Here is a 72,089-nt window from a genome sequence, read left to right as displayed (position 1 = left end):
AACTTGTTACAGACAGTTTCTTGATCGGACATGTTACTGATAGATTGGTAATTTTGCAGGATCGCGCTACGAGGATGCTGATTGGAGCGGGTGAACGAGAGAGAGAGGGACTGTACCGGTTTCGTGGGATTGAGACGATGACTTCATTGAAGACTAGTTTGTAGACAGAATTGGTTTTGTGGCATAATAGGATGGGTCATCCATCATCTCATGTTACAGGGATTATTACAGGAGATACTAATACTAGTAGTAGCAGTAGTGAGCATTTATTTACCAGTTGTGATGTGTGCTTTCGAGCCAAACAAACTCGACAATGTTTTCCTTCAAGTTCTAATAATGCAAAAGAGGTTTTTGATTTGATACATGTCGATTTATAGGGACCATATCATACAATCGCGTTTTGCGGTTCACAGTATTTTCTGACAATTGTAGATGACTGCTCTCGGGCTGTGTGGCTCTATTTACTACCCGACAAAACTTTGGTCTCACAGCAGATACGTAATTTTCTCGCAATGATCGACCGTCAGTTTTCTCGGAAAGTTAAGGTGATCAGAAGTGATAATGGTATTGAATTTATGTGCTTATCGGCGTTTTTCAGAGAACATGGTATCATACATGAGACTTCATGTGTCTATACGCCTCAACAAAATGGTCGTGTGGAGCGTAAACATAGACATATCTTGAATGTAGCTCGTGCTCTTCGGTTTCAGGCAAGTCTACCCATCGAATATTGGGGAGAATGTGTCCTTACGGCGGCCTATCTGATCAATAGGACTCCATCGGTTGTCCTCAAGAATAAAACTCCTTTTGAAATTCTCTATGGTCATGCTCCGAGTTACAAGCACATTAGAGTTTTGGGCTGTCTGGCATATGCTCATAACATTGATCATAAGGGCGATAAATTTACGTCTCGGAGTCGTAGATGTGTGTTCCTTGGTTACCCCTATGGCAAGAAAGGGTGGAGATTGTTTGATCTGTAACGAGAAGTTTTGTTTACATCTCGAGATGTAGTCTTTCAAGAGACGGTATTTCCATTTGCTGCGTTAGTACCATCTCTCAACCAACAAAGGGATGTAACTCCGGTACTATCAAGTATTGATTCTCCGATCGGAAATGTGTTACACAAAGAATATGATTCTCTTGAAGATCTCCAGACTTGGCGACTTGAATATCTTCCTCCTAATAAGAAAGCTCTTGGTTTTAAGTGGGCTTTTACAATCAAATATCGATCTGATGGAACTATTGAACGCTATAAAACTCGGTTAGTAGTTCTGGGAAATCATCAAGAGGAGGGTTTGGACTACGAAGAAACTTTCGCGCCTGTTGCCAAGATGAAAATGGTGCGGTTGTTCTTAGATCTGGCAGCCAAAATGAATCATGAAGTTCATCAAATGGATGTACATAATGTGTTTTTACATGGAGATTTACATGAAGAAGTCTATATGAAACTTCCTCCAGGGTTCTGTCCAGATGGTGAAACACGAGTGTGTCGAAAATCGTTATATGGATTGAAACAAACACCTAGATGCTGGTTTGCGAAGCTTACAGATGCTTGGAAAGCATATGGATTTACACAAACGCGATCTGATTATTCCTTGTTTGTCTACATCAATAATGGCGTCTCACTAAGGATTCTTCTGTATGTTGATGATCTGATCATATCCGAGAATTCACCTACAGCAATTCAGACATTTAAGATTACTTGTCTCTCTGTTTCCACATGAAAGATCTCGGACCAGTAAAATATTTTTTGGGCTTGGAAGTTGCTCGGAGTTTTGCTGGAATTTATCTGTGTCAGCGTAAATATGCCACAGATATTGTTGAGGAAACATGTTTGATGGGATGTAAACCGGCTGGCTCACCCATTGACCAGAATCACAAACTTAGCATTGCTGATGGACCATTGCTTTCGGATCCGAACAATACCAACGTCTCATTGGTCGGCTTATCTATCTCGGTGCAACCCGACCTGACTTAGCGTATGCTATTCATACTCTGTCTCAGTATATGAATAAGCCACGACAGGAGCATTGGCTTGCAGCATTGAAGTGTGTACGTTATCTAAAGGGTACTCTTGGACAAGGAATACTTTTACGCGCAGAATCATCGACTCATGTTAGTGGTTGGTGTGACTCGGACTGGGGAGCGTGTCCATTGACACGAAGGTCACTTAGTGCTCGGATACTTCAGTTGGGGTCATCTCCGATTGTATGGAAGAGTAAGAAGCAAGATACTGTCTCGCGATCCTCAGCCGAAGCTGAATATCGTGCGATGGCTGAAGCTACTGCAGAATTACGATGGATGAGGATGATACTTCTCGAGCTTGGCTTAACGCATGATGGACCAATGTCTCTGTTTTGTGATAGCAAACTATTTACATAAGTTCAAATCCAGTGTTTCATGAAAGAACCAAACATGTTGAGATAGATTGTCATTTTGTTCGTGATGACATTGTGCGTGGGTTTATCAAACCAAGACACGTATCGACGAAGGATCAACTAGCATATATACTTACGAAGGCTTTGGGAAAGAAGGAGTTTGATACATTTCTGATCAAGTTGGGCATAGCAAACTTGTGAGGGGAGGTATTAGGATATCCTTATATTTACCTTACTGTGTATATCATTTTAAGATTTGGAGAATATCCTTTTAAGGAACATTGTATGCATATATATGTAAAGCCTAAACGATGAATGAGAGATAGAATATTATTCACCAATACAAAGTTTGTCACTAAGATTTTTATTACGAAGTTCCAGCAAACCGTGTCAAAGCCTTGTAAATGTCTACTTTAAGCATACAGCTTCTAGGACAAGATGATTTGTTGTATTCTCTAATCAGTTCCGACGCGAGTAGATCATTTTCACCCAAGCTTTGATTATTCCTACACTTGAAAATCAACATGATTATTTTCAAACGGTTTTATTCCTAAACTTGAAAATAATCCAACCGTGAATCCAGAATTTCAATACTGTTTTTGGCTAGAATTATTCTGTGACTAATAAAACAATAATTGTGCGAATGTATAAACTATATTACTTTTATGAAATAACTTATAATTTATAGTATCGAGAAATTTAAATAAGAATAGAATTTAATACCCGTAGGAAGCAAATAACACTAATATAAGTGAGAGAGTTTATTATAAGTAAGAAGAAGAAGATGTAATGGTATACAAAAGAGTGAGATGAGTGATGGTATTTATAGTGAGCAACAATACATAAAATAACAAAGATGGTGCTTGATTTGGTAAATGAGTGGGTGATCATAGTGCTTGATGAGTAGATGATCATAGTGCTTGAGTTGGTAAAGGAGTGGAGGATCATTTCAAAGTTTATCTTATAACACTCCCCCTTGATCATCCATCTTGTATTAAATTAAGTTTCGTAACACTCCCCCTTGGGGACCGGTGTCACTCTCCGCTCTCGCTTAACGTCTTTGTTGCCTCGTTAAAAACCTTTCTAGGAAAACCCAATGGGAAAAACCATAGTTAGGTAAAAAGAGTACAACTACGTAAGCTCCCCCTCGATTGAGCAGTCATAGATCCTTCTGATGACGCATTCCAATGTTATGGACATGTTTTCTGAATACCGAAGTAGGAAGTGCTTTTGTGAAGAGGTCGGCTGCATTGTCGCATGATCGGACATATCTTACTTCAATCTCTTTCTTCTTCTCGAGCTCTTGAGCGTATGAGAAGAACTTTGGATGTATATGTTTTGTTCTATCACTTTTGATATATCCTTTCTTCGTTTGAGCAACACATGCCGCATTATTTTCATATAGAATAGTTGGCCCCGTACTTTTGTCAATCCCACTACTTGAACAAATGTGTTGGCTTATTGATCTTAGCCATACACATTCTTTACTTGCTTCATGGAGTGCGATGATCTCAGCATGATTTGAAGAGGTAGCCACAAGCGTTTGTTTCTGAGAACGCCAAGATATAGCAGTGCCTCCGATCGTAAAAACATATCCTGTTTGCGATCGGGCTTTGTGTGGATCTGAAAGATATCCTGCATCTGCAAAACCAACCATTTGACCATTTAAATCTTTTGTGTAAAATAAGCCTAAATCAATAGTCCCTTGTAGGTAACGAAAGACATGTTTAATTCCATTCCAATGTCTTCGTGTTGGAGATGAGCTAAATCTTGCTAGAAGATTAACAGCGAATGATATATCAGGCCGTGTATAATTTGCAAGGTACATCAACGCTCCAATTGCACTTAGATATGGTACTTCCGGACCAAGTATCTTTTTTTTTTCCTCAGGTGGTCGAAATGGATCACTTTCAATGTTAAGTGATCTAACGACCATCAGGGTGCTAAGAGGAGTTGATTTATCCATGTTAAATCGTTTCAACACTCTTTTAGTGTATGTGGATTGATGCACAAATATACCATTTTGTGAATGTTCTATTTGTAGGCCAAGACAATACTGTGTCTGTCCAAGATCTTTCATCTCAAATTCTCCTTTGAGATAGTCTGATGCCTTTTGTATTTCTTTTTTGAGTTCCAATAATATTTAGATCATCAACATATACCGCGATTATCACAAATCCGGATGTTGTTTTCTTGATGAAAACACATGGGCATATAGGATCATTCACATATCCTTCTTTTGTTAAATGTTCACTGAGACGATTGTACCACATACGTCCAGATTGTTTTAACCCATATAATGATCTTTGCAATTTTATTGCACATAACTCTTTAGGTTTGGAACTTAATGCTTCTGGCATTTTAAATCCATCAGGGATTTTCATGTAGATATTAGTATCTAATGATCCGTATAGATAAGCTGTAACAACATCCATGAGACGCATCTCAAGATTTTTATCAGCGGCTAGACTCATCAGGAATCTAAATGTGATCGCATCCATTACAGGAGAATATGTTTCCTCATAATCAATACCAGGTCTTTGAGAAAATCCTTGGGCTACAAGGCGAGCTTTATACCTTGTAATCTCATTTTTCTCATTTCGTTTTCGAACGAAAATCCATCTGTACCCAACTGGTCTCACATCTTCAGGTGTGAGTACAATAGATCCAAACACTTTTCGTTTGTTAAGCGAATCAAGTTCGATTTGTATTGTTTCTTTCCATTTATTCCAATCATGTCTCTTTTGACATTCATATATGGATTTCGGTTCTGGATCATCGGTATCTTCATTTACCTCACTTGACACGATATATGAGAAAACATCATGAAGGTCATTTTGTTCATTTCTATTCCATATCCTTTTATTATGGATGTAATTAATAGAAATCTCATGATTATCTTTCGATTCATGATGCTCTGATTCATCAGAGTCCTTATCATTTATTTCTTCCAAAATATTTTCTGCTATTTTGGGTGCATCATATATTTCAGCTTTCTTCTGTTTCCTAGGATTCTTATCCTTAGAACCAGCAGGTCTACCACGCTTCAGGCGTGTTTTTGGCTCTCGTGTGTCATCCTCCTTTTCTTGTTCATTTGGCATTTTGATACGAGCAGGAGCATTTGCAGCTGGTATATGAGATTTAGTTACCGTCTTGGTATCTGCAAATGCATCAGGTAGCTGGTTAGCTATACTCTGTAAATGCATAATTCGTCGAACTTCTAGTTCTGACTCTTTAGTAGGAGGATCAAGATATAACAATGATGGTACACTCCATTTTATATCACTTCCAACATTTTTGTTTTCTCTCCCTAGAACTGGAAATACATTTTCGTCAAAATGACAATCAGCAAAACGTGCTGTAAAGACGTCACCAGTCTGTGGTTCTAGGTATCTTATAATTGATGGAGAATCACAACCAACATATATTCCCAACCTTCTTTGTGGTCCCATCTTTGTTCGTTGTGGTGGTGCTACAGGCACATATACCGCACAACCAAAGATTCTAAAGTGGGAAATGTTTGGTTCTCGACCAAACGTTAACTGTAGTGGGGAATACTTATGGTATGCACTCGGTCTGATCCGAATGAGTGCTTCTGCATGCAAAATGGCATGTCCCCATACAGAGGTTGGAAGTTTTGATCTCATGATCAATGGTCTTGCAATCAATTGCAGACGCTTAATTAAAGATTCAGCCAAACCATTTTACGTATGAACATGAGCAACCGAATGTTCAACTTCAATTCCCATTACCATACAATAGTCATTGAATGCTTGGGATGTGAATTCACCAGCATTGTCTAGTCTAACTCTTTTAATAGTATAATCAGGAAACTGTGCTCGCAGTTTGATTATCTGAGTTAGAAATCTCGCAAATGCCACATTTCGAGATGATAATAGACAAACGTGTGACCATCTACTGGATGCGTCAATTAATACCATAAATAGTGGAATGGTCCACATGGTGGATGTATCGGTCCACATATATCACCTTGAATTCTTTCAAGGAACTTTGGTGATTCTTTATCGATTTTGGTTGGCGATGGCCTTACGATCAATTTTCCTAGATAACATGCAACACATGTCATTTTATTCTCTTGAGAAATCTCCTGGATTTTCAATAGATGACCATGTGAACTTTCTATGATTTTACGCATCATTGTAGTGCCTGGGTGGCCAAAGCGATCATGCCATAACGTGAACTCTTCTGGGTTCTGTTTTACTACAAGATTTGATTCGATCTCATCGATATAAGTATGATGTAATCCCGAAGGAAGTTCTGGAAACTTTTCCAATATGTGTTTTCTGCCACATTTTTCAGAAATTACATACATGTATTTCTTTCCATCCTCAGTTGCAGACTGAGTATCATATCCGTGAAAATATATGTCTTTAAAACTCAACAAATTCCTTTTAGAACTCGGAGAATATAAAGCATTATTTATGGAAAATTTTGTTCCATTCGGCAAAGTAAAGTTTGCTTTACCAATTCCTTCAATCACGTCTGCAGGACCTGATATTGTATTGACGACAATTCTTGTCGGTTTTATATCAGAGAAATATCTCTTTTGTCTCAGAATAGTGTGCGTTGTTCCACTATCTGGTATGCATATTTCACGAATCCGTTTCTTGGATTTTGCTCCATTAGTATTTTGATCCATTTCTGAAATTATCATAAACATTAAATAAAAGTGAAACGTGAAATTTATTCGTTGATTATATAAAGAAAACACACAATAATTATATATATTGTTGTTAAAACAACATTATTCTTTAAAACATAATTATTATACATTACAAATGAGGACTATTCAGCAGTCTTATTAGAAACATTTCCGTACTCTTCAAGAGTATTCTAGTCCAGCTCATTTGCGAAATCAGAGGATTCAAGGTATGAGGTCCCTTCAACGTTTTCCGTGAGGTTCACCTCTTTAGCCTTTCCTTTTATGGATTCTTGATATAACTTGCACAAATGTGGGGGAGTACGACAGGTACGGGACCAATGTCCTTTACATCCACATCTGTAACATACAGTCTCACTTTTCTTTGTGGTATCCTCTTCGGTTTCTTTGCCTTTATGAGGTTGTTCAGATCTAACCCATTTGTTAGATCTAATACTTTTAGGATAGTAAGGCTTTCCACGTTTGTTGTTGAAACGCCGACCACAACCTCGGTTGGTATGGTTTCTCCTTCCCGAATATTCTACCGCCGTAGCATTCACTTCGGGAAATGCCTTGGCTTCCGTAGGTCGGGAATTATGGTTTTTGATTAGTAACTCATCGTTCTTTTCAGCCAACATGAGTGTTACCATCAATTCAGAAAATTTGGTGTACCCACATTTTCTGTAAATTCGGGATAAGACGTTGTGTTCTTTGTGGAAAGTATTGTATGTCTTGTCAAGCATTTCTGCTTCGGTGACAGGGTTACCACAATATTTTAATTGTGCAACTATCCTCAAGATAGTGGAATTGTAATCTCTAACCCTTTGGAAATCCTGAAACCTCAGGATTTTCCACTCTTCAAGAGCGTGAGGGAGATTGATTTCCTTCTGATTATCGAATCTGTCTTTCAAGGCTTGCCATAGTACGGCTGGGTCCTCAACGTCTCCATAGTCGTGAGTTAGATTTTCATCTAAATGCTTCTTCAGGAAGATTATCGCTTCGGCTCTATGCTCGGGTGGCGATTTGTTACCAACTTTTATCGCTTCGGTTATCTTTTTTATTACAAGATAAGGTTTCACATTTGTGACCCATCTGACATAATTTTCGCCGGTTATTTTCAGAGCCGGGAACTGGAGTTTCTCGACGTTTGCCATTTGTATTTCTAAAACACAAAATAATAATTTTATTAGAAACTTCATAATTTAAAAACCGTTTACATTAATCATACAAGCAATAACAAATAAATATAATGTAAGCAAACATAAGGCGATGTTAATGCCAAAATATTCATCAGTGGTTCCTCCAACAAAAATAAAATACATAGCCGAAAAAATATAAATCGCACATAAAATTAAAGCTAAGCGACTCATCTTCATTGCGATTGAAAAACCGAAATATGGCGATTTGAAAATTTTGAGAGGAGATGAAATGTTTTGGATGAGTGAATGAAGTGAAAAATTTGTTGTATTTATAGATGAAAATCACTGTTCATGACCGTTGGAAAAAGGGTAAAAATTTGAAATTTTTTCTTTGTGACCGTTGGGGTTAAATCGAGTGCACCGAAAATCAGTCTGAAAATATCGTATTAAACGATCAATCAAATCCATTAAATTTCATAAAATTTTGATAAAAATAAAAATTATAGTGAATAAATATTTTTTGTTATGATAATAAATTATGCGACGGCTCAGCCGGTCAATGCAGAATAATAAATAAATTATACGGCGGCTCGGTCGACCAATTAGCAATAAACAAAATATAAGGCGGCTCAGCCGACCAGTTAATAACAAACATAATATAAGGCGGCTCGGCCGACCAATTAACAATAAACAGGATATAAGGCGGCTCGGCCGACCAATAAATTAATTAAAATATTAATAATATAGGCGGTATTCCGGCCATTATAACATAATATAAATAATAGTACAGACGGTATACCGACCATTATAGCAGGGTATATATGATACAATAAATTTTACCGAATTGCAGAACGATCGTGCTGATAACGTGTTATGAAATAACTTATAATTTATAGTATCGAGAAATTTAAATAAGAATAGAATTTAATACCCGTAGGAAGCAAATAACACTAATATAAGTGTGAGAGTTTATTATAAGTAAGAAGAAGAAGATGTAATGGTATACAAAAGAGTGAGATGAGTGATGGTATTTATAGTGAGCAACAATACATAAAATAACAAAGATGGTGCTTGATTTTATAAATGAGTGGGTGATCATAGTGCTTGATGAATAGATGATTATAGTGCTTGAGTTGGTAAAGGGGTGGAGGATCATTTGAAAAAGTTTATCTTATAACAATTACAATATCCCAAAAATATTTTCAAAAAAAAATCATATACCGAGTCTTCCTACTAATTATTCTCCATAGTATATGAAAATTATTCAAATGATATCCAGACAAGTAGCTGAGTCAACCCATTACGACAGGGAGAAAACCGGAACTATAAAAAAAGTCATTCTCTTTGCTTCACCTCTACCATTCCATTACCCAAACTCCCAACCAATGACAACTCAGAGAACACAACCTCCCTGATAATTACCATTTTACCCTTATAAGCCTTCCACGATTCGACCCGCCGCAAACGAACGGCGGAGGAAGAGAGACACACACCATGGAGTCATCGCCAATCAACCGTCTCCCAACGGACTCGCTCCACCAGATCTTCTCATCCCTCCCCCTCCGCCAAATCATCATCTGCAGATCCGTCTGTAAGTTCTTCAACCACCTCTTGACCTCGCAGCCCTTCACCGAGATCATCTCCGCGCGTCCTCCTCTCAACCTCCTCGCTCTCCGCCCCCCGCACCACCACAGACACCGCCACGCGGCGAACCCGCAACCCTGCATCAACGTGTACGATCCAGACGAGAATCGATGGCTCAGATTCAACCTCGACTTCCTCCCTTTCCGCTCGCCTCAGCCCGTGGCTTCCTCCAACGGGTTGATCTACCTCTGGGGCGACTCGGTTAACTCGGTTGACTCGAGCAAGTCCCTCGTGGCCTGTAACCCCCTGACTCGCCAGTTCAAGGTGTTGCCTCAGCTCGGCTCGGCCTGGTCGCGTCACGGGACTGTTCTCGTCGACTCGGTTAACAGAGTCATGGTCCTAACCGAGCTAGCCGCTCTGTATTACTCAGGCGCGGTGGTTGCTAACCAGTGGCTCAAATTCTCATCGAACTTGCCGTCGAAGCCGAGGAGCCCCGTGTTGATGTCGACCTCCGTGTTCGCGTTATGCGACGTCGGATCGCCGTGGAGAAGCCAGTGGAAGCTCTTCTCGTGTAGGCTCACGAGCCTCGCGGTGACTCACACGAACTGGACTTGCTTGGAGAAGCACGAGTGGGGAGATATCTTTGATATCATAAAACGACCGCGTTTGCTGCGCGGGGAAGGCGAGTCTAAGCTGCTTATGATCGGGGGGTTGAAGTCGACGTTCTCGTTGAACCCGGCGTGTTCGACTATTCTGATACTTAGGCTTTGTTTAGAGAGCTTGGAGTGGGAGGAAGCGGGGAGGATGCCGCTTGAGATGTACAGAGGGTTTCAAGAATCGAGTAAGTTTAAGGTTTTTGGGGGTGGTGATAGGGTTTACTTCTCTGCTAAGAGGATGGGGAAGCTTGCGATGTGGGATTGTTGGGAAGGGTGGAGATGGGTTGATGGTGTTTCTGGTTATGGTGATGGGTTGTGTCGTGGGTTTGTGTTCGAAGCTAAGCTTACATTGATGCAATGAATGGTTGTTTGTTTGTTTGTTTGTGCTTTTTTGTGTTATTGTTGGTGTTCTTAAGCTGTTGTATGTCTTGTCATGGTGCTTTCTGTTGTTCTTGAATTTAAAAAGACTGTGTGCTTATTGGAGTTATATATCTCTCTCTTTCAAACGATCTCTGAGTATACAATACAACTGATTTGTGAGACCATCGTCATGTTCATTCGTTGGTCTTGAATTAAACGTTAAGTTGCCTTGAGCTTCTAACTGTCTCAGTTTTTCATTAGTCTTAGACCATCTCCAATAGTACACAAAAATTTTCTCTATATTTCACATTAAAATAAAGTAACTCTATTATAGAGTTAGATTTGCTCCAATGGTTCACTCTATTATAAAGTGAACCATTGAAGCAAATCTAATTTTATAATAGAGTTACTCTATTTTATTGTAAAATATAGAGGAAATTTTTGTGTGCTATTGGAGATTTTTGTGTGCTATTGGAGATACTCTTAAATGTGATTGATCAAGAAGACAATCTATGAAGTTTCTGTGTAGATTAAAAAAAAATCAGTGAAAGTAAATGGTGTTCCCGACCCTCTTTGATGTCACTAAGCAATGTGTTCTACATTGAAACTGAACTTCCTTGTTAGTCAACTCTAACACCAATCATATACCATATATGTGCATCTGATGATGATATCATTAGCTTGAAACTGAAGGAACGTGCTTGATGATGCAGATTTGCTATTAACAAATCATTAGCTTACTGGACACGTAAGGTTTGATATGGGGCCATATCCTATGCATATGTCAGGAACCACATTATGTTCGGTCTATAAAATCATCACCGATGCGTCAATCAATTGAGAAAGATTTAGGTTTGTCTTAGTTCAGGTTTAAGTTTAGATTCTTTTTGAACCAATGTTTTATTCTTTTTTTATTCTTATATTATCAGCTCATCCAGTTAGTTCTCTACATTTAGTGTTATAGCGTAGACTTATTACCATATTGTCTAGTGTGAGTTTGGAATATCTTTCGATTAATGTCAAAGATAATCAAATCGTCTATTACCAGACTATCATGTTATATTAACCAGTCCGAAGTTCCAACTTACATGGACCAAATGGTAGCAACTTTGTTCGTAGCATGAATCGAACCCATGACAGACAAAGTTACGCAGTGCCGCAAGTTAGCTGGTCGTCCTCTTCTTTCTTGGTATTTGCCATTGTTTTTCTATTTCGTGCTGTCCACTTTCTCATCTTCAGAATTAGCATCCACGACCAATTATGTATACTAGAACATACCAAGAATATAAATATAACATAATATTCAAATGAACTCCATATCTTTTTCTTCAGTATAACCGATGGCTAAAAATCTTTCTTGTGGTGACCAATCATCCATTCTTTTTTATATTCCAGTCACATAGGATTTTAGTTAAATGCTAACAACATGTTGAATCTAAAAATGAAATTACAGAAGGAATAATCATTATCAAAAGAAAAAACGAGTATATGTTTGTCGAAAGTCGAAACCAAGAAAAGTAAAACACATAGTTACTTGATCGCTGCATAAATTTCACTCCGCAAATTTTCAATATTCATTTTATTTGGTGTTGGTTAATCTGAAGACTAAAGTGTTGCCTAAATTAACCAAAATAAATTCCTTATTTATCAAGAAGCAAGAGCAAGGCATCATGCCTTAGGCATGTGTGATGTCTAATGTCTTTTACCGCCAACAAGCTCGTTATTTATTTTTGTTTTCTGGCTCAAAATTAGAGTTAAGTTATTCTTATACAACACTTATTCACTACAACAAAACATCAAGGATTCTGAGGGAAAAAATCGTCGGTATGTCGTCGGAATAACGTTATTCCGACGACATACCGACGAAACACGCCGTCGGAAATAATTCCTCGGAATATTTTTTTTCCTCGGAAATCCCTCGGAATTTTCCGACGGAATTCCGAGGAAATAAATTTCCGAGGAAATTCCGAGGATCACTAGTTTGTCGGAAATGTCCTCGGAATATACCGAGGGAGAACTTCGTCGGTATAATTCCTCGGAAGTTCATCGATCGATGCGTGTTTGGACATATATACATCGATCGATAGGAGTATACCGACGGACCTTTTCCTCGGTTTATTCCGAGGAACTTTTCCCTCGGTATATTCCGAGGGAACTGGTCCCTCGGAATATACCAAGGGACAGCTCCCTCGGAATTTTCCGAGGAACCTGTCCCTCGGTATAGCCCGAACGTTTTTTAAAAAACGCATCGATCGATGCTTTTTTGTTCAAAAACGCATCGATCGATCTAGTGAAAAATATAATTAATTTCCTCGGAATGTAAAAAATATTAATTTAAAAAAAAAAAAAAAAATTTCTGAAATTTAAATTCGAAAATATGAAATTAAAAGTAAAATTGAAATCATATTAATTAATATTCAAAGTTTCACAAATAAAAATAAAACATTCCGAGTTTGTGGAAAAAAAAAAAACTACGGGTCTGGCACGTCCGGGAACACCTCGTTCGGGTACATCCTCTGCATCATCTCCATCATTTGCTGGTTCAGCCTCCTCTGTGCCTCATAGCCCGCCTGTTGAGCCGCCATCTGGGTCTCCAACAAAGATATACGATCATCTTTGTCCTTCAACTGGGCCGTAAGTACTTCTGGATCAACAAAGGGCGGTGGTGCAGAAGAAGGGGAACCGACCGGGTGCGACGACCCAAACCGACCAAACGTCCCTTCTTCTTTGGAACCGACTGAATAGAAAAAAGCCAAATTTAGAAATTTAAACCAAGAAATAAATGAATTGAACTTTTAAAAACAAAGAACTTACGGATTCAACGATTTCGTTGATTTGAAACCGGGACAAGTTGGTCGAAGCCGTCAAAGCGTCATCCTCGGTTTGAAGCTGAGACACTTCGTCTACCACCTGAGTTTGGACCAGGTCGACCACGTCCCTCACAAGACCGTCATCAATCTGGCCGGTCTTCTTGTTGGTATACGCCCTCCTCATTAGGGCGAGATCATCAACCGGCTCGCCATCATTTTCTTCCGCCTTGAAAAAAAACATAAATTAAAGAAACATTAGAAATTAGAAGAAATGCACAATAAATTTAAATTCTGAAACTCAAATAATTGAAGAAAAAGCGGTTGAACTTACCATGCGATCTCCGAGAGTGGCAATAGATTGAGCACCCAAGTTTCTTTCGTCTCTTCTTTATCCCAATGCGCACACAACTCCTTCCAGACCGTGTCGTTCATCGACTTTGGGACCTTTTAATAAAAAAAAAGAAAAAGTTTAATAAATTAAAAAATAGTTTAATAAATTAAAAAATGGTTTAATAAATTAAATCGAACCTTATTGATTTCCCACTTCTTCTTCCACTCGTGGATCTGCTTCTCATAGTTGTCCATTACTTTATGGACGAAGTGGTGATAGATAAAGAGCGTCTCATCGGAATTCCAGTTGAACTCTTGCTGAAAAAAAAACACAATTAGTAGAAAATTTATATTAAAGATTAAAAATATAAGTAAAAAATTAGAATACTTACCGCAAACTGACGAAACCACAGAACCTGCTTGTCGGTTGGGAAGTGAGTGAAAGTCGGATGTCCACTGTCGAGGGCCGAGTACATCATACGGTTGATCCATGCGCTGATCCCGTTCCCGGATCGGTTGAACCTTATTAAAAGAACAAACGGTTAATAATGAATCCAAATTTAAAGAAAAAAAAATGTTTAATTACCATGTTTGACCCCGTCCATGTGGATACGGAGTGAGATACGGAAGATGGTCACGACCGGGCTGTTGAACCAACTCCGCAACACGCATCACTCCCGGAGGACCCGGAGGAACAGGAGCGGATGCAGCAGCGGGAGCGAGAGGAGCAGGAGCGGGTGCAGCAGAGGGAGATGTATGGTTGGAGCTGTGGGGCGAAGGGGAATCCTGAAAATGGCTGGAATCCCGAGACTGGCTCCCCGTACCACCACGACCACGACGCTGTCGAGGCCGGGTCTGATCATCATGAGACCTGTAAATTAAAAAATATATTTAATAAATACAGAAATATATAAATTAATTTTTTTAAAAAAAAAATCCCAAATAATTTAATCACAAAAAAAGATTTATATATATTAAAATTTTTAATAAATATATAAAATAGTTCTAATAAACAAAAATAGTTGTAATAAATAAAAATAGTTTAATAATTACAAAAAATAGTTTTAATAATATATATATATTAAAAATATTTTTAAATCCCAAATAATAGTTTTTAATCACAAAAAAAGTTTTATAGATATTTAAAATGTTTTGTAAAATCCAAAAATCGAATTTATATAGAAATTTTTTTTTTGTAAAGTCCAAAAAATCGAATTTATATAGAAAAATCGTTTTGTAAAATACAAAAATCGATTTTATAAATACAAAAAAAAAATAATAAAAAATTCTAAATCAATTCAACAAAACAAATCATTCAACCAAATCACAATTCTAAACCTATTATACAACCAAATCACAATCCTAACCAATCACCCTAAAAAAATCTATCAAAACCACACAAAAACCTAACAAATAGAACCTAAGAGAGTGGGATAGGGTCCTTACATGATTTGTGTAAGAGAAGAGGGAGATCGCCGGAGATATCGTCGGATTTCAGGGGGAAATCGCCGGAGAGAAGAGAGGATTTGCGCAGAGGAAGAAGAGAGAAATGGGGAAGAAGAAGGGCTCGTGGTTATAAAACCTAGGGTCCGACGGACATTATCCGTCGGAATTCTAATTTCAATTTTCGCGAAATATTTGCCCGGTAAAATGAAAATATTCCGAGGAAATTCCGACGGATAGTAAAATATCCGTCGGAATTTCCTCGAATATTCCGAGGAAATACCGAGGAACTAGTGTTTGGGGTTTCAAAACATCAATTTTTTTTGCCGTATTTCATTTCTTATACAATTGTAATGCATACCATTGAGGATTCTTTGTATAGATGAGCATAAACCATGAAATAAAAAAATTCAAAACTAATTGAAAGTATTCCCTTTACCGTTCATTAAAAGGTATAAGTGTTTGTCTTATGTTGCGAGATTTCGTTCATACAATCGGAAAAGTGTTAATTATACGGTAAGGAACAAATTTTTGACTTCATAATGAACGTAAGACACTTAATAAGGGTTATATAGGTGTTATTCAAACGGCAAAACGTTGTTTTCGGTTTAAAAACCCTATTTCCTCGGAATTTCCTCGGATTATTCCGAGGGAACTCCGAGGAAACCCTCTTCTTCCTCGGAATTTCCTCGGAATATTCCGAGGAAATTCCGAGGAACTAGTGTTTGGGGTTTCAAAACGTAATTTTTTTAAATAAACGCATCGATCGATGCGTTTTTGAACAAAAACGAATCGATCGATTACTAAGATGGACCGGGCCGTAAGATTGTGATCGATCGATGAGAGTATCCCATCGATCGATCGAGAATCTCAATTGTTCCTCGGAATGTCCTCGGAAAATCTTGTATGTTTTTTTAAAAACGCATCGATCGATGCGTTTCTGAACAAAAACAAATCGATCGATTACAAAGATGGACCGGGCCGTAAGATTGTGATCGATCGATGAGAGTATCCCATCGATCGATCGAGAATCTCAATTGTTCCTCGGAATGTCCTCGGAAAATCTTGTATGTTTTTTTAAAAACGCATCGATCGATGCGTTTCTGAACAAAAACAAATCGATCGATTACAAAGATGGACCGGGCCGTAAGATTGTGATCGATCGATGAGAGTATCCCATCGATCGATCGAGAATCTCAATTGTTCCTCGGAATGTCCTCGGAAAATCTTGTATGTTTTTTTAAAAACGCATCGATTGATGCGTTAGAGAACAAAAACGCATCGATCGATGCGTGTTCGGAAAACAGAATTATAAGGCAAAACCCGACCTTTTCTGGATCTAAACCTTAGAACTCTCATCCCCTCCGATTTGCCCTATAATTCGCCCCCCCCCCTTTCTCTCTCTATAATCATCCGATTTGAACAATTTTGGGCTCCATTCCACTTGATTTTTCGAGCTCTACCTGATTCCTACACTCGTCTTCACCCTAAGACAGGTATACTCCGCGAATCTCCACATTCTGAAATCGTGTTCTTGAGCAATTTTTTGGGTTTTGTGAATTTCTTATTTCCGTGTTGATTCCTTGATCAAATATGCATGAAACAGATGTTTAAACATGGAATAGAACACAATTGTCTGTGATCAACGAGTTTGGAACAGGATTTGAGATGATTTAGGGATTGAGAATTTTTTTCAATTTGTTTTTTTTTTTATCACAACTCGATTTCGCTTTTCATTTTCATGTTGCTTTGAGTTCTTAATTGATTATAACCATGTTGAGAGCAATGATTCTATTTTGTAGAGAATGAAGCGCACGAAAATGTCAGCAAAGAAGAACACACAAGAAGAGGGTTCGTCTCAGCTGGAGAAGCAAAGGCCAAAGAAGTGGGATAAGTCTGATACCACCCACTACAACAACATGAAGAAGGTAGCCGTTCCGGCTACACAACTAGCATGTCCTGAGACGATGACAATATTGGGAATCCAAGCAGACATTGAAGGACTGTTCCAGAACATGGGTCTAGGCCAACTATGCAACCTCAACGAACCCACTTATCCGGAGTTGGTACGCCAGTTCATAGCATCCGCATACGTCACCCGTCCCGATGATAGCCATCAGGAAGGTTTTCTGGCATTCGTAGTGCAGAAAGTATACTATGAGGTATCTTTCACAGACCTCTGCGGACTATTTGGATTGAGTGCAGGGGAGAGGACATCTGGTCTTTATTGGACTTCAGAGCTGTTGAACTTCTGGGAAACGATTGGCACAGGGGTTTATAGATCTTCTCAGGCAAAGGAGTCACTTATCCGGAGCCCAGTACTGAGATATGCCACACGCCTCATTGGCTCATTGCTATACGGGACAACCACAGCCGCATCAGTCACGCAATGGGAGTTGTGCCTCCTGTACCAAGGTGTGAGGCATTTGCTACCGGCATTTGGAAACTCTACATTCCCACCTGCTACTGCCTTCAACATGGGAGCGGTGCTGGCCGCAAACTTAGCAGGATACAAGGGGAAAGTAACCAAATCCAAGAGCAATGCATGTGGATTTGGTGCAGTGATTACTCGGATCCTTAGACATGTGGGTGTAGACTGGAAGAACCAGCAGGCAGCACTGGACAGATCGAACAACATTGCTTGGAACTACCTGGATGTCATTTCTCTAGTAAGTAAGGAGTTCATAGCTGGTTCCCACTCGAGGATCCATCGGGATGGTCCTTACGTCTACGTATTCCAGGACCGAGCGAAGAAAAACTACTCTACTGCCACCTGCCTCAGATCGGTCTGACTTCTCTACTTTCAGAGGCTGCAGTTGAGTTCCTACCCCCTGCTACCGCACTAGTAGACAAGCCATCCTTCTTCACGCCAAAATATCAGACCAAAGGCAAGGGCGTGGTTGATGAAGAAGGAGAAGATGAGGCTGCACAAGCCATTCCAGATGATTCACAACCCCATCAGCTACTCCCATCAGACTCCAGCCAGTACAAGCTGCAAGAGCTTCCACCGAACGCCACTTCGCGCCAGCAACAACATTGGAGAGATCAGAGCATAAAGACAAACAACGACATGCTACACAAGATCTGGGCTGCCATTTCACGTATCAGGCCGTGTCGTTGCCAAAAGGATGATGTAGTTCATCGGGACAACTCTCCATCCAGCTCTGGTTCGGGTTCGAGTGGTACACACAGGGTAAGAAAGAGGTCCAAGAGACCCAACGATGCAGGAACATCTGGAGCAGGAGACGAGGAGTAGGAGCTATCACCGGCTATTTTATTTTCTTTTCTATTCTAACGTTTTATGGTCTTATTTTCTGTTAATTTTGAACTGAGTTTTTTTTTGGGTTTCTTAATTATGAGTTCGTATTTCTTTTACATGGTTTCTTCGTTTTATTTGGTTGTGTTCTGAGTAGTTTTTAATTCGTATTCAGCTTTGCCTTGCTAGATAAACCAAATAACTATTATCCGAGGAAAGAGGTTATATCAAGTGTTCCTCGGAATTTCCTCGGTATTTCTTAAAAAAAAAAAATAATAAGTTCAATGGTAGTCTGTTTCCGAGTCATCATCACCAGATGAATCTGAATCTGGATCTTGGTGAAACTCTCCAATCACTGGTTCATCCTCTACGTGAACGACGGCTTCCTCTCCAAAGTCGGTTAAATCGACTACAAGGCCAACTCCAGCTAAATCTTCTGCTGCACTTAAGTTGCCGGATGTGCTTGGTTGTAGTGGGTCTTCCAGCTCAGAACTTCCCTGAACTCGGCCTCTCGGGTTGAGTCTTGTAACAGTAACCCATGGATCATCTCTGTTCCTTACCCGGGGGTACTTGATATAACAAACCTGTAACATTTAGAAAAATTATAAATTAATACACATGATGATGAATCATTCTGAATAATTAACATTTAATTACCTGATCGGCCTGAGAAGCAAGAATGAAAGGATCATAATATTGCAGCTTTCGCCTCGAATTTACTGATGTAACACCAAATGCATCTGTTCTCACACCTCGATCTGGGGTGTTGTCGTGCCAATCACAATAGAAAACAGTACAGCGCAATCCAACCATGCCCAAATACTTGATTTCCAAAATCTCATGTATGTGTCCGTAGTATACATCATCTCCTGATGCAGAACAAACGCCAGCATCATAAGTCGTACTCGAACGTCTCCTCTTCTGAGTTGTGAATGCATATCCTCGAGTACAAAATCTCGGATATGACTTCACAACAAAGTTTGGTCCAACGACCATCTCACGTATCCAATCGTCAAATGTTTCACCTCTGGCCAAACCAGCAGACACCTATTAATAGCACATATATATATATTATATCAATAAATGTGAATTAGTATAAATATGTGATAAAATATATTTTAATTTGTTTAAAGCACTCACATAAGTAAACATCCATCCACTAAATTCTCTCTGCTTCATTTCTTCTAGTTCGTCCTCTGTGGCGTATCTATACTCGAACCGCTTTTCTGCCATGAAAATCCTGTATATGATGACAATAATGTAATTAATTAAGATTTAAATTTCAACTTGTTAAAATAAAATTTGTAAGCTCATTTATTTACCTCTCATATTGAAGAACGTCTTCGCAGTTGGTGAGCAAATATGTTTGCAAATGACTGCGCTCCTGCTCAGTAAGTCGACGGTCCTTTGGTTTTCCGCTAAGTCGTCCAACGTCTGTGAAAATGTCTGGAACCGTAACATGATATGTTGCCCGTTCGCCTCTATCATCATGCCGAGCAGGTCTTCTGTTTTTGGTCTGAACTTCTGCTGGAAAGTAGTACTCGGCAAAGTTTGAAGTTTCTTCATTGATCATCTGTGCGACTATAGAACCTTCCACCCTACTTAAATTTTTCACCATCTTCTTCAAATGGAACATATACCGCTCATACAGATACATCCATCTATACTGCACAGGACCACCAAGTTCCAATTCTCTTGCCAGGTGAATAACAAGATGCTCCATAACATCAAAAAATGAGGGAGGAAATATCTTCTCAAGGTTGCACTGAATCACGGCTATGTTAGTCTTCAAATTTTCAATACCTTCAAGAGTCACTGATCTCGTGCATAAATCGCGGAAGAAACCACTTATCCCTGCAATTGCTTCATGAACATTTCGTGGTAATAGTTCCTTGAAGGCGAACGGAAGGAGGCGCTGCATCATTACATGGCAATCGTGGCTTTTCAAGCCAGTAAACTTTCCTTCCTTTCTGTCGATACAGTTACGCAAATTTGATGCGTAACCGTCTGGAAATTCCACATCGTTTGAAATCCAATCAAAGAACGCATCTTTTCCCGCTGCATCAAGTCGGTATATGGGAAAAGGAGCCCTACCATTCTCATCAACATGAAGTTCTGAACGAGCACATATATCGACTAAATCCAGTCTTGACTTCAAATTATCCTTTGTTTTACCTTGAACATTAGGATCGTGTTCATGAGATTGTCAAAAAAGTTCTTCTCAATATGCATGACATCTAAATTATGCCTTAGCAGATGATCCTCCCAGTATGGCAGATCCCAGAAAATACTTTTTTTGTGCCAGTTATGTAGTTCTCCAACAGCATCTACCGGAAAACGCTCATGTCCACCGACTTCTGGCGTCCTTTCTGCACCAAAATCTCTTAGTTGTATCTTCAAATCTTTCCCACAAATTTCCGGAGGTGGACTGTCAAACACCCTCTTGTTCTTCGTAAACAAATTCCTACTCCTACGATATGGATGATCAGGTGGTAGGAATCTCCTGTGACAGTCAAACCAACACGTTTTCCTTCCGTGTTTTAGTTGGAAAGCATCAGTGTTATCTTGACAATATGGACATGATAGCCTTCCATGCGTTGTCCATCCAGACAACATACCATATGCTGGAAAATCACTTATTGTCCACATTAGTACTGCCCGCATTTGAAAGTTTTCTTTACACGAAACATCGTGTTTCAGCACCTTGAGCCCATAGTTGTTGCAACTCATATATTAGTGGCTGAAGAAACACATCAAGTGATCTCTTAGGATGCTCTGGTCCGGGAACGAGAATCGAGAGAAACAAAAACTCTCGTCGCAAGCACAAGTTTGGGGGAGGTTGTATGGTGTAAGAATGACGGGCCATAGAGAATACTGTCTTCCACTCTTGCCAAACGGACTGAAACCATCAGTACATAATCCAAGGTAGACATTTCTTCTCTCATACGCAAAGTCGGGATACTTTGATTGGAAATGCTTCCACGCTTTTGCATCTGAAGGATGTCTGATCTCACCATCTGTTGAGTGCTCCGCATGCCATCTCATTGGTTGCGCTGTGCGTTCAGACAGATACAACCTCTGCAACCTTTCCGTCAAAGGTAAATACCACATCCTTTTATATGGCACTGGAACTCTTCCACTCGTATCTTTATAACGAGGCTTTCCACAAAATTTGCATGTAACCCTGTTCTGTTCATCCGCCCTCCAATAAATCATGCAGTTGTCGCTGCATACATCTATTACCTGATACGATAAACCAAGACCAGCTACGAGTTTCTGAACCTCGTAGTATGAACCAGGAGCTACATTATCCTCGGGTAGAATACCTTTTACAAAATCAGCAATCGCATCCACACAGTCTTCAGCCAAATTATAATCTGTTTTAATGCCCATCAATCTTGTAGCAGATGATAAAGCTGAATGACCATCTCTGCAACCTTCGTACAATGGTTGCTTTCCAGCATCCAACATATCATAAAATCTCCTAGCTTCTGCATTGGGTAAATCTTCCCCTCTAAAATGATCATTTACCATCTGCTCAGTACCTACACCATAATCTACATCCGTTCTAATTGGTTCTTCTAATCTAACCGCTGGCTGAGGTTCGCTAGTACTACCATGTTCATAATCAGTTTCCCCATGATGATACCAAATTTTGTAACTTCGTGTAAACCCACTCAAATATAGATGAGTCCAAACATCCCACTCTTTAATAACCTTTCTATTTTTACAATTAGAGCAAGGACATCTTAACATACCTGTTTTTGCTTCCGGTTGTCGGTGAACTAACCCCATGAATTCGGTTATACCTCGTTGGTATTCTTCCGTAAGCAATCTCGTGTTCGGATCCAAATGAGGTCGATCGATCCAAGAACGAAAATAATTTGAAGAAGACATATTTTTTATGAATCAAATTCGTGTGTAAATAGAGTAAGAGGGAGGATGAAGATATGGAGTGAAAGAAGAGGAAGAGGAGTGCTTGTATTTATAGTTTAAATCCTGCCGACATACCGAGGAAATTCCGACGGAAAAGGCTAGTTCGTCGGAATTTCCTCGGAATTTTGTAAAATCCCCCAACGGCTCTCCAACGGCTATAATATTTCCTCGGAATTCATCGGTTTTTTCCGAGGAACACATTGTTCCTCGGAATTTCCTCGGAATATTCCGACGGACTGAGGTTTCCTCGGAATTCCGTCGGTATATTCCGAGGAAATTCCGAGGAACCCCAATTTTGTGTTTCCTCGGAATTTCCTCCTCGGTATATTCCGAAGATTTCATTTTCCGTCGGAATGTCCGTCAGAATACCGCTGTTTTCTTGTAGTGATTGCTCAGAAGTACCACGAGTGTTGGTTGTTGACCAGTTCCACTAGATCATCTGATTATATATATACAACATTTCATGTATAAATAATAATAGGGAATTATTATAAATAATCAATTAGAGGGGTCAAGAGGGATTTGTCTAGCAGCCAAGCAGGGCTGTGCTTGATACCAAGCAGAACAAGCATCAAGAGATATTTATATTGGGGGCCAATTGTTCCAAAAGTTCCTCTCTGGTCATGGGCGAAGCTAGATAGGGGAGATTGGGCGCACATCCACCCATGATTTTTTTTGTAATTTCATATTTTCTAAAGAAAAACAACATAAAATAGCTAAATAGTAATGAAAAATTCGCTTAGTACACCCAGTATCTGTTATTATTACTTTATGCACCCACTAAAATTAAACTCTGGATTCGCCCATGTCTCTAGCTCTGTTGGTAAAGACTATAAATAGTATAGTTTGGGTTTCGGGGTTCTACAACTTGTATGCATTTTCCTGTTTTATTAGATCATGAGCCAAAAAAAATTGTTTGCTTCTAAGCCGGAAATTGTCAGGCCCTGCTCTGCAGCCAAGTAATAATCATAGGCTCATAGCAGCCAATTAAAATTAGAAATGATACTTAGTAGAGTATGGGAAATGAAAAATAAAGCTTACAATTTTATTTAAGTAATCAAACTTTAAAACTGAAGAAATTGGAAAACAGGACAACATATGACTAATTTGCATGCATGAATGGGACCACATCATCAACATGTTTGCAGTTTATTGCAACAACTTATTTATGAAAAAAAAAACACATTGAATGGGAAACTTTATCATTAGAATATATATCCGTTTAGATGATCTCTTAATGATCTTGCGTCTTTTATTTTATCACCAAAACATTCTTTGTTCACTTGTACTGTCGTCAACTCCTGCAAGAATACAAGTAAACGTATGAAATAAGCAACTGTAATGTGATTGAGGTCTACCACATTGTAAGTAACTTTGAGAAATGATAATTACCATGAAGACGATTAATTAGTAGTGGTATGGAGGAGGTGGAGATTTGTAGAGGTAGGGTTGGTGAGGAGGTGAGTAGTGAACCGGTGGAGGAGGAGAGTGGACGGGAGGAGGAGGAGATTTGTATTCATAGTGTTTTGGTGGTGGGGGAGAATGGTAAACCGGAGGAGGAGGAGACTGATAAACTGGAGGAGGAGGAGATTTGTACTCATAATGCTTCTTGGGTGGTGGAGGAGAGTGGTAAACTGGAGGTGGGGGAGACTGGTAAACTGGAGGAGGAGGAGATTTGTACTCATAATGCTTCTTTGGTGGTGGAGGAGAGTGGTAAACTGGAGGAGGAGGAGACTGGTAGACTAGTGGTGGTGGTGATTTGTACTCGTAGTGCTTCTTAGGTGGTGGTGGAGAGTGGTACACTGGAGGAGGAGGAGACTGGTAGACTGGTGGTGGTGGTGATTTGTACTCGTAGTGCTTCTTTGGTGGTGGAGGAGAGTGGTAGGCCGGAGGAGGAGGAGACTGGTAGACCGGTGGTGGTGGGGATTTGTACTCGTAGTGCTTCTTTGGTGGTGGTGGAGAGTGGTAAACTGGAGGAGGAGGAGACTGGTAGACCGGTGGTGGTGGTGATTTGTACTCGTAGTGCTTCTTTGGTGGTGGTGGAGAGTGGTAAACTGGAGGAGGAGGAGACTGGTAGACCGGTGGTGGTGGTGATTTGTACTCGTAGTGCTTCTTTGGTGGTGGTGGAGAGTGGTAAACTGGAGGAGGAGGAGACTGGTAGACCGGTGGTGGTGGTGGTGGTGATTTGTACTCGTAGTGCTTCTTTGGTGGTGGAGGAGAGTGGTACACTGGAGGAGGGGGAGACTGGTAGACAGGTGGTGGTGGTGATTTGTACTCGTAGTGCTTCTTCGGTGGTGGAGGAGACTTGTAAACCGGTCGAGGGGAGTAATGCTTTACCGGTGGTGGAGGTGATTTGTATTCGTATTGCTTCTTGGGTGGTGGGGGAGATTTGTAAACTGGAGGAGCTGGATAGTGTTTAATAAGTGGTGGTGGAGATTTGTAAACTGGAGGAGTGTAGTGCTTCACCGGCGGAGGAGGAGAAGAATAATAGTAATTTGCGGTGGTTTCAGATACAAAACCAAGAGATAATGCTAAGACAAGCAAAGCTGCTGCCAAAAAGGCCACTGGTGATCCCATTTCGTTATGTGGTTCTCTTTGTGTTTGATGCTCCTAATCTCTCCCCTAGTTACCCTTTATATAGCTTTTCAATTACTCGTTTAAAAACAAACTTTCATCTCTGATGGTAAATGGCAATTTCGTGATATGTAACAAAACAATAATAGTTGACTATGTAATGCAAAGAAAAATATGAGGTTAGGTCTCAGTCGGCCTTTCATTATTGAATTTCTTTCCCCCTCAATTATTTTGGTAGTTGATCGATATGTTCTGCATGTTCCGAACATATCAAATTATAATTAATATATAGAACACTGAATCTAATGTTAACAGAATTTTCCACAAGATATTAGAGGAATCACAAAATATGACCGATATTATTCTAGAAAATGATAAAAAGAATATCAAAATATGAAGAATATGACCACACATGTAACTGTGAGTCCATTTACCAGGAAATGAAAATACTTTATTTCAATTTATTTTATCAAATATTTTTATATTCAATAATATGCAATATACGAATTTGATTCTAAATATGACACATCTATAACAGTAATATAAGCTATTGTGATACTTATACTTTATCAAAACATTTCTAGAGAATTGACATCATGCTATCTCATAAATATGCTAAAACCACTGTATTTTAGTTGGAGTACTTGTATTTTGTGATGCTAAATTTATTAACTAAGAAAACATAATTAAAATAAGCCTAATATACATTTTCAGAATATTTTTAATGGAGTAATAACTTAAAATAACTAGATTTTATAGACAACAATTTCTTTCAAGTTTTCTCTATTAGTTTTTACAACTTTTCTCTCCTGATATAACTTTTATTAGTAATAAATTGGGTACTGCTATGTTTTGATTTCACCAAGAACCCAGACTTATGTATTTAAAATATTTCAAAAGTGTAGCCATTGTTAGTCAGTTACATGTTCATCGCAAACCTACAATTATAAATCAAGATTTCTGGTTTTTCTGTAACTAATAACTAGATTGTTCAAATACATTAGTTTTTTTTTTGCCAAAAGGGTTTCATATTTTTGTTTTTTGTTTAAATATACATTAGTATTTCTTGTTTTGTTAATCTTTGATTTCTGTTTGGGCAAAAAAGATGATGAAGAAGAAACGCGTTAAGGATAGGTGGCCAAGTTGCATGTAGAAGGAGCATTGAAGGGTTGTGTGTTTTGCTTCACACGTTCTTTAACACGTTTCTTGTCATTACTCCGACTAATTTACAACCTCAGGCTCTTACTCCAACTATTACTTAGTCAACATGATGAAATCTAAATTATGTTTAAAATTAATACAAGAAGTATAACAGTTTATACTCAGAAATCAAAATTTAATAGCATTTGAAAAGAGATATATATGCTTACATTTTTTTTTGAGATGCTTACTTTTGGAATGATGTAAACCACTCAATGAAAAAAAAAAATAACGTATATACATTGTATATTTGGATCTTAACTTATATATATATACTGTTTTCAAAACAGGAATGACAACATTATCACGAATGGGTGTTAAATAAAAGGTGAAGATAATGCAACTCGAGGCCAATTTTCTTCTTGAAATAAGTTTTTTTTTTAAACACTGTAGCCGAAGCTTGGTCAACATTAGACAATAAAGCATTTAGGAAAATAGAATATAATTGGGGTTATTGCTTTGATTTTTATCAAATGGGTAAGTAACCAGCTGGATTGGGATTTAGACAAATCAACAACTTAACATTCTATATAGTATTTTCTCAAAAGTTGACGACTATTTTAGTTAGGCGTCAAAAGTTATCTAACTAATTTTGACAATTTTGATAATGGGAGAAATTGACGTCAAACAAGCTTTAATATAATCACCGTCATTAGTAAATTGGTTTAAGCTAATTGTTTTAGAACAAGGTTTAAGCTAAACTAGTTATGATTTGTTATTCAAACATGGTACTACCTAGTACTAGCTAATGTATACGTAAAAACTCTATAAACTATTTGGTTCTTTTGAAAAGCATAGCTGCAAAAGATTTTTCCATTCTGATTTCGAGTTCTTACTGAAATTTATGTTCTATATTTGTTGAAATATATGTTTTTACTAGAGTTGTTTCCCGCATAAATTTAAACTTAATAATTTGAAAGTTTCATTAGTTGCAATGTATATGTGATTATGTGTACATTCCAAAATTAAATAAAAATGATTGTTAGTAGTTGTGGGTGCACAATTGGATAAAGTAATTAAGTAAATGCAAAACTATTGTGATTCAAAAGTCCAAGCCGACCACATAATACAAAATTAACATTCGTCTCTTGATCCATGCATGTTGAGTTACAGACTATGCTTTCTTTCGTTCATAGAACAGAAATTATTAATTTATCATTTTAAGATGTAAATAAGAATTTATCTATTGGTAGAAATACTAAACACTCAACACGTTCCTTTTTTTAGAACAACGCTCAACAAGTTCTTTTAAAAGCTTTTCAAATATTATGGGTATCATGCTTCAATATATGTTCATGTATTAAATATATGTTACAACAGAAGATCAAAAAATTTATGGGTTTAAACGAATCCATGGCTTGGAACGAACACTGTAAGGATTAGCTAGCGAAACCAACGAGATAATAGAAAATGCATCAGACTATGTCAGGCAGTGATGACCCGAGCCATTATGACATTTATAGCTTGTTGTAATAAGCTATTTGCAACCATACAGTACTCGGATCTAAACCATGATGAAATTTAGCTTGTTGTAGCAAATTTGTGTATTATGTAAGCTTTAAATTTGTTAAGTAAGTTCAAAAATGACTCGATGATAATGAAATATTGAAATGCACTACATGTATACATTTAGTAGGTACTGACTACCGAACGTTGGACCAAGACCCAACAGATTTCTTTTGGTTTATGGAAAATAAGGTTTGTTATTCATATAACATAGATTAATCTTATAACGTGTGCTTACATTTTTATCCCATTGTCTCCAAGTTTACGAAAGCTGGATAGCATATTTGGAAACCGCATAACATTAATTCCAGAACATTACAAACTAAATGACATTCTACGTATAGCTAAAATTTAACTTACTTGTTCATTGTTTTATTATCCAAGGAATGATATATTTTAAGTTCGTTAAGAAATTCATTAATAGAAAAATTAAACCGTTTTTGCCGGTTAAACAAAATAAAACTAGTGAAAGAAATGCAGCTATTATAGGTGATGTATGGCATGTGACCATGTCCAATGAAAAGTTGATTGATGGAATAACATTATGATAAGCTGTGGAGATAATTTAAGACATAATTTTTCAGGACTAATAATGTTTGTATTTCAAGGATTTCCATTTATCTTATGCTATATTTTAACTACATACATTTTATGAACCCGTTGAAAACAATATTCATTCATGATCACTAGAGTTTTATAATGAGATTTAGTGTTGTCCATGCATCACTACTATAATTTAAATATGCATATTGGAAGTTGAATTTTTATTTATAGAAAATTATCACCATGAAACTTTAGTTTCATATACACATAAATTAGATCTGAAAATCTTATTTATTTGGCTTAAAATTTACTAGCAGAAAGGAATGATTCTGAATACATTGAATCAAATCATACAGTTATGATCAGGATATGAATCTGAAAGCAATCACGTCTCTTTTTTGACACAGAAAGTTATACACATTCAGACAGGGAATGTAAGAAGATAACATGACATAAACCACAAAATGATCGAAATAAATAATCCACTAAAACTTATCTCAAGTCCAGTATCACAAGTCGTCACCGACTACAATATCCCCCCCTCCCCTCCCTCCTCCCCCCCCCGTAGGATGTAACCACCGTGCATCTCATGGCCTGAAGACATTGCAGATGGTGGAGCTTCTGAAGCATACAAAAACATAAAACAAAATGTTGATATGCAGTAAATTTAGTCTGACTTGGTAAGAGCCTAAACCCGCGAATCGTCAATACTAGGGTTTTAAAATGAGAGATACTCTTTTATATATCTTGTAATTTTACTCTAAAATCGCCTCTAATAATAAAGATTTCTTTGCCTGTGGACGTAACCAATTTGGTGAAACATGTGTATTTTCCGCATTATCTTTTTGCATCCGTTGTAACACATAGCCAGTTCACTCTTTTCACATGTTACTGAAATCGAAACAGAGGAAGTAGACAAAAAGAATGCAGAATCTGCAACTATAAGATAATGATTATGGACAAGCATAAGCTACTTCTAAGTAAACTACTACGAGCACAACTATTCACATGTGTTTCTTGTCTCCTACGTATTGTGATTCGTCTTCTAGCTAGCTATCTAGAGAGAGACAGCGAGGAGGCGAGCTAAGTATAAGAGAAAGGAGCTTACCATAATAGGAACGTCGAGCTAAGTACAAGAGAAAGGAGCTTACCATAATAGGAACGGCGACGTTTTAATGGACCACTTGGATGATGTGGCTGCTAGTTCCAGTACCCTTCCGCCATGGAAGTCGACAGAAACAGGAACTCACGAACCTATATGTAAGAGCATGATTAACCCCGATCTCTTAGCCGAGATTCTTAGCTCATGATTTGACTTTTTTTTTTTTTTTTTTTACACTTTTCTGATAAGTATCTCTTAGTCGAAGCTAAAAATCATGGTCTAAGGAGATTAATAAGAAACAAAAACACTAGTTTCAATGAACAGATTCGTTCTGTCTGGTTTGAAACACACAACAAAAGCTTAGCTCGATCGGTCTGAATCGTCTCCCGATGTCTCAATCCCTCCTTCATTTCAGTTTCTGATTCCTTTCTTCACACGGAGTTTAAAGATCAGAATCTTGATGACCCGACCCGTGTTTCTGGACCCGATCCGTACCAGCAACATAAATCAGTGTTCCTAGGCCCATTTTCTAACGTTTGATTTTCGTGGGCCCATACGATCTTGATTTCAGTAAGGTTTGATTTCAAGGTATTATATGATGAGTAAATGTGTGTGATTTAAAGTGAATCACGGATAGGTGATTTGTTCAGGGCCTTCAGGCGTAAACGAGAAGATACTTTGATGTTGTCTTTAAGGTTTCGAATAGTAATGCAAGAAATTGTATCGCGGTTAATAATAACAATTTCTTTTTTACATATACTTATGTATCTATACATTTTTTGTTGTTACAAAGTGAGTTTAACGAATCATTTCATTATAATGTAAATATTATTTCATGAAATAAAGATTGAGGTATTACAATATGAGTTTACAAATCATTTTTTTTTCTGACAAACGAGTTTACAAATCATAAAACCACTAAAATTGGTCTTACAATAAAAAGATAAAAAAATGTGTACGCAAAAGCGATTGGTACTTAAACCGTTTAACAATATAGTGAATATGTATAAAATAGCGATACAGTTTTGAAAAATCGAAGGAACATGGACGGAAAAAAAATATCTAAGACAATAAACTTTAACAAAAAAAAGCAACATTTTTTTTTTATTCGGCTACCTGAAAATCGAATAATTCCTCTCAAGGAAAAAAAAAGAGGTCTGCTCAAGGACTATCCTCAAATCTAAACAAGGACGCTCCACCTAAAAGGCTAAAACCAAAATCCAATCTGAAGACAAGATAGCTTAATAGCACTATCCTAATCAAACCAAACTCATTTCCGAAGCCGGCATGCTGAAAGACATGCAATATCCCACTATGCCAATATCCCACTCCGCGGTTTTATTACCTCCTCTTGCCATATACTATGAACAACAAATTTACTAGTTATCTATATATAAACGACAAAATGAAAACAAATACTTTTAATATAAATATTACAAGTGTATAAAAACAAAGGTGTCATATTACAAGCGTATGACTATAAAGTAGGAAATGTGGAGATATCATAGGTGAAGAGAGGAGGGCCCATGCACGACAACATCCAACAAAGTAAGTAGAGCTATCCATGTTTCCTTGGAGCTTTTCTTTTTTTGTTCACCAAAACTTTCATTTGTTCTCAAGCTTTTGCCTTATTCATCATTTTTTTTTATCTCTCTAAAGTCCAATCATACAATCTACTTATCTATCATCGCATTCCCTCTTACATTATAGTTTCCATGATTTCCGCCAAAAACCTTATACTGATTCTTAATATGTACTTCTCTTAAAATACAGATTATATTATAGCTCTAGTCTCTAGATCTTAACTATTATATATTTACCCCTCTTTTTTGTGATATGGAATATACTTTTTTTTCCCTAAAATTTGGTATATGGAATATACTTAATATATAGTTTATTTAATGAAAGTTTTACGTTTCAGTTCACTTCAACATCTGCACATTTTTAAACCAAAATATGATTCGTGTTATATAATGCATGTCTACTCGCAAAAATAGTAGAAGACAGTTTATGTACGTATATATTGTCCCGTTCAAGGTACTCAATTTTTTCCCAATCAGAGAGAGAAAACATAGGGATGTTGATTTTTTAGTCTATATAATATAATACTTACATGCTGTTTTTATTTTGTCTAAATGGCATGAATTTACATTTCATCATACATTCATACATAAGAAGATATTTATAAACATTATGCATATTATAGTCTACATTCTGCATGGAAAATTGAAATACAACTTTGTGTCTTGATCCTTGGGCATGCATCATAGAATCCAAGGTTTCGATTTGCTTTTACAATGTCGAGGCGAGCTAGATCCCATGTAATTATGCATTGCTATCAAACAAATCACATTCGCATTCGTTTATAACCAATAAACTATTTACTTTGTCTGTGAATTCTAAAGGATTACACAAATAAAAGAAATAGTATAAACACGTATTAAATTGATTATAAGATGAAGAATAAAGTAGAAAAATGGGGATATATATTATTAAAAGGACAAAACCAAGAAAGTCTTATATGATTCACATTTTAAACAGACACAAATTCTCATACACAAATGCTGCAGATAGATAATTAAAAGTATGTTGAAAAAAAAGATAATTAAAAGTATTTTCTTTTAAATATAAACTCAACACAGATTAGAGAATCGGTTTAGTTGACAATTTGACATTGTGGATTGCCTCGTTAGCTCTAAATTGATACGAATACAATGTACCCCATTCCCAATACTGCAGAGAAATAATAAAACCTGATAAATGTAATCAAACATGCTTTATAAGATAAGATTATAATTTGATTTACTCGAATGTACTTAATAATTAATACTAACTAGAGCTTAACCCGCACACCCGTGCGGATATTTCTTTTAGAATATATATAAACATTTTAAAACATAATAATTTAATTGTTACATTTTTACTAATTTAGTTTATTTTATTGTTGAGACCATATATTGCAGTACCCTATGTAGTTATACAGATAATAATTTGATCCATGTGTTAAATGTACCATGTCCTGTCAGATTTATATTAACATTTCTTTCATATATTATTTTATGATTTGAACGTATTATTAATTTTATGATGTTTTGGGTAAAATTTTAAATCAGTTTAAAATATTTAATTACTAATAATTTTTACACCTATACATTTTGGACATGTTAGAAGTGCAATATCTAACCATATAAACAAAACTTGGATAATTAAAACATGCATGACAGAATTCACAATTTCATGGTTGTTTTTTCAAATTTCAACCGGTCTATATGTACTCACGGACACAATATGTTAATCATCTAATCACAATAAGACCGCTGTAAAATATCTCAAAATATTAAAATTTTACCTCAACTGCTGCCAAAATTTCAGAGATGGGTCTGACTTGAGTCTCATTCCAATCTTCATCTTGATGCTTAATCAACTTCTTGTCACTATTTCTCTCACAAAGAGCAATAGGAAGATCATCGTTTATCATTCTGTAATTAAAACAAAATATTTTCAAGATTTTGTTAGTCCATGAGATTAAGATGAAAGTCAATAGCTTCTTTCATGGTTGGGTTGAGAGTCACAACTGAAGCATCAACTGCATTTATGATTTGTACATCTCCTATTTCCCATAAAGAAAACGTAATGTTGAGTTTTCACTTGTTAAGTGGAATTTTGTTCACAAAGAAACTAAAAGAATTTTTAATACTTTTGTAAAAGTTGATTTTAGCAAACCTAATCAAACATAGAATCATATGATCACTGATACGCTCTTCAGTAATTGCTTCCTTAAGAAGAATAAAACCTCAGTTAGTGGCCTTTTTTATGTTAATTGTGTGTTTTGGATGCAAAAAAAGAGTAGATGGTAAGAAATGTATATGTATAGGACGATGGCATGGTTAGTGAGCTAATTAATTTCATATTTAAACTTTCATTGATTGTAGGGATTTTATACTTTTGAATATTCTTTTTTAAAGTTTATAATTGGAAATAAATTTTATAAAATATTTAAAAAGGTAGAATTTTAAAACAGAGTGTATCACGGAAAATATATATGCTTGATTTTAGGTGTAGATAAGTAAATTAGTTAATATGTTAAAGATTTTTGTGAACAACCTATAATATTTAAAATATTTTTATTGTTATTAGGAAATCTTTTAATACGTGGGTGGTAGGTATGTATATATATTGAGTTTCTATAATCTCGTTTTGGGATATTTTTTTTATTCGTTGATCAACATTGTTAAGTTTAGATTTTCGTAACTAATTTTGATAGATATTTCGGTATACAAATTGATTTTTGAATTGTACACCAAGACCAAGTTTGTTGTGAAAAGAATTTGTTTGCAATTACTAAACCAATGACTTCGTATGCCACCGATACTATAATCTGTGGTCAACGTTGTAACAAACTATATTAAACCGGTTTGATAGATTGTTGCAAGTACATGTATTTAAAGATTAAACCAATTACTCTATATGCCACAAAATGGATACTACTGTATAATGCTAGGTCTTGGATTTATTATAAAAACTTCCTAGTACGATATATAATATGAGCACTATCAATAATGAATAGATAAACTCATAGTTTTGATATATATGGACCAAGTCCAACGAACCATACTGGTATAGTTTGTGTAGATTAGAAAATGGTTCAGCAAAATAATTAATTTATATATTGTTTTAAATAAATACATCTTAATTACTCAGTGACATGAGATTGTAATTTTTTAGGAAAAGTCAGGGTTATTTCAAATTTGTACTTCAGTTTTAATAGTTTAGATGCACGGGGAACGCCTCTTTTTGTTTTTCATTGGCCTCAAAATAATCTCATAGGGGATTCCTCCGCTATATATATATTTTAAGAAAGTAAAAATTATTTAATAGAAAAACAAAAGAAAACAGAATAAAGCATTTAATATACCAAGAAAGAAACAGTTTCCCTTTATATTTATTAAAAAAAAAAATGTTATTAAAACTTCGTATTATACTCTCTCTCCTCCTTTGTCATCGCTGTCTCTGACTCCTCCTTCTTCCTTTTTGCTTTTCCGTCGGGGTTCTCCTCTCTCACCACCACTGTCATCTCCGGTTAGGTCGTCAGAAAGGCTAATTGCTTTGTCACAAGCTTACGAAAGCAGCACTTGCCAAAATCAAACTTGGTTTCTGAAGATCGTGTGTAGATTAAAGTTTCGGGTCTTTACCATATAGGAGAAGTCTCGTTAGATCTGGGAAGTGAATAAAGCCGAAAAGAGGCAGTGCCCGACTCGAAAGTTTTAAGCTTTACGTTCACGTTTGCTTGCAACGGGTGGTTTAATTGATGGTTTCCACGGCGGCTAGGAGCTCCGGGGCTGTTGTTTATCATAGTTATAGATGATGAACGGTCAGGATCGAAGAGGGTGGTGTCGTTCTGGTGATTGCCTCACATTGAATGGCAGATCTCGTGTCCTACAGTAATGCCGCTGACCACAACCTTGAACAAGTCAGTCTCTCTTATCTTCTTCACTGTGATTTCGATTTTGGGATGAAGACTTTTTGTTCTATCCAGTAGAAAATATCTCAATTCCTGTTACCACAAAGTGAGTGCTAGGTTTTAGCGATTGAAGTAGTAGTAGTAGTATGAAGCTCAAAGTTGAAAACTTTTGGAGTTTTGTTTGTTCAAGTTGTAACAGTTCCAGCAAATCTCATGTCTCTCTGTTACTTTTCTTCTTTGAAATCCTAATCCTCAGCTTAGTTTAGGGGTTTATCTGTGTCTTTTCCTTTGTTTATTGGTGGAACTTGTCCTTTGATAGCTTTTGTATTGAATCTGGTTCTCTAGTGAACATTTAGGCTTATGGAGAAGCAGGAAGCTATACATCACATTGTTGTTCTGTTTTGCTCCTTTTGTGTAAAATGACCATTGAAACTGATTACTTGGTGATGCAAGGGAAATATGCTGTCTCAAGCGGCAACTGATGTTACTTGTAGCTAGTTTATTGTGTCCTTAGGCGCTTCTTTTCCATTTGGCAGGCATTGAATACACTGAAGAAGGGTACTCAGCTTTTGAAATATGGTCGCAAAGGAAAGCCAAAGTTTTATCCTTTCAGACTGTCTAGTGTGAGTTGCTTTCTCCTCAACAGCTTAGCTTGCCTTTGTGCTATGCTTTTTCCGCTTCATCTGAGAAAACTACGATCGTTTGTGTTGGTTGTGTGCAGGATGAAAAATCTTTGATCTGGATATCAAGTAGTGGTGAAAAGCGACTAAAGTTAGCTTCTGTATCTAAAATTGTACCTGGGCAAAGAACTGTAAGACATTCTTCATTTCTTTATATGAAAAGGATTCCTCTTGGCCTTTCAAGCATATCTAATAGACCCTTCAATCTTTTGCAATAGGCTGTTTTCCAGCGCTATCTTCGCCCGGAGAAAGATTACTTATCCTTCTCTCTCTTATACAACGGAAAAAAGAAGTCTCTTGACTTGGTTAGTCATCATGAAACCGATACTTTGATAATTAACTCCAGGCATAACAGTTTTACTTCTTAATAGATTTGTAAGGACAAGGTTGAGGCTGAAGTTTGGATTGGAGGTCTCAAAACATTAATATCAGGTGGGCAAGGCGGTCGCTCAAAGATTGATGGCTGGAGTGGCGGAAACATTTCAGTTGATGTAAGTGTTCAAAGCAAGCGACTCTTTGTGTCTATATGTTGTGGACTCTTTGGTTGATCATGTTTGATATGGTATATATTCCAGGCCAGCAGAGACGTGACATCTAGCAGTCAAAGCAGCAGTTCCGCGAGCGCTTCACAAGGTCACAGCTCTCCTGGGACTCCCTTTAACTTCGATCCAGTTCCTTCTCCCAAGAGCACTGAGCCTGAGAAATCACATGTTGCGTTAGACACCAAAATGATGCAGACAAAGGTATCTGGTTCAGATGGTTTCCGAGTTAGTGTCTCTAGCGCACAAAGCAGTTCTAGTCACGGTTCTGGAGCAGATGACTCCGATGCTCTAGGTGACGTGTACATCTGGGGTGAGGTTATATGCGACAATGTAGTCAAAGTTGGGATTGACAAGAACGCAAGTTACCTAACCACGAGAACAGATGTCCTTGTCCCGAAGCCGTTAGAGTCAAACATCGTCTTAGACGTTCATCAAATCGCGTGCGGTGTGAGGCACGCTGCGTTTGTGACGAGGCAAGGAGAGGTTTTCACTTGGGGTGAAGAGTCTGGAGGAAGACTAGGTCATGGCATTGGCAAAGATGTGTTTCACCCACGGCTCGTTGAATCTCTCACAGCTTGTGACTTCGTCGCCTGTGGAGAGTTCCACACTTGTGCTGTTACTCTCTCCGGAGAGCTTTATACTTGGGGCGACGGCACGCATAACGTTGGCCTTCTAGGTCACGGCTCTGATGTAAGCCACTGGATACCGAAGAGAATCGCTGGTCCTCTCGAAGGACTCCACGTGGCTTCTGTGACTTGTGGACCTTGGCATACCGCTTTGGTGACATCGCACGGGAGGCTTTTCACGTTTGGAGATGGAACGTTTGGTGTGTTGGGACACGGTGACAAGGAAACGGTTCAGTATCCGAGAGAAGTTGAGTCTCTATCAGGCCTTAGAACTATAGCTGTTTCGTGTGGAGTTTGGCACACTGCTGCTGTTGTGGAGATCATCGTCACGCAATCAAACTCGAGCTCTGTGTCTTCTGGGAAGCTCTTCACTTGGGGTGATGGAGACAAGAACCGTCTCGGACACGGTGATAAAGACCCTCGTCTTAAACCAACGTGTGTCCCTGTGTTGATTGATTACAACTTCCACAAAATCGCGTGTGGACATAGTTTGACGGTTGGTTTAACAACGTCTGGACAAGTGTTCACGATGGGGAGTACAGTGTACGGCCAGCTCGGGAATGTACAGACAGACGGGAAGCTACCGTGTTTGGTGGAGGACAAGCTCGCAAGCGAGTTCGTTGAAGAGATCTCTTGCGGAGCATATCATGTTGCAGCCTTGACTTCTCGTAATGAAGTGTACACATGGGGTAAAGGAGCTAACGGGAGACTAGGACACGGTGATCTAGAGGATCGAAAAGTACCAACTCTCGTGGAAGCTTTGAAGGACAGACACGTTAAGTACGTTGCTTGCGGATCAAACTACACTGCAGCTATATGTCTGCACAAATGGGTCTCTGGCGCTGAGCAGTCTCAGTGCTCATCCTGTAGACTTGCATTTGGCTTTACAAGGAAACGGCATAACTGTTACAACTGTGGACTTGTGCATTGTCATTCGTGTAGTTCCAAGAAAGCGTTCAGAGCTGCGTTGGCTCCAAGCGCTGGGAGACTGTACCGTGTGTGCGACTCTTGTTATGTTAAGCTCAGCAAAGTGTCTGAGATAAGCGAGACGACGAGCAGAAGGAACAGCGTTGTGCCTCGTCTCTCGGGGGAGAATAAAGATAGGTTGGATAAGTCTGAGATAAGATTAGCTAAGTTTGGTGCATCTAATATGGATTTGATCAAGCAGTTGGATAGCAAAGCTGCTAAACAAGGGAAGAAGAGTGATAACTTTGCGCTCGGTCGCAACTCTCAGCTGCCTTCTTTGATGCAGCTGAAAGATGCGGTGCAGTCTAACATAGGAAGGTCTACTCCGAAGCTAGTTCAGGCTCCATCAGGTATTAACTCTCGGTCGGTGTCGCCTTTCTCTAGGAGGTCTAGTCCTCCTCGCTCTGCTACTCCTATGCCTTCGACTTCTGGAATTTATTTCCCGGTGGGTGTAGCAGATAATATGAAGAAAACTAATGAGATATTGAATCAGGAGATTATTAAGTTAAGAACACAGGTATGCATAAAGGGACTCATGCTTGTTTGCTTCTTCTCCTGCATTGCTTCCATGTTCTTATTTATTTTTTCATTGGATCTAGGTGGACAGCTTGACACAGAAGTGTGAACTCCAAGAAGTAGAGCTCAAGAACTCGGTTAAGAAGACTCAGGAAGCCTTAGCATTGGCAGAGGAGGAATCTGCCAAATCAAGAGCCGCAAAAGAAGCAATAAAGTCGCTCATAGCGCAGGTACAATCTGTTTTGATATATATTCAGTAGCCCTGCGGATTTGAAATCGAATTTCTTTTTCACTTTCGGTTTTGACTTTGGTTTGGTTCGGAAAGTTTTTTGGAAATATTTTGGTTTTTCGGTTCGGTCTTGGTGAGTTTGGTTTTAAAAAAAAAACAGAAAATTTTGAGTCATAATGAAAATAACCGAAATAACTGAATAAACCAAAAAAACCCGAACAAACTGAATTTAAACGAAAATATCCGAGTTTTCTAAAAAAAAATATATACCAAAATCTAAGTGAATTTTTTTAAAAAATTGGTTATTTTCCTAATAAATATAGAACCAAAATTAAGCGAAAACCAAACCGAACCAATTTTTTTGGTTTATTTTGGTGGGATTGTGGCCGATGCGTATTAGCCAAAAATACCCCACCTGATTTAACCGAAACCCCAGGCCTATTAATATACTTGTGAACTGCAAGAAACTTGACGTCTAATAAGCTAACTTTTGGCAGCTCAAGGATGTAGCTGAGAAGTTGCCTCCTGGTGAGAGCATCAAACTCGGATTAGACCAGAACGGTTTCCATTTCCCTGAAGAAAATGGTTTCCATTCTTCAAGATCAGAATCAATGACCTCTTCTATATCTTCAGTTGCTCCGTTTGACTTCGCCTTTGCGAATTCATCTTGGTCCAATCTCCAATCACCAAAGCACACACCTAGAGCCGGCGAAAGAAACAACAACAACAACACCGCTTATCCCTTAGACCCACGGCTTAGCAGCAGCGGGTCAGTAATCAGTGAGAGACACGAGCCTTTCCAGTTCCATAACAATGGTTCAAGCCAAGCAGGAGCTGACAACAATACTGATCAGGTAGAAGCAGAGTGGATAGAACAGTATGAGCCCGGCGTGTATATAACCCTTGTTGCTCTCCATGATGGAACTAGAGATCTTAGAAGAGTCCGGTTCAGGTTAACATTTGTCTCACACTCTTGGCTTACACGTTTTTACTAGTAAGTGTGATTGATGTGCTAAAGGTTTTGTTTCTGTTTGCAGCCGAAGAAGATTTGGAGAACATCAAGCTGAGACATGGTGGTCGGAGAGCAGGGAAAAAGTGTATGAGAAATATAATGTGAGAGTGTCGGAGAAACCAACAGCTTCTCAAACTGATAGAGATGAAGAAGACGTTACTCAGTAGTGTTTGTATGTTTTTTTCCCCTTAAGTTTTAGTTTGTCCGGAAACTCTTCAATTGTACAACTTAACTCTTATTTTTTTGCATGTCCTTTAATGTATGTGTTATATATAAAAGACCACCTGTTCTCGGATGACATTAGCAACAAAAACAAAATCTATAATATAATGATACAGTGGCTAGAATCCGGATTATTGAGTTATAAATACCAACATTTATACCACTAAACTAAACGATACTTTGTACATTAATTGCCGAAACTAATATATATTTATGAAGGTCGGAAACCTTTGCTTCTTTGGTTTTCTCTGTGGGACCCACATTTAATTTTTTTATCTAATGATTTAATAAATATTTTATAACTCACGTTTTGAAATGGATTTCGTTAAAAAAAAAGGCCAAATAGACCTCTTTGGTCTGTAAGCGTTCTCTTCAATGGAAGTTTAGGGTTTTCAATTTTTAATCATCGGTTCATGACTCATCTAAGAAACACAGATTGGCTCTTTGAGTTCCATGAATCAATTTATCTTCTTTAGTCTCTACATCTCCCCATCTTTAATAAATTCATCATCAGTTCTTTTATTTTGCCTGATAAATTATGATTGTGTGGTTTTAATTTTCTTTGGTCATCCTTAGCTTGCACCCTTTGATCTAACCAAGAAAAAGAAGAAGACATTTGTCGTTCAGGATGTCATCGAGGACTCAGCTGAGTCACACAGGAGACATACTATCTGTTGTCTGATTGTTCAAGAAGAGTTTATGTGCTGTGAAACATATTTGTTTCTTTTCATCAGTTGCTTTGTTTAATCTTTTTTCCTGCAAATAATGATGGCTTTGACAGTTCATTTACGGGAGCAAAAAAGCAAAAGAAAAAGAAGTGTTTGACATTTTCTGTCTTCCTGAGTTTTTTTTTCCATTCATTAAACTTGGATTTTGAAGATTATGTGCCTCTCATTCTTTTTATTTTGATGGTTGTTAGGTTGAATGAAGATCATTGAATAAAGAAAATGTCGATGCTCCAGAAGATTTGGAGGGTACTTTATATTTCTTTCTCTGATAATTCTAGCGACATAAATTTGAACCTTATAGAGGGTATATTGCAGAGCATCCTAATGACGAGGAAGAGGTGGAGGGGATTGATCTGCACCAGCAACGTTACCCGTGGGAGGGAAGTGACATGAATTACTTATACGACTAGGTAAGCATATCATTAGATGGTTTGTGGTCCATCTTTGAGAGCCGTCGATTGTAAGTGTCTATCGTTTTGAAGTTGCATGACACTAAGATGTAAAGAATTACTAATCACGATTACCTTACTAGCAGAGTTCTTTTGCACAGCTATTGTCAATGAAATATGGTGCTATATTTCATGTTCCAAATGCTAACGCAAGCTCCAATGTTGATTCTCAGTTTTAACTTGCCAAAATCACAATGCAGTGGGTGTTGTAAGGTAATTCAATAGGCACAAATGTTCAGTTGAAAAAAATTCTAAACTGTATTTATGCATCAAACTTATCATCCGTAACATAATAATATGTTTTTTTCTGTGCTAGGAACCGTTTGTAAATAAATGTCTCGGATGTATATGGCTGCTGAGTTTGTTGCTTTTGACAGTGAAATCACTAAGCTTGCAATGTGTCAGGACAGCAAAATCAGCTTTACAATTTCGTTGGTTTCTTTTTCTTATTATGTTGGATGAATTATTTTAGCTAACAAATATAGCAACAGAGCGCTGACAATAACTCTAATAGATTTATATATACATTTAGAATTGGAAGTTTGGTGAGAACAAGAACAAGTACTTCTGTCACGCTATTGGACAATTATACGCCATTTCAAGAGAATTGATTTCTTATACTTCTCATAATCAGTAAGATTTTAACTGTTTTGTCTACTTTGCATTCATACCTCATTCTCCATCTAACTTCTCGTGCTACTATATAATGATCAAGTCATTTTCTGCACAAATAGGCAAGTGGGGATGTTACGTTGGGTGTTTGGTTTATTGGGCTTGGCTATAAAAAGTCTGTTGTGACTCTAAAACTTTTACCTCATTTAACATTGATTCTGGTTCTTGAGAGAATTGCAGATTGTGAATGAAAGGCACAAGCAGGGAACATATGTGTAGCTGCGTTCGACTCGACATGTAGCAGTATCTGCAGATCCGCTGATCCCATTGTGGAGGTTAACATGCAATGTGTTGACCTGGAAATCAATATTTGGAAGCTACATTTCAAGGCCTTTCCCCAACATATAAATAGACCATAGACAGAGTTTGATATTTATAATACTCAGTGATCACGGAGTCTGCAGAAAACAGTCCTTTTGCATGTTCAATATGGAACCAAAAGATATATCCTTTGTATGATGATTGTATTATGATAGCTACTAACATAGGAGATGACTAGAGAAAGAGAAATGAGTATGAATCTCTTATATGGGTAGCTTTTGTAAACACATTTGAGTTTATTAACAGTTGTGACAAGCAATTATGTTTATAGTAAAGGAAACCCGTCGCAGCGTCAATAACAAATGCACCTGTTTTTTGGTTGTTTGGGATTGAAATAGCTTATGGGTTTTCTAAATCAATATAATTGATTTGACTAAAGCTATCTTGGATGACAAAAAGAAGGATTGCAAGTTTAATAACTTCTACTTTAGACTTTAATTTCAACTAAATTATAATCAGTCTTTTATTCATATCATCTTAGTTATAAACGTAAGGATTTATTAGAATAAATAAACAGTTTCAACGATATTTAATATGTGATTTAATAAACAAAAGAACACGTAGGATTTTTAGGATTTAAAGAGATTGGAGACAATAGTTAATGAATATGAAAAGAATACGAATCAGATGATAAAAAATGATTCGAGCAAATTAGTGGCAACACAGAGCTAAGCGAGATAAAAATATCAATCAATAAAGAAGGAAAGAAGAATGAGCAGAATTAAATTATTACACAAGCCAAAACTAAGTCAAATCAAACGACAGAACATGAAAATAAATGTAAACAAAACAAGAGGAGTTGGTGAAGATAAAATGCATTGAAAAACTGAATGATAGATTAGTAAGCAAGAGGCAAAAAGAGACGATCCCTAGTTATATTAAGATTAGTCGTTTGAAGTAAGTATTGAAGTCTTATAACCAAAGGTCTTCTTGCTTTTGACTTTTTGATGTTTGTTGTGAACGAAGGGTTTTTAGACTGAATATTTTCGTGTGTGTCTGTATATTATTACTCATCAAAGTGTTCCCTTATATAGGGGTTACAAGGAATAGGAAAAAGGAAATTATCCAAAACCTAATACAACATGAAATAGGAAAAGATCTAAAACATAGAAAAGGAAAACATCCTATATCAAATGTCGGCCAAAGGATAGGCCGACTCTCTCTCCTCAGCCGCCGACTCTCTCTCCTCTTGGACACGGCTATGGTTGGGCCTGGTCGTGGCCTGATGGGTCATCTCTTCTTGTCTTGGTTAATGGCAATCCACAATGTTCATAACACTCCCCCTTGGATGCCATAACCATATGGATTTGTATCATGCACGATGTTGCCTCATTAAAACCTTTCTAGGAAAACCAAAAACCCAAGGTGGGAAAAATGGAAACCGTAGACAGGAAAAAGAGTACAACACATGACACTCCCCCTGATGAAGGCATCACTGAAGATCCTTCAACTGGCGCATATAGAATTTGTAGTACGCTTAATGTTGCCTCATTAAAACCTTATCAGGAAAACCCAGTGGGACAAAACCATGATGAAGGAAAAAGAGTACAACACGCACTATTCCCCCTGATGTGAACCTCGGTGTAGGTTCTACATACTACGCATCTTGATGCGTGATCTATCCTGTCTGTGTAAGAAGGGAGTAATCAGCCAGTTTCATTACTGCACCGTAATTAAGACCACTTAGACCTCTTAGGTCGTTTCTCATGTCCTTTGACATTGAGTGTCCCGTTTAAAGCATGTGTGCTAAGCAATGTGAACCACATTGTCCTCGGGAATCACATGTTGGTCTTTGAAAAACGTGTTTGCATCTGTCCATAGTCTAGACGTGACTGTCTACTTATCAAACTCCTTTACTTAGGTCGGACAGACCAAGTACTTATGGACAGCATACTAAATATGGTTTATCATTCGACCATGTTTCAATCTGATCGATCTATGTTCAGGTCATAGACCTTGTCTATACATGTTCACTACTTGTTTCATGAGTGTTCAATATCAATTATTGCTGTGGCTATTAGGCCGGACACACTCATGGATGTGGACATTGATTCCTTTGCCTTAGGTAATGCCATATGATGGCGTCTCATGACCTTTAGTTGTTGTGGATCATATCACACGCTTAATATATATTGTTAGGTCATGGATCTTGACTCCACGGGCTTACAATACTTTTGGTATCCGACCGGGAAGGGTAGATCAAATATCTCCTATTAACCTCACGACAAAGTCTTGTGCAGGTTATACAGCAGCAGTAAACTATTCTTGCTATGCTGGATCCTTAAGGGATCTGATGTCGGATTACAACCTGTTGGTTGATCTTTTATACTAGCCGTGATCAAAGGATATGAGTCAGACGTCCTTGGTAGAAGGAGCCGGATGCTTATAGCCTGAGGGCTGGACGCTTTTGGTCAGAGAGCCGGATGCTCTTAGCTGATGTGCTAGACGTTTTTAGCCAGACACCCACATAGATTTCATTCTATATCTACTAACCTTCTTTAGGTTTAGTATAAGCACAAGGAATTTCTTTATAAATTCTCATATGTATATGGACTGTTATTGGATTGTCTTTTACACAACTCCAAGATCAATGATCATGTGTGATCAATTTCTTTTATATACTTTATGCAGCTGCTTTTGCTTCAGTCCATGAATCAGCTTAGGAACAAAGCTGTTCTCTTATCTTATCTTATCCAGTGATCCATATGCTGCTTACTACATTTAGTGTATCTATTTTCTTTCTTATGACCAGACTTGGTTTAATATCGAAAATCTGTAGCAGCAAACACCACATAGGAGTTCATCTCCTTATAATCTGTTCCTTTGATCTCTGTGAGTACCTTGTGTAAACAAGCTATGATCTAATGCTGTTAATATGAAGACATAGACACTCTAGGCCACGTGATCATGTGTCCTCTCTCACGGTTTCTTTATCTCACAAGATCCATCTATTTCACTGGTTTATCAGATGGCGTTTATGTATATGTACATGGCCAATACGCTCATCTCTCTTTATACTTTGAACCTCCACGTTTATCTTTCTATTCTTTATAATCTTTATGATTCTATGATTGTATGATGAGTACTCATTCATGGGTACATGATCCTCGCTTATGTTCAAGTGCTATTCTCTTATGTATCTTTATACAAATGTGTGTGTCGACACTTTCATGTGATTCCACTATGTTCCAGACATGATCTGATCACTTTGAGATTTCATTATCCAGGACCTTTGTTACCTAGCAGCTTGGCGTCCCAAGACTACTTGGTTTGGTACCTTAGATGTGTAGCTGGCCAGCCTTTATCTCTACGTCTGGTATGGTTTCTCTTATCATGACTTCGGATCTGTCTATGCACCTTTTCTTTCTATCCGAGTTTCTTTACTCTTATGGAACACTTGGTCTATCTTGCATAGACTCTATAACAACTTGATTATGTCTCTTCTAGGACTTTAAATTTCGTTTGGTGCTAAGCTGGTTAGTCATTCTTTTCGGGTCAGTGTCTGGCATTTCGATTAGCTTCTCAATTGGCTACCTTTATATTATCTTTCTTTGGACGTCTTATATCATAATGTATAGTCCGAGGATCTTGCCAAGACAATGATGGTTAAAACCATTCTTATCATTCATTTACTCTTTCTTTATCCAGCTTATAATCTTTCTCCTTTAATGTTTGGATAGTCGGATCCATTTGATCATGCAATCCGTACTTGGCTACTATTTTAATCACCCATGTTTTGGCTCAAGCTTTCTTTGAATTCGGGGAGAAAGTAATACTCCTATCCAACATATATTCCCAATCCTCTTCTGAGGTTTCATCTTAGACGGCACATATATGTATGTGGTGGTTTTATCTCAGAATCTCTTAAGATGGTTTGTCTGGTTTTAATGACCCGTATTCATTCTTTAGATGGGAATATCTATGCTCACTTATATGGCCTGATGCTTATTATCATTCTGTACATGTATATTCATAATGTCCCCAAGCATATAGGTAATGGCCGAACCTTTTATAGGTAATGGCCGAACCTTTTATAGGTAATGGCCTTTCCGGCCGGTTATGGCCTTTGCGGCCAGACCGTTGTCTCTCATAGTCTCTTCGGCTTCTTTGACCAAGTCGTGGACTGTGTGCGGACAAGCCTGCACTATTCAGACATGTCACGGCCAAGTCATGGCTAAGCTATTTATAGGTGATGTCCTCTTTGGTTTGGCCGTTTGTATCATGGCCTCTCTTTGGCCGGGTAATGGCCCTTTATGGTCTAGTAATGGTCGAGCCATGTATCATGGTGTTTAGACCATAGTACACGAACTTGTAGTATTGATCATGGGTTTATCCTCCCTCCCCCTCATGACCATACTATAAGGTCATGGTGCTTTGGGATAATTAAGCCTAATGAGTTTCCCTATGTGTACATGTTTCACAACGTGAGATCTTTACGGGATAACTCTATGCCTTTTCAATATTAATCTTTTGCATCAAGTTCTATACTAGGATGGCTAATCCTATCATGCCATATAGTGTAAAATTTTGTGGTGTTTCTTAATATGGTCACCACATCTCTTGCATCTTATCATACTGATCATTAGCATAGTATAAATCAGTAGAGATCATCGGTATAGTCTCGACCACTTTCTTTCAAAGGTCTTAGGCGTTTTTATTCTTAAAGATCTGAAGGAACTTTGTTACCTTTCTTGCCCATTGTTTCTTATTTGGAAACCATTCATTATAACTTCAATGGACCACATTTCTTTGGGTGTATATAATGCCTTATAGGCAAATGCCTTAGCCATAGTTTCCTACTAGGCTTTCTATACCATTCATGATTTCTTACTTGGTTTTATGCCCTTTTGGCAACTCTTTAAAACATTCATATGTTTAAGTAAGATCAGGCAAGATTTAATAAACTTAAAACCAATTCCATATAAATCGTGAATGATCCTTAGGTTAAAGTAAACACGAATGCAATCATAATGCAATAAGACTAGTCGTATCGAAATTTGGTCCTTTTGAAAATCAGATCAGTATAAGTGGCGAAGCCTTTTATTCTATACTGTTGTTACAGTATGACTTTCGACACATGGAATGTGGAATAAGACTTCTCTAGTAACTCTTCCTTGGTTACTACTTCACCACAAAGTCTCAGCATCGAGACTGTCTTAAACAAGACTGAGTTGTACTCATCCATGACTTTGTAATCCAAGAATCTTAGATTCTTCTAGTCATTTCTAGCCTTTGGAATCAACACCATTTTCTGGTGGTAATTTCTATGTTGTAAAGCATCCCCAAAGTCTAGTGGATTTTCATAGTGATGTACTGATTTTTAGACCTTCAATGAGATGATGGAATACTGTACCAATTCATTCTCATTGTTGTCCTTGGTGATTGTATCACCAAGTCCCTTTTCGATATCTGAGTCACATTGTCATTTTAAGATTTAGGTTCACAATGTGGTCATGTAGCCGCATGATATTTAACAAGCTCGGCCACAAACAAGTCTTACGCATCTATGAAAACAATCGATCATGGTGTGAGTCAGGTCACACGGCCATGTCTTGTGATACAACGATCTTAAAGATCGGTTCATGAGATATACAAACAAGGTCGCATGATCATTCAGATATGATGTCTCTTTAGACCATACGGTCATACATTGTGATGCCTTAAGCTTCACGGTATTTATGTGATACAACAATCCTAAGGATTGGATCATTATGCAATCCGGTTTCTATAACCATCCGGATGCTTGGCCACATGGCTACATAGATATGCACTAAGCCAAAAGGCTTCAAGGGTACAAGTCCCCGTGTGTGTGCAATGCATTAGACTTTACGGTCGTCCAATATGATTCATGACAAAACACAATGCCACACAATACATATCAAGTTTACCAATTTCAAGGTTGGTAATGTTTCAACTAGATTTTAGAATCAATCAATCTAGCAACCTAACTCTCATTCAAAAACCATTTTTAAACTTTCAATCTTTTAAAACTTTTATTAGATTTAAGATTTCAAAATCTTTAGGAAATCAAAACGAGATTTAGGATCTTAAAACTTTCAAGTAGCCGATTAAGGGTTTCAAGGCCTTAAGGATTTCGAATTTAGAGATTTAGATCTATCAATCAATCTATCAAACAATCCTAATATCTCAGATCATCAATCAATAAATTAATTTAGAAACCTCAATGATCAATAGATCAGATGAAGTCAAAACCGATTTTAGGGTTTTAGGGTTTCTAGGATTACGATTTCAAATTTAGGGTTTCTTTAATTCAAATCAGAAACAATCAAACAATCAAACATGTTCTAGGGAATCGATTTTAATCTAGTGATTTATGAGATGATCAATTCTAGGTTATATCAATTTAGGGTTTCATCAAGAACAAAAGGAGTCCATAATCATGGATTAGGATTTTAGGGTTTGTTCTTTCTAGGTTCTCAGATCACGGTATACCTCTGTTTGAAGGGTTGAACCGGACCACCAAGAGAACTGATGAACCTCTATCCTTCACGCGGACGGACGCTGGCTCCTGTCGGATCGCGAGCTGTTTCAGACGGTTTGGCGTCTGGTCACTCATGTGTGCTCTCATTGTTGCACCAATTCCTCTCAGCTCATGAAACAAAACAAAGGGGTATTAGATTACATGAACACCATATTCTAAACAAGTTATCATCAAATAACTGAGGTATGATAAACTTATCTTTCAACATGATTTGAAATTGGCTAGAAAATCTTGTTGGTTCGGATTAGGGTTCCAAAGAACTAAGTCGGTGCGGTCTGTTGTTTCTGCGAGTGTGGGCGCGTCTGAGATCGGATTGACAAACGGTTTTCGCAGATAGATTCGTCTCGTCCAGAGCTTCAATTTGATATGTGGCTCGTCTTCTGGTTCCCCGGGGTTGGAGAGATAGATCGATTTGAAGTTCCACCTGATTTAGGGTTTATGTGTGACGGATTTTAGGTTAGGGTTTTGTCTCAGGGTCTAGAGACTATCGTGCTGATAACGTGTTGTGAACGAAGGGTTTTTAGACTGAATATTTTCGTGTGTGTCTGTATATTATTACTCATCAAAGTGTTCCCTTATATAGGGGTTACAAGGAATAGGAAAAAGAAAATTATCCAAAACCTAATACAACATGAAATAGGAAAAGATTTAAAACATAGAAAAGGAAAACATCATATATCTAATGTCGGCCAAAGGATAGGCCGACTCTCTCTCCTCAGCCGCCGACTCTCTCTCCTCTTGGACACGGCTGTGGTTGGACCTGGTCGTGACCTGATGGGCCATCTCTTCTTGTCTTGGTTAATGGCAATCCACAATTTTCATAACAATGTTGAGATAATCTTGACTTTTGTGATCAACAGACTAACATAAGTCAAAAATAGCAATTACTCACTTTTTTTTTAAGAAGTATGGTTTTAAAGTTTTATTTTTGTTTAAAAAGTGTTGTTTTGTGTTTTCAATGTAGACTTTAAATAAATGTTCATTTGTAAACATCATTGTATTAGTGTATTAATTAGAGAATTTTTTTTTAGTGTGAACAGAAAATAAAATAGAGTTTTAAGTGATTTTTAATGTGCTGTGAAAAACCTTCAAAGAATAATATCCATCAATTTTCAATACTACATGAGCTTTACAATATTTTTCATTCTAATTCTTTGTATTCTTTTTGTTGCACAATTTCATAGTAGATATTACATTGTTTTTGGGTCACTCTTTATATTTATTTGTCTGTATTTGATGAACACTGATTGACGAATATGTTGACCGATGCCCATTTCAACTTGTCATTGTCTTACAGCAATACTTCAAAATTCACTAAAAATGAAGGGTATTGTCTAAATATTAGACAGGGTGCTCATAAAAGCAAAACACCGAAGCTGAGGAGACCTCAGAACAGCTACCACGGATTCACAAGCTTAGGACGGTATCAGGCTTTACAACGGTAAGATGGAAATCTCTGTGTTTTTCCAAAAGCTCACGAACAGTGGAGAACTTGGCGTCTTCTTCTAAGTTTTTGCCTTTAGAGATCACCAGGACATAGACTGGTTCATCGCTACGTGTCCCTGCTATTATCATCATGCGAATCCTCGAACCTCTATCCCCTGGCATGGTATATCAACAGAGATGTACAATATTCGTTAGCCAGTTCATCAGAGAAATGATTCTTATCACTATAGAAAGCCCTAGTCGACACGCTCCCATGATAACCATTCTCGCTTAAAAGGAATCTAACTTTATGTTCGACCTCATTCGGTTTAGGGATTGAGATATGATCAGTGTCCAATATGACGAGTACGGAATGCACTGCAAAAAGGTAGGAAAAAAAAACCAAATTTACGAAAAAAATTCAGACAGTGAAAAATATATACAACGAATAAAATTTTTAATTACCACATGATCGGTCAGATGCGATCTAGTCTGTATCTAAACAACCTTTACATACGAATTCTGATGTGACAGATCGATCAGATGAAATCTAATTCAAAACTACAAACAGTTTTGAGTGAGGGATATTATCTTACCAAACTTTCTACTGCCGATATCTTGGAAAAGACTGCGCGAGTTTCCGGCAGAGCTCATCGAGAAAATTTTGAGACGCTTACGATTGGAACCTATTTGTTGAAACGATCGCCTTTGTGAATTTGGGGTAAGATCTGTTCTCAAACCTCCCGCTCTCCGTCTTTCTACTTATATATAGAAGGCGTTTCTGGGCTGATTCACAAAGATCCATCTGTGGAAAGGGCCTGTTTTTTTTATAACGCTGATTTATGAGAAAAATTAGATAGTTGATCGACAACCGACAATACTACATGCCTTATGAAGATCTACGCCTAACTGCATCATCTGAACCGTCATATGAAGATCCATTCCTGACCAGATTTACTTGCACCATATTGAAGATTCCTTGTTAACTTAATAAATCGCTATCTATGGAAGTTGAAACCTGGATTTTCGGTAATCTGCAAGAAATTGCATAGTCTGGAGTTCGAACCCTAGACCTGGATATAGAAGCTTTTAAACCTTAACCAGTGGGGTATGGTGCTTCCTCAAAAAATGGCTTATTTTGAACTAACAATTTTGGTTGTGCCAAATATAATTTACACAAACTATACAGTGTCAAATATGACATAAATTTAATTATAATTCAAATTTTCTATCCAAACTTACGTTAATAACTGAAAAAACTACCTTGACTAACGAATCATTAATCAACAGTTAGAATGAGCAAAACGACGTTGTTTCATGTTTGAGATAAAATTAAAATGATTGAAGGTGGAAGGCGGTCGAGGAGAAGCAACACTTCATTTGACATCAGTATTTTAAGGAGGCTTAGCGGCAACAAAAAAAGACTTCAAGAAGCGATTTCAGAGGTTTCGCTTTGGTGGAGCAATTCGGCGGCCTAGCAAAGCCGCTCCCCCCCCCCCCCCCCCCCCGCATGTACGACGCATGTCGTTTGATGTGTCTTCGATGAGAGACGCGTAGAACGATGAATCTTCCATATTGCTTTATGTTCTGTTGGTTTTTTTTATTGTAAAACTGATACCAATTGTATTGTGGACTGCTCGGCTAATCAATGAAACCATAGTCGACAAAAAGTACTATTGGATACGAAACCATCTTTGAATACTTTCAAGAAGAGTATTCAAAAGATGTGGATGTGCTAAATATTAGCTTAGCTTATGAACACTCAAGATTATATAAGAACTCTCTTCTTATTAACTTAGGAAAACCACTCAAAACCTAAGCTCTCACAAATAATCTCTAATCTCACAAGTTCATGGCACAACTCACCATCTTCTTATATAGAGATATATTTATCATAAATATATTAGTAAAACCTATTTTATCCTAAACATAATTCGAATAGGATTATGATAACTTATTCTCTAAGTTATCTTCAAACTTCAAGTTTATCTCCAACAATCACCCCCTTAAACTTGAAGTCTACTTTCTTCACTTCTTCAACTCCGATAAGGTCTCGCATTTCTTTGAACTTAATCCTTCCAAGTGCCTTGGTTAGTATGTCCGCTTTCTGCTTGTTGCCAGGCATGTGAAGGACCTCTATCTGCTCGTTCTCGACGCATTCCCTTATGAAGTGATAGCGCTTGTGTATGTGTTTGCTGCGTCCGTGGAAAACAAGATTCTTTGTCAATGCTATCGCTGATTTGTTGTCAATGTAGATGGTGGTTCTCTTGTACGTCTCCTTGCTGACCTCTTCTAGTAACTCCTGCAACCAAATCGCCTGTTTGGCAGCTTCGGTGGCGGCCATGAATTCAGCCTCGCAGGATGAGTGAGCTACGGTCTCTTGCTTCGTTGAGTACCACGAAATTGGACAGTCATCGAGATAGAAAATGTGACCTGTGGTACTTCTTCCATCATCCTCGTCGATATTGTGTCCACTGTCCACATAACCTTCTAGTTCTCTCCTACCCGCTTTCTTGTACGAAAGACCATAAGAAATTGATCCCTTTAGATACCTAAGTACCTGCTTGAGGGCTCCAGAGATACTTTTGGTTCATGCATGTATCTGCTCAATACACCCGCAGCATAAGACAAGTCTGGCCGTGTATGAATCAGATATCGTAAGCACCCTATTTGCCTTCTGTACTCCTTGTCGTCTACTGATTGCTCGTCTTTGGCCATAGAGAGCTTCAGTCCCGAGTCCATTGGAGCTTGTACAGCGTTGCACTCACTCATACCTGACTCCTCCAATATCTTCTTTGCATATCTTTCTTGCACAATCTTAATCCCTCCATCGTATTGAATGACCTCAATACCTAGGTAATAGGTTAACAGCCCGAGATCACTCATCTCAAAACATGCTGACATTCCCGCTTTGAACTCCTCTATCATGTCAATACTTGATCATGTGACCAAGAGATCATCTACGTAGACAGCAACGAGTAGGAGATGTTTTTTCTCCTGCTTTCGATACAATGATGGTTCTTTCGAACATTTGATAAACTTCATCTCACCAAGCACCTTGTTTAACTTCTCATTCCAAGCTCTTGGAGCCTGCTTCAAACCGTAAAGCGCCTTGTGTAACTTGTAGACCTTGTGTTCACTGCCTTCAACTACAAACCCTTCTGGTTGCGTGACATAAACGTCTTCTTTTAAGTCTCCATTGAGGAAAGCAGTTTTAACATCTAAGTGATGTATCTGCCATCCGTGAGATGCAGCCAGAGCAATGAGGAAGCGAACGGTTTCAATTCGAGCTACTGGAGCAAATACTTCTTCGAAATCAATCCCATGCCTTTGGATATATCCATTTGCAACAAGCCTGGATTTATATTTGTTTATACTCCCATCCGAGTTCCGTTTTATCTTGAATATCCACTTGAGTCCAATGGCCTTAGCTCCAGGTGGTAACTCGACTAAATCCCATGTCTTGTTCCGGACGATCGATGATATCTCTTCCTCACATGCATCTCTCCACACTTTCTCTTCTACGACTGTTCTAAAATCCCATGGCTCCTCGTTTATCAACAGCAACAGACGTTCTCCTTCCTCCTCTGCTAGACAAACGTAATCGTCAAGGTACCCTGGTTTCTTACTTACTCTTGTAGATCTTCTCAACTCACTTGTCTCAGTTACATCATCGTTACTGTTATCGGGTAGGTTGTGCTCTATTTCGACTGTCTCATCATTGCCTTCCTCTGTTTCTTCTTTATCTTCATCTTTTCTTACTCCTCTGTTTCCATATTGGCCAAACGAGATCACTAACGTTCCTGGTTTGTCTTCTTCAGAGCTTGATGATGTCCATTCCCACGTCTTCATCTCATCAAAGCACACATCGCGGCTTACTACTACTCGTTTACGAGATGGATCATATAATCTGTAAGCTTTAGAGCCCGGCTCTGTGCCTAGATGAACCAAAGTCCTTGATCTGTCATCGAGTTTCTTTGGGAACGGAGTGTCGACCTTCGCATAGCCTATGCATCCAAAGATTCACAAGTGCTCAATATTAGGTTTTCTCCCCTTTAGAGCCTCGTACGGCGTCTGATCAGTCAGAGACTTCGTACCAACTCGGTTGATGAGGTACGTAGCATGACGCACAGCCTTGCCCCACAGATGATTCGGCAATGACATATGCTTCAGCAGGCTTCTTGTCATCTCCATGAGAGTTCTGTTTCTTCTCTCGACGACCCCGTTTTGCTGCGGAGAGTACGGAGCAGTTAATTGTCGCATTATTCCTGATTCCTCACAGAAACCATTGAACGCTGTAGATGTGAACTCACCACCCCTATCAGTTCTGAAACACTTAATCTTAGCTTTAGTCTCAAGCTCCACACTCGCTTTGAATTTTCGAAATTTCTCAAACGCTTCTCCTTTTTCTTTTAAGAGAATTAACCACATGTATCTGGAATGATTATCTATAATCGCAAAGATGTATTTGCTTCTTGATGCTGTTGACGGGGAGATTGGTCCACAAAGGTCGCCGTGCATAAGTTCCAAGATTCCTTGAGCTCGATATGAAGTTGTCTGCGGAAACGGGTGTCTTGCCTGCTTGCCAAGTAAGCATGATTTACATGTTTCCTTTTCAACGGTTAACTTAGGTAATCCGACGACAAGGTCCTTTCTAACCATAGTTTTCAATGATTCAGCTCCGATGTGACCAAGTCGTGCGTGCCAAGTTGTAGTATCATCTTGTCCAATGGCTTGGAGGCACTCACTCTCGACGATTTCCATCATAACTTTCTACAGACGATTCTGTGATCGTTTTGCCTTAGTGATCAAGTTACCATCCTTGTCATGCAGAGTAAGATATTCCTCTTTCATATGGACATCGCAGCCTGACTCAGTAGCCTTTCCTAGGCTGATAATGTTACTTTTAAGCTCAGGAATGAAGTATACATCTGCCAAAGTCTTTCGATCACCGTTCTTGGTACAAAATAGAATTGATCCCTTTCCTTTGATGTCAATCCTTGAGTCATCGCCGAACCTAACTTTTCCTGTAATGGTTTCGTCGAGAGCTTTGAAGTAATGTCGATTACCCGTCATATGATTACTCGCGCCATTGTCCAAGTACCATATGTTATCTCTACTCGTATATGTTTCAAACTCTTTTGGCTTCACGTTTCTTTCGTTCAGATATACCACTTCGTGCATCATCAATGCATCCGCTTCATGTGTGTCGTCTTCTTTAGTCTCATATGCCTCTTGCAGCTTAAGCAATCTGTCAGGGCAGCTAGATGCAAAGTGGCCCTTTTTATCGCATCGAAAATATGTGATCTTCGAGATATCAAAATCTCTATACGTTCTGCCACGGCCTCATCCTCCTCTGTTATAATAACGTCCTCCTCGACCTCTGTTTCTATAATCTCCTTGATAATCTTGATATTCTCTCGCAGGTTGTGATTGTGATGCCTCATTCGATGTATACATCAGTTTGTTTTGACTATCTGGAGCATCTTCTTCTTCTTCTGCACACACTCGCTCCTCGTACGCTTTCAGACGACCAATAATATCCTTGAAACTCGTTGTTTTGAGGTCCAAGACTTGTTCAAGTGAAGCAACTATGTGGATATACCTCTTTCGTGGGAGGGAAGAAAGAAATTTCTTTACCAATTTTGTTTCTTCGATAATTTCTCCTAACGCGCTGGATTTTGATGCAATCTCTGATAGCTTCCCAACCAAGTTATCAATAGTGTCATTGTCTTTCATCTTTAAATGATCAAATTCGGCCACTAGGGTTTGAAGTCTAGCTTCTTTGACTCTATCCGCTCCCATATGTCTCGCTTTGATTGCCTCCCACACCTTCTTAGCATTGTCTATGTCTCCAACTTGTAACACCAGAGCTTCAGGTATCGACTGAAAAATCAATGCAATCGCCATGTCATTCTTCTCGATTTCCTCTGTTTCTTGCTCGATCACGTCCCATGCTTTGTGTACTTTCAACAGGGTTTTCATCCGGATAGCCCACACCGTGTAGTTAGTAGCGCTCAGCATTGGACAGTTGATCGAAGAGGTTCCTCCTTCTCGTGCTTTCACCGTCGAACCAGAAACTGTCGTGATATCTCCCATTGTCGTAATAGCTCTGATACCAAATATTAGCTTAGCTTATGAACACTCAAGATTATATATGAACACTCTTCTTATTAACTTAGGAAAATCACTCAAAACCTAAGCTTTCACAAATAATCTCTAATCTCACAAGTTCATGGCACAACTCACCATCTTCTTATATAGAGATATATTTATCCTAAACATATTAGTAAAACCTATTTTATCCTAAACATAACTCGAATAGGATTATGATAACTTATTCTCTAAGTTATCTTCAAACTTCAAGTTTATCTCCAACACTAAAATCTCTTCTTCAACCTACCAAAATAAAAATAAAACTAACTATAGTAAAGAGAACTATTATTCTGTAAAATTCACTACTATTTAAGATTTTTGGTTTTGAGTAATTCTATAATTCTATTAAAGTTTATGTTATTGGAAATTGGATTCTAAACAAGTTAAATCACAAAACAAGAATTTCAAATATGTGTTTATACCTCATATTCTTAAGATCACTGTACTAAACATTTTTATACATTTAATGAATCTACAAAATTTCTCTCCAAGTCTTTACAAATTTATCAAATCTCTAAACCTTACAAATCCACCAATTATATCTTATATATTAAAACAGAAGTCACAAACTTGATTCATGTGTGATTTTTTTAAAAAATAGACCCTCACAAAAATCATTTATCATTCATTTATTACTAATAATATGGCTTAATAATATATCATTCCTAATATAACATCAACTCCTAAAAACTCGGATTGGTTAACAAACTCACCTTGATTCATGTGTGATATTTTTATTTGGATCATCATTTAATTTTTTATTAAATGTATTTTCTTAATGCTAATATATAATCTTTTAACTACTTAAATCATAATATAATTTGATATCTTTTAATTTAAAATATAAATATATATATTTAATTTTTTTAACAAATGTGTTGAAAAACATTATAACAATATCTTAATTATCAAAAATTGTATATAAATATTTTCACTAATTTTGTAATTAGTAATGAAATTAATGTTATCATACATTAATATATATATATATATATACTCAGTTATCTTTTATAAAATGAAAAAAATTATATCAAATTTTACTATCTATCATTTTAAAATAAAACATTGTATTTAACTAAATATGATAAAATTATTTTAATAAATTAATATATTTTATTTTCACAAACATTAAAAATTTATGCTAGAAATATAATATGTTGGTAGAACGGGTTAACATTAGTAAATTAGATAATTCATGTATAAAATTAACTTATCTTAAACTTTTATATATATATATATAGTTATTATCTTAAATGAATAAACATAAAAAAATATTGATAAAGGAAATCTAGCGCTTTGAATTACAGATCAGGATCATAATAATTGAATAAAAAATAATTTTAATATATATATAATAAAAAATACCAAATATATGTGATGATTTGAAATAATAAATTAACTTACAGCATGAAAACTATCAGATTGTTTTATTTAAAATAATTATATATAAACATTTAAATATACAAGTAGCTTAAAAAATATATTCTAATTATGTAAAATATATATAAACATGAAAATTAATATCCGCACGGTTGTGCGGGTCCAACTCTAGTATAAATTAAAGTCCTAAACTCCCCCCTAAAAATACTATGTAAAATGTGCTTTGAAAACGGCATGCAATCTAACTTTTCTATCATAATGTAAATTATTCTGTCGATATATTTTTTTTGAGAAAGAGTTAAAAAAAAGAAAAAGAAAAGTAAATTGGACAAAGAGTAGGGGGCATCGAACCGTGGCTACAAAATTCTTACAATATAGAATTGTTACCAGAATTCGTAGATCATACAAATTCATTATGTTCATTGATGTGTCTCAACTGAGATTAGATGAGAGAGAGATTTTATTGGTTTAAGAGGTGATCGCATATGGAATTTGTGAACTCCGTTGTGGTTGAGGTACCTCCTAGGTCTACAGTTCGATGCTTGCCCTCTGCTACTGTGTCGACAACAGTTTTGTGGATTTGCTCCGCCTTTTCATTGAGTTTCGGGTGACGCAACATCTGACAATGGTATTCTTGACCTTTATTTTAGGGATAACATTTCCTGTAAGATCATGCATCGAATCATGGACAACTTCAGCTAGAGCAGCACCATCCTCTCCAATACTACAACTGCATCAAGAATATAAAGAGGTTTGAAGGAATTCTTTGTATGCTTTTTGTTTCACCATTTTGGTAGATATCATTGTTTTGGGTCACTCTTTATATTTATTTATCTGTATTTGATGAACTCTGATTGACTAGTATGTGGACCGATGTCCATTTCAACTTGTCATTGTCTTAAAGCAATACTTCAAAATTCACTTATGCATACCTACAAACATTTCGTAATAACTCTTGACCTTAATTTTTATTCATATGTATATATAATACAGGTTTCCTCGACGTATTTTTCTTTGACTTATATGCTATCAAACAACCTAAACGACCTTTTCAAGTAATCTCAATTGGTTACAACTTTACAATATGTTTATGCTTGGTTTTGTTTTATAATTAAGAATCCATGCTCGTTAGATTTTATCTTTTATAGAGCTTTACTTTACATGTCACCATTTCTTCAAATGCAATTCGTTCTTAACTTGCAAAAATGGACACACACAATAGAAACCTCAGTATATTAATTACATTGGTCAAAACTCGCACTCAAATTCAGTCGAGTTGCTACCGGCAAGGAGACTTTTTTTTTTTTTTTTTTTTTTTTTTTTTATAACTCTGGTATCTGGGCAGCCACATTCCCAACTATCCCCCCGCTGTGGCCGGGGCTCGAAGTCGTGATGGCGGGCACCTCAGCCGAGGTTCCTTTACCACCAGACCACGAGGCCCGGTTCCGGCAAGGAGACTTGGTTGGGGTTTGGCCATCCCAGTGTCGTGATGGCTATTTGATTGTCTTGACATGTTAATCCCCATCTTATTTTGCAGGAACTGAAGATCCCGATTCTATTTGATGCTTCATCTCAACCCGTCTTCAGTTTGGTGGATGTGTGACATTTTCCCTAAGGTTTGTTATCATTCTCCCTCCTTACTCTTTGCCGTTAAGTGCTTCAACGACAATTAAAATTACAAGCTCCAAGGAATCCATCGGTAGTCATCTACTCCTGAGATGACATGTGAAATCCCAACATCGAGGCAACAAGGAGAAATTTGTCTTTCCGTGGTATTCGTCGAAGGTTGAGAACGACCACCGATTTTTAAGGATTTCAAAAATTGGACTAGTGGAACGTGTCGGTTTGGTGGATGGATGAAGCTAGAATGTAATAGATTGATTTGGAAAATTTTCAAATTGGATTTTAATCAAATCTGAATTTTCGATTAATCAGGTTGAATAAATAAAATTTTATTATACAAAAGACACTTGCACTCGAATAATTGGCTAAAAATAAAATAACTGATTTATGGTTGGTCGTTGATGCTAATAAATGTGTTACTTCCTCGCGATACAAAATTTCAAAGCCATTGTTGGATAATCAAATCACAACTAGTACAAAACAAGCATACGTCAGCTCAAAGTTTATGATGATGGTACATACAGTCACTATATGCAACTATATATTTCTCCTAAGTTTCAAAAAAAGAAAACTATATATTTCTCCTTTTGACGGAAATACTAAGTTCCGTTAGGATATGCGGAGAACGTATATACCGTAGCATCATTAATGGTGACTTCATTCAATTTATTTTCTTCATTACATTTGTGACTTCATTTATGAGAAAAACTAGTGTCTGGAGAGTTTCCGTCCCATGTAACACGTCTGTACATAACCCCGAAGAAAAATTGTTGTTGGCCATTATGACATATTTATTTCGTCTAGATCTATATAAAAACATTAACAGTAGTTGAACATATTTAGTTTTTTTTTTTTTTTTTTTGGGAGGGGAGGAAAGGAGGGGGATAGGGGGGGGGGGGGGGGGGGGGGGGGGGGGGGGGTGGTATACATCTTTTGTTTTCTTTGATATCCTGATACATGTTTGTTGGTGATTAATGATAACCGAAAAAAACATTATACCGCTAATCAAGCATTAAAAGCTTTGACTTTAAAATAAAATAAAATAGAAATAAAAAGTAGAACATATGTATGTGTTAATTTATTGCTAGATAGAACGAAAGAAGGTAAGAAGGTACATTAGTATGAGGCATTACAATGATTCAGTCATGAGTTGCATATATGATACATGATTCTCCAAACTATAACACAAGTAGGGTTCAAATAAGTAGGCGTGCATCGAAAAATAGCCCGACCTGATTTTGTTTATTCTCGATGGAATACAATAATTTCTTCCTAGAAAACTTTCTTTAAAACCAAAGTAAAAGAAAAAAGAAACACAAAGGGGAGAAAGACGATAGACATAACTAGATTTATATGTTATAAAAATAAGTGTGCATATAATATGTGTAAGTATCTTGGCGACCGAAGGTCATGGATATCGTTGGAAATTGGTACTCTGTAAACCATAGACATTGTGTTTCTTGGAAGGAGCAGAAGGTGGAATTGGCATTGTCTTGGGTAAAAGCCCTGAGAAAGTTTCTGGAGGATAATCATCATCAATGAAGCCATGGTTATGATTATGATGAAGTGGATTTGGTCTTCTCACCTTGAAAAATCTTTGTGGTCTTGATGATGATGCTGTGTGTCTTCTTAACCTCTCGGCTTCACAAATCCTCCATGAGAACACCATCATAATCATCACCATAATCATCATTGCTTCTATGCGTTTATTGCCCATTATTGTAAAAGCTGCTTTCAGAAAACAAGTGAGAATGAAGATGAAGAAATAGAGAAACTTAGTGTTTTGTATTTTAAGGTGAGAGTATTCAATATAAAGGGGATACTGGTTGATACTATAAGAAAAAATATTCTTACTAACTATTATATAATACTATTTGTTGATAAAGTTGGTATACGGGGAGTTGATTATGACATGTTTTACATAGATTAAAAGTTATTCAATTATACTGGTATGAAAGTTTCGGTTTTCTACAACACCATGTATCATCGATGGCTTATCTGTGAACTAGCCATGTTTTGAATACAAATTAGGTGAATGTCATTGATTTTGACATAATATAATTTCTGACATTTATGCCTTAAAATATCCGGTTATGTCATTTTTCTTTGTAGGTATCAGGTAATTGTGTTGGAGTGGATAACGTGGCCAATAGAATATAAGATCAAAAGCACTTCAAAACTATTTCAAATAAAAGAAAGAGGAACCATCCACGTATACTTTTGTTGACCACATACATATGCATGAGTGTTTTATTCCATATCAACGAAGTAGTATAGGATTATAACTCCACCTACAACTCATTAATACTAAATCCCAATCGTACCACGACCCTTAAATACTAAGTCCTAAATTATAATCAATAAACCATAAATCCAAATATAAACCATAAACTCAAATATAAATCAAAAATCCATATAGAATGGAACAAAGAAAATAACATAGCACATGTTAGTGAATTTTGAATGTCTATGATTGCAAAGAAAAAGTTAATGTTGACACTAACCATACTCCCTCACCTTATAAATATTAAACTCTAAACTCTAATCATTAAACTCTAAACTCTTACCTAAATATAAACCCTAAATCCAAATATAAACCCTAAACCCAAATATAAACTCTATACTCAAATAGAATGGAACAAAATACATAGTATAGTACATATTGGTGAACAAAATACCACTTTCTTTATTAATCATCAAATGGAACGATACACGATAGGGGCACTATCAAACTTCAACCATACCTTCCAAATACTAAACCCTATATCTTAATCACTAAACCCTAAACCCCAGTATAAACCCTAAACCCAAATAGAATGGAACAAAATACATAGTATAATACATATTGGTGAACAAAATAACACTTTCTTTATTAATCATCAAATGGAATGATACATGATAAATAAGTATAGTAACATACTATTTCACATTACATAACATGAATAAAACATTCATAATACATATTGTTTTACATTTCTATTCCATACGCATAAATATAGTATAGAATACAATGTTACAAAAACTGTTCATCTTCTCCGATCAATTCAAGAACATTCACAGCAAGAAAGATATGTGTAACTGACGACATCCATGGGAATAATACATGTAACCGCTTCGTAAACCGAAGAGATTAAGGCGATCGAGGGAAGAGTTGACAAACTTCGCGGATGTGTTGTTTACGTTGTCGGCGACTCCATAGATTTCAGATGCGCAAAGCTTTCCGTCAGTAGCCAAGCGAGCCGTTGCAGATGGGCATCTCCTAGGCAAAGCTACTCCAGAAATGGTTTTGGTGGTTACTCCAAAAAAAACCTGCCATTCCTACAAACTTTTTTCAAATTGTTCCCTCTTTTAGCTTTACACAGCAGTCCCTGCTCACAACCTTCTCTCAAACCCCTGGGCAATAGCCCTGCCGGTGAGGCGGCACAAAACCCAGAGATCCGCCTACCAATGGAGGCTGCCACCTCCGCCTCTCCTCCTCTACCGCCTAAAGCGCTTCTGGTTCTGACTTCCGGTGACTACCGGAGCTGAACCCAACATCTCCCACTTCAGAACTTGTGCTAGAAAGTTTAAGGGTTTCCTTGCTTCTAGTTCTTAACAAGTCAGACGAGCCTCTCTTCGACCTTAAGATACCTTCAAGGTCTCGCTTACTTAAGCCTTCCACCCACTAAAGCTCAGAGTTTTTGCATACCACCGGGAGATACCTACACCATGACCACTAGAAGACTTTCTATGGCTGAAAAAGGAAAGGGACTAGTCTCGGAACTCTACCAAGCTCCACGAAAGGCGAGAGTCCAGGTTCAAGCCCCTGACAACGCTTACCTTATCCAGAAGCATTCCCTCACGATTGTGGGTAAAATCACCAACCCCTCTGTGCAGAAAGTTTGGTCGTTGATCCCTTTCTTCACTGAGAAGTGGAGTAACGGAAGCAGACCGCGAGGCTCCGACCTAGGCCAAGGAATGTTCCAATTTCAATTCGACAGTGAAGCAGATTTACTTGAGGTCTTAGACAAAAGACCTTACCAATACGCTAAATGGATGGTCATAGTCCAACGGTGGGAATCGACGACAGCACCGGACTTCCCTAGCCTCATACCGTTCTGGATTAAAGTCCAAGGCATTCCCCTCCACCTCTGGACGGAACCTACTATCCGTACCATAGGGGAAGATATTGGGATCTTTGAAGCAGCAGAGATCACTTCACTTACGGTCCGTATGCGGGTTCATGTCAATGGACGTCTACCGCTGATTACAAGTTCTATTCTTGAATACCCAAATGGTGATGAGGTCGAGGCAAAGCTGGTTTATGAAAAAATTGAAAAACATTGCTCTTGTTGCTTTCTACTCGACCATGATCTCAGAGATTGCCTCCGAACCAAAGCTGAAAAGAGGGAAGCCCAGACAGTCGCCCCAGACACATGAGAACGCTCCCAGTCTGCAAGCTCCCCTGGAAGACGATCAACAAATACAATGGCGGGGAGATATGGAGTAGATGATCGCAGATACGATCACACACATAACCGAGAACCCAGACAGGAGCTCCGGAACAACGAAAGCCTGAGATACCACCCCCGAAACAATAGGGAGGTCTATGGAAAGAACCACAACATCTTGGCATAGCCAGAATAGAAGATATCAACCCTATGCTCCTCCCCGCTTGGATTCATGTGGTACAGAAAGAAATAACTCACGAGGTGTGTCTTATCGCGAGATTTGTAGACCGGTGCAACTCCCTAGCACCCTCTTCCCCCCACCCCCACCACCTCAACCGGTCCGAGAAAGATTATCTTTCAGACCATCGGGGAGAGTAGAGCCAAACCACGAGGAGTCAAGCTCCTGCAGAAAGATCGCTTCCAACCAATCAAAGGGGACTTCCTTGGGAAACAAACAAATAGTGATCCCCACTGAAGCTGTTAATGTAGCACGGGAAGAACTCCGAGACGCCATGATCCAATACACCTCGTGTGCTGACCAATCAGAGAGCGCAGTACGCAGGGAGAGGCTACGACAGTTCGACCAAACGGGCAGACTAGAGGAATCAGTGGCGCAAATGGCACGGGTCGCAGTGGCTAGGCAGAACAATGAGAACCCGGAACAGAACCCTGAACTCATTCACACAAACAGCCCAGAAACGACCTCAGCAGTTCTCCGATTAGGATCACCAACCCCACCTGGAATCCCACCAGAACGAGACCTTGATACAAGCCCAAGAAGAACCCCAGCTCTCCTCCGACTGGGAAAACCAATCTCACCTCCTAAAGACATGCCCCCTCCAGCACTAGAGGTGTTTTGACGCAAACCAGGGAGACCACCAGGGTCAAGGAAGGTCTCCAATAGTCCCAAGACTCTAGCGGGAGCTAGCTCACGCAAGCAAAAGGTCCAACAGACAAAAGCGCCCACTTGCAGACGTAGAATCCCGACACAAACAGGCATTGAGGCTGGAGCTGGGCCCTCGCGTAGGAAAAAAGGGGATTCCCAAGAACACATCAAACAGAAGTCAAGCTCCAACAACTCGGAGAATCAGCTTCTCCGTAACATGATCCCAACAAGTTCAAAGAGGAAGAAGGCGGATTTTCGGAATCCGTCAACTCTCGTTCCTTAAAAATAGCGAGTTGGAACTGTCAAGGTTTGGGGAATCCCTTGACAGCCCAAAGATTGCGGGAGCTCAAGAAGAGCGTCAACCCGGATATCATTTTCCTCATGGAGACAAACAACCCCAATAGCTTTGTTCTGAAAAAATTTGAGCAATTAGGCTACGAATATCACGATCTAGTCCCTCCTTCTGGACATGGAGCAGGAGGCCTCGCCCTCTTCTGGAAGCAAGAAGTGAACCTTGAAGTGCTGGACGCAGACCCGAACCTGTTTGATACTTACATTGAACTTGAGGGCAAAACTTTTTTCGCGTCCTTTGTGTATGGTGATAATGATAGATTTATGCGACAACGCCTTTGGAATCACTTGATCAATCTCGCGGATCTACGAGACTCCCCATGGTTTATTACTGGAGATTTTAATGATCTTCTATGCGCAAATGAAAAAGAAGGCGGCCCAGAGAGGCTTGAAGGATCCTTCTCGGACATGAGAACCTTCTTTGCGGAGGGTGAGCTCTTTGATTTACACCACTCAGGGGACTCCCTCTCATGGCGAGGACAGCGAGGAGAGCACTTCGTACGCTGCAGGCTGGACAGAGCTGCAGCAAACTCTAGCTGGGCTGAGAAATACCCAACCGCAAGATGCATGTACCTCGCCTATGAAGGCTCTGATCACCGGCCTCTCATTTCAGTCCTTGAACCCGGAAAGAAGAAACGCCAGGGAATCTTCCGGTATGATCGACGACTTAGGGATAATGCTGAAGTGACAACTATGATACAAACCGCTTGGACCGGAGCTCCAAATCTCTCAGTAACGGAAAAGATCAAGCTTGTCCGAGGAGTTATCTCACGTTGGCACAAGGAGCACCATGAAAATAGTCGCCTCTTAATTGATCAGAAAAGACGGGAATTGGAAGAAGCCCAATCATGTCCCGCAAATGACACACAGCTCATCCACCAGATCAACAAGGATTTGAAGAAAGCATATAAGGCTGAGGAAGATTACTGGCAGCAAAGAAGCCGGTTGCTATGGCTACGGCTGGGAGACCGTAACTCCAGCTTCATCCATGCAGCTACAAAGAACCGCAAACGAGCTAACGCATTTACAGTGATAGAGGACAGTGAAGGAAATCCAGTGTTCCAAGAAGAGCAGATCTCCCACGTCATAGTGAAATATTTTGAAAATCTCTTCACCTCGCTAGCCAGTGACCAGAGTGATATTGCGAAAGTGGTGGAAAAAGCGCTGCAGCCGGTTATATCCGAGAACGAGAATGAGCGTTTGATTGCACTGCCGTCCCCGGAGGAGATAAAGATAGCGGCTTTCTCCATCCACGCGGACAAGGCACCAGGACCGGATGGATTCTCCGCCGGCTTCTTCCACACCCACTGGGAGACAGTTGGAGCAGACATCATAAAAGAGATTCAAGAGTTCTTTGTGACAAGTCTTCTACCACCGAATATCAACGAGACGTTCATCCGCCTAATTCCGAAGGTCAACAGTCCAAAGACAGTCGCGGAGTACAGGCCCATATCCCTATGCAACATTTATTACAAGATCATATCCAAGATCCTCACCAAAAGATTACAGCCGCTGCTCCCAAGCATCATATCTGAAAACAAATCCGTTTTTGTCCCCGGGAGAGCGATCTCAGATAATGTTCTGATTACCCATGAGGTCCTCTACTTCCTCCAGCATTCCAAGGTGGAGAAACGATGCTCCATGGCGGTTAAAATCGACATGAGCAAAGCTTACGATAGACTTGAGTGGGAGTTCATCCGTTTGGTCCTTGAGAGATTGGGATTCCACTCTCAATGGATAGCTTGGATCATGGAATGTGTTTCTTCTGTTACATATGCCTTCCTCATCAACGGCTCGCCTAGAGGACAGGTTAAACCGAGTCGAGGCATCCGACAAGGAGACCCTCTCTCACCCTACATCTTCATCCTTTGTAGTGAATTGCTCTCGGGACTATGTAACAGAGCTCAAGAAACGGGTCAGCTGGCCGGAATTCGGGTCGCTAGAGGCTGCCCTCAAGTGAACCATCTCCTATTTGCGGACGACACCATGTTTTTCGCCAAGGCAAACAAAGACAACTCTCTAGTCTTGAAGGAGATTCTCCAACAGTACGAGATGGCTTCGGGACAGTCAATCAACGCAAACAAGTCCTCCATTACCTTCTCTAGGAAAGCTCCACTTTCGCTCAAGACAATGGTAAAGGACTGTCTTCAGATTTTGAAAGAAGGTGGCATCGGCAAATATTTGGGGCTTCCCGAACACTTCGGCCGCAAGAAAAGAGACCTTTTCACTTCGATAGTGGACCGGATCAAAGTAAAGGCAAAGGGATGGTCTAACAAGTTCCTCTCCACTGCAGGCAAGATGATCATGACCAAGAGCGTCCTAACCCCTATCCCATCACACGCCATGACTTGCTTTAAACTGCCCCGCTCTCAATGTAAGCAAATCCAATCGGCGGTAACCAGGTTCTGGTGGGACGGTGGGAGCGGCAGTAGGAAAATGGCGTGGGTCTCATGGACTAAGATGACAAAATCCAAGAAGAAAGGAGGCTTGGGTTTTAGAGACTTCGAAAGCTTCAATGATGCCTTTCTAGCGAAACTGAGTTGGCGTTTCTATCATAACCCTTCAGGCCTATTGAGTAGAGTACTCACCGGGAAGTATTGCGGCGATACATCCTTCCTAGAAGCCACACACCGAACTGCAGAATCCCATGGTTGGAAAGGCTTACTAATAGGCAGAGACCTCATGATGAGTAATGCAGGTTGGGCGATTGGCAACGGGGAAGATATCAACATCTGGACTGATCCTTGGCTCAGTCTCTCTGCCCAAGCTCGCCCTATGGGCCCGGCGCCAGAGCAATATCTCGACTGGACAGTCAAGCACCTTATGCTGCCAAACAGTACAGAATGGAACAGAGCACTCATACAACATGTACTCCCACTCGAAGAGCAACGCATCCTTAGCTTAAAGCCAAGTACGACAGGAACTCCTGACAAGTTGATCTGGCTGGGAACTACGTCCGGAGTGTACACGACAAAGTCCGGTTATCATAAGGCGTTAGAGCTTAGTGAAGAAGACCCGCTCCCGACCATGAATGTGATAATAGATTGGGAAAAAGGAGTATGGAACCAACATACGTCCCCAAAGATTAAGCTCTTTCTGTGGAAGATCTTTCAAAATGCACTCCCTGTCGGCGACCTCCTTGCCTTGAGAAATATTGGCACCACCCCAAACTGCACAAGATGCAACTCAGCTGAATCTATCAACCACCTATTCCTTCATTGCGATTTCGCTTGCAAGGTGTGGAGGCTAGCCCCCTTTCTTTCATGTATTGATACTAGAGGGTTGCTAGATTTAGCTACAGGTTGGCAAACCCTTTGCAATCTTAAGTGTCTGCCCCCAACGGGTGTTGCTCTAGGGCCGCTGGCTCCTTGGATTCTGTGGTCTCTATGGCTGGCAAGAAACAACCGTATTTTCAACAACAAAGACTCCACACCGGAGGAAGTGATCACGAAGGCCATTGCAGCAGCTCAAGAATGGCTCCGGGAACAAGTCTCGGGCACTACGCTGAAGGCTTCCTTCCCCTAAACAGAGACCTACTGAACCAACCACCATCACTTTGCTTCACACAGATGCGGCATGGAGGACAGACATCAACTTGGCGGGACTAGGATGAACTATAAAAGAAGAAGGACAATCTAGCTCCTTTATGGCACACTGCCACTTTGTCAACTCCCCTCTGGTTGCTGAAGGACTGGCTCTACGAGAAGCTCTCATCTGCTGCATCGCCAAGGGCATCCGGCGTGTAAGCTGCAAATCTGATTCTCTCTAGCTCATACGAGCTATCCATGAAGAGGCTCCTAATTCTCAGATTTATGGAATTGTCTCCGACATTTCAAACCTTTCATTTGCTTTTGATTATGTCTCTTTTAGCTGGATTCAGCGATCAGACAACAAGGCTACTGACGCTTTAGCAAAGCAAGCCCTGTTGAATGAAATTTATGTATTTTCTCCTTTGAACTTTTAAGTTTATGAATGGAAGTAGCAGTGTTACAAAAAAAAAAATCTTGGCGACCGAAGGTCATGGATATCGTTGGAAATTGGTACTCTGTAAACCATAGACATTGTGTTTCTTGGAAGGAGAAGAAGGTGGAATTGGCATTGTCTTGGGTAAAAGCCCTGAGAAAGTTTCTGGAGGATAATCATCATCAATGAAGCCATGGTTATGATTATGATGAAGTGGATTTGGTCTTCTCACCTTGAAAAATCTTTGTGGTCTTGATGATGATGCTGTGTGTCTTCTTAACCTCTCGGCTTCACAAATCCTCCATGAGAACACCATCATAATCATCATTGCTTCTATGCGTTTATTGCCCATTATTGTAAAAGCTGCTTTCAGAAAACAAGTGAGAATGAAGATGAAGAAATAGAGAAACTTAGTGTTTTGTATTTTAAGGTGAGAGTATTCAATATAAAGGGGGATACTGGTTGATACTATAAGAAAAAATATTCTTACTAACTATTATATAATACTATTTGTTGATAAAGTTGGTATACGGGGAGTTGATTATGACATGTTTTACATAGATTAAAAGTTATTCAATTATACTGGTATGAAAGTTTCGGTTTTCTACAACACCATGTATCATCGATGACTTATCTGTGAACTAGCCATGTTTTGAATACAAATTAGGTGAATGTCATTGATTTTGACATAATATAATTTATGACATTTATGCCATAAAATGTCCGGTTATGTCATTTTTCTTTGTAGGTATCAGGTAATTGTGTTGGAGTGGATAACGTGGCCAATAGAATATAAGATCAAAAGCACTTTAAAACTATTTCAAATAAAAGAAAGAGGAACCATCCACGTATACTTTTGTTGACCACATACATATGCATGAGTGTTTTATTTCATATCAACGAAGTAGTATAGGATTATAACTCCACCTACAACTCATTAATACTAAATCCCAATTTTACCACAACCCTTTAATACTAAGTCCTAAATTCTAATCAATAAACCATAAATCAAAATATAAACCATAAACTCAAATATAAATCAAAAATCCATATAGAATGGAACAAAGAAAATAACATAGCACATATTAGTGAATTTATTGAATGTCTATGATTGCAAAGAAAAAGTTAATGTTGACACTAACCATACTCCCTCACCTTATAAATATTAAACTCTAAACTCTAATCATTAAACTCTAAACTTTAATCATTAAACTCTTACCTAAATATAAACCCTAAATTCAAATATAAACGCTAAACCCAAATATAAACCCTATACTCAAATAGAATGTAACAAAATACATAGTATAGTACATATTGGTGAACAAAATACCACTTTCTTTATTAATCATCAAATGGAACGATACACGATAGGGGCACTATCAAACTTCAACCATACCTTCCAAATACTAAACCCTAAATCTTAATCACTAAACCCTAAACCCAAGTATAAACCCTAAACCCAAATAGAATGGAACAAAATACATAGTATAGTACATATTGGTGAACAAAATAACACTTTCTTTATTAATCATCAAATGGAATGATACATGATTAATAAGTATAGTAACATACTATTTCACATTACATAACATGAATAAAACATTCATAATACATATTGTTTTACATTTCTATTCCATACGCATAAATATAGTATAGAATACAATGTTACAAAAACTGTTCATCTTCTCCGATCAATTCAAGAACATTCACAGCAAGAAAGATATGTGTAACTGACGACATCCATGGGAATAATACATGTAACCGCCTCGTAAACCGAAGAGATTAAGGCGATTGAGGGAAGAGTTGATGAACCTCGCGGATGTGCTGTTTACGTTGTCGGCGACTCCATAGATTTCAGATGCACAAAGCTTTCCGTCAGTAGCCAAGCGAACCGTTACAGATGGGCATCTCCTAGGCAAAGCTACTCCAAAAATGGTTTTGGTGGTTACTATGGATCAAAAATGGGGAAGAAACAACTCAGTATGTGTTTCTCCAAAGGTCACGATGTATGTGTGTTAGGTAAATATTATTACTTTAGTTTTTTTTTGTTTACAGGTTTTACCGGTTGTGTAAGAAGGCATAGTAGTATTATTATATAAAAGATGCATGGTGTATTGGTGTATTAGGTAAAATAGCTACTCTGCCAATTACCGTTTTTTTTTGTTGCTATAGGCTCCAATTTCCCTATCATCAACTCTCCAGAAAAATAATTTTCTTATTTATAGGAGAACAAAACAAGAAGACAAATTAACCATAATTTTCAAATAGTTGTATGAACCAATGCTTATTAGAATTCTTGTTATATATGCTTTGTAAGCATCCTTACGGAAAGTTTGATGTTCTATAGTATAAGTTATTATTAATTAATTAAATCTAACAAAGAATTAATGGTGAACTTTAAAAATATGAATTGACTGATTAAAGGTAGATTGTATGTTTCTAGAGGTGGGAGTGGGTAGGATGTTTTATATTTTTGAATGGGTCTCTAGGGGATTCATATAGTAGATGTTAATGAGCAAAATATTAGGGTTTTCTTTAACAAAAAAAAATTAAGACCTTTGTTCTACAATCTTTTCCAATATGTAATTAGCTGCTTGGTGATATATGTTCAGACGGAAACAGTTCCTTTTTAGGAGAAACTCGAACTCGTGAACAAGAACTCAACCTCTGCCAAAAGAGTCCTTGCGACCAATTGAGTCAGAACTACTATAAGTTGTGTAGACAAATTTCGAACTAACAAAAGAAACATCTAAACGTTATTAAATGTAGCATTATAAACTTCAGTTTAGCAATTATAAACTTCAGTTTAGCAATCAGTCATTGAACTATATATGGTTGATATCAACGATCACAAATCACACATAATTTTCTTATTGGTCAATATTCTATAGCGACTAATTTTCTTATCCTCGTATATACACCTCTCACTAAAAGAAAACAGCAAGGATACTGAGGGAAAAAATCATCGGAATTTCGTCGGAATAACGTTATTCTGACGACATACTGACGAAACAAGTCCTCGGAAATAATTCCTCGGAATGTTTTCTTTCCTCGGAAATCCCTCGGAATTTTCCGACGGAATTCCGAGGAAACAAATTTCCGAGAAAATTCCGAGGATCACTAGTTTGTCGGAAATCTCCTCGGAATATACCGAGGGAGAACTTCGTCGGGATATTTCCTCGGAAGATCATCGATCGATGCGTTTTTGGACATATATCCATCGATCGATCGGAATATACCGAGGGAAATCTTCCTCGGAATATTCCGAGGAACATGTCCCTCGGTATATTCCGAGGAACATGTCCCTCGGTATATTCCGAGGAACAGGTCCCTCGGTATATTCCGAGGAAAGGTGTCCCTCGGTATATTCCGAGGAAGATGTCCCTCGGTATATTCCGAACATTTTTTTATAAACAGATCGATCGATGGATTTATGTCCAAAAACGCATCGATCGATCGAGTAAAAAATATA

General features: G+C 38.2%; 6 protein-coding genes across 6 annotated transcripts; 2 read left to right on the top strand and 4 right to left on the bottom strand.

The window, feature by feature from the left end:
- Nucleotides 1–9,336: 9,336 nt before the first annotated feature.
- On the top strand, nt 9,337–10,926 carry LOC106386171 (SKP1-interacting partner 15). The gene has a single exon (XM_013826061.3). The coding sequence runs from the start codon at nt 9,672–9,674 to the stop codon at nt 10,776–10,778; it is 1,107 nt and encodes a 368-aa protein (XP_013681515.1). The 5' UTR covers nt 9,337–9,671; the 3' UTR covers nt 10,779–10,926.
- Nucleotides 10,927–23,576: 12,650 nt separating this feature from the next.
- Nucleotides 23,577–25,182, bottom strand: LOC106386159 (extensin-3). The gene is made up of 2 exons (XM_048760902.1): nt 23,945–25,182; nt 23,577–23,853 (listed from the first exon to the last, which is right to left on the bottom strand). The coding sequence occupies exon 1, from the start codon at nt 25,127–25,129 to the stop codon at nt 23,960–23,962; it is 1,170 nt and encodes a 389-aa protein (XP_048616859.1). The 5' UTR covers nt 25,130–25,182; the 3' UTR covers nt 23,577–23,853; nt 23,945–23,959.
- A 9,273-nt stretch (nt 25,183–34,455) lies between these two features.
- On the top strand, nt 34,456–39,804 carry LOC106386150 (PH, RCC1 and FYVE domains-containing protein 1). Its single transcript, XM_013826042.3, has 9 exons — nt 34,456–34,947; nt 35,475–35,561; nt 35,660–35,749; nt 35,837–35,923; nt 35,990–36,109; nt 36,194–38,269; nt 38,352–38,498; nt 38,995–39,449; nt 39,535–39,804. Exons 1-9 carry the CDS (start codon nt 34,897–34,899, stop codon nt 39,674–39,676), a joined length of 3,255 nt encoding a protein of 1,084 aa, XP_013681496.2. The 5' UTR covers nt 34,456–34,896; the 3' UTR covers nt 39,677–39,804.
- A 14,797-nt stretch (nt 39,805–54,601) lies between these two features.
- LOC106407215 lies at nt 54,602–55,927 on the bottom strand. Its single transcript, XM_013848039.2, has 2 exons — nt 55,271–55,927; nt 54,602–55,108 (listed from the first exon to the last, which is right to left on the bottom strand). Exons 1-2 carry the CDS (start codon nt 55,925–55,927, stop codon nt 54,602–54,604), a joined length of 1,164 nt encoding a protein of 387 aa, XP_013703493.2.
- A 3,983-nt stretch (nt 55,928–59,910) lies between these two features.
- Nucleotides 59,911–61,033, bottom strand: LOC111206992 (protein IDA-LIKE 5-like). The gene has a single exon (XM_022704517.2). The coding sequence runs from the start codon at nt 60,702–60,704 to the stop codon at nt 60,396–60,398; it is 309 nt and encodes a 102-aa protein (XP_022560238.1). The 5' UTR covers nt 60,705–61,033; the 3' UTR covers nt 59,911–60,395.
- A 7,257-nt stretch (nt 61,034–68,290) lies between these two features.
- LOC106416963 (protein IDA-LIKE 5) lies at nt 68,291–71,678 on the bottom strand. Its single transcript, XM_048760901.1, has one exon. It carries the CDS (start codon nt 68,967–68,969, stop codon nt 68,673–68,675), a length of 297 nt encoding a protein of 98 aa, XP_048616858.1. The 5' UTR covers nt 68,970–71,678; the 3' UTR covers nt 68,291–68,672.
- Between the last annotated feature and the right edge of the window lie 411 nt (nt 71,679–72,089).

Source organism: Brassica napus, chromosome C6 (genome assembly GCF_020379485.1).
Source record: "Brassica napus cultivar Da-Ae chromosome C6, Da-Ae, whole genome shotgun sequence".
Taxonomy (NCBI): Eukaryota; Viridiplantae; Streptophyta; class Magnoliopsida; order Brassicales; family Brassicaceae; genus Brassica; species Brassica napus.
The sequence above is the reverse complement of the archived record's forward strand: the minus strand, read 5'-3'. Positions and strand labels throughout refer to the sequence as shown.

Bases quoted from the DNA above. Each gene is read 5' to 3' on its own strand.
- LOC106386171 (XM_013826061.3), top strand. From the start codon at position 9,672: ATGGAGTCATCGCCAATCAACCGTCTCCCAACGGACTCGCTCCACCAG.
- LOC106386159 (XM_048760902.1), bottom strand. From the start codon at position 25,129: ATGGGATCACCAGTGGCCTTTTTGGCAGCAGCTTTGCTTGTCTTAGCA.
- LOC106386150 (XM_013826042.3), top strand. From the start codon at position 34,897: ATGGCAGATCTCGTGTCCTACAGTAATGCCGCTGACCACAACCTTGAA. The intron at 35,924-35,989 runs GTTAGTCATCAT...ACTTCTTAATAG, and splicing joins AAAAGAAGTCTCTTGACTTG to ATTTGTAAGGACAAGGTTGA. The intron at 36,110-36,193 runs GTAAGTGTTCAA...TATATATTCCAG, and splicing joins GCGGAAACATTTCAGTTGAT to GCCAGCAGAGACGTGACATC.
- LOC106407215 (XM_013848039.2), bottom strand. From the start codon at position 55,927: ATGGGAGATATCACGACAGTTTCTGGTTCGACGGTGAAAGCACGAGAA. The intron at 55,109-55,270 runs GCATCACAATCA...TGCGATAAAAAG, and splicing joins TGATGTATACATCGAATGAG to GGCCACTTTGCATCTAGCTG.
- LOC111206992 (XM_022704517.2), bottom strand. From the start codon at position 60,704: ATGGGCAATAAACGCATAGAAGCAATGATGATTATGGTGATGATTATG.
- LOC106416963 (XM_048760901.1), bottom strand. From the start codon at position 68,969: ATGGGCAATAAACGCATAGAAGCAATGATGATTATGATGGTGTTCTCA.